This window comes from Danio aesculapii, chromosome 3 (genome assembly GCF_903798145.1).
Source record: "Danio aesculapii chromosome 3, fDanAes4.1, whole genome shotgun sequence".
Taxonomy (NCBI): Eukaryota; Metazoa; Chordata; class Actinopteri; order Cypriniformes; family Danionidae; genus Danio; species Danio aesculapii.
In genome coordinates, this window is record NC_079437.1 from 18,091,762 (window position 1) to 18,163,850 (window position 72,089).

The following is a 72,089-nucleotide window of genomic DNA, read 5'->3' on the forward strand; positions in this document are numbered from 1 at the left end:
TGTTATTGTTTACATCCCTCAAAATGGTCTAGAATACAAAGGGACTTTGTTTAGGCCCAATACCCTCGATCAAGTTAGTTTTGTTTGATTCTTCGTAAGAAAATGTTTGGGCATCCTTGATTGACATGGAGAGTCCAGGGTTTATGAGTTATACAACATCCCACCGCTAGGGAGCGATGAAATGTTTTGGCTTCACTTTTCAGTACATGTGTTGCTCACTCGCGGTAACAAAATCTGCTTGTTTTCATCACAGACTGCAATGTATAGTCTAAATATGTGACAGAAATAACCGGTTTAAGTTCTAACAAGGGGGAAAATCTTAGTAGAAAAAACAATCGACGAAAGGAGGCGATATTTGAACCCTGAACTCAACGACGTATGAGAGGGTCACAGGTCACGTGCCCATGCCGCACAGCAGAGCAACATGTCCAACGTGAGAGTTTGAATTATCGAGATATTAATCTGATCGCAAATCAGAAGATACAGCACAGTTATACGACAACATGTTGGATCTCAAGATTAACAAGAAGTTTGCAGAGAAGTATGAGAAATATCGCCAGAAAGAAGAACTGCAGAGACGTAAGTTTTAACTTACTAGCATGCGTTATTTACTACACGCAAATATTAGAATTTTCATGTGTATGTTTTATATGCATATTGAATACGATAACGCGTATTTATATCAACAATAAACGTGTTTTTTTAACGTTTTGTTGTCGAGTAACTTTAAAGTTATTTTTATATATATTAACAGTCTCTTATCTAATGTTTTTGTGTTTGTGAAGTGATATTTTTGATATTCAGAATAACTTGAAAATAAATACAAATACCGTAGTAACTGTAACGGTTCAAATAATATGGCTACTGCAGTAAAATTATGTTGTATTTGTCTATTACTCAAGAATGTTAAAAAGGTGCAAGTAGAGGTTGAAATTTCTTTTTATCTTAATGTTCCTCGTTTATGTACTAATATTTTACAGTAGTAGCTAACAGTGTGATCATTATTTTCACAAAAAATATTTTTGAGACATGAGACAAAACATTGACATTAAGTTTTTGTGTCATACAAGTATTTGATTTTGGGATAAGCTTTGCCTTTATATTTGTTAAAAGGATAGTTCACCCAGTTGAATATCAAATGATTTTTAGCTGAAATTGTGGTCATTGGTGATTTATATAAGATGCAAGTAAATGGCTAATGGTACTTTGAAGAGCCAATACACAAATACAAGCAAAACCAAACTAATATTCATGGCTTTCGGGGATACGTTGAGGACTTATAAAGTGAAACGATTGGTTTACTACTTTTTATTTTAGTTACTAATGTAGTAAATAACATTGAACAGACCAATCTTCAAAATATCTCAATGTATTATCAGGAGCTACAGGTATTCATTTTGTTTTGTGTGTGATTTTTGTAGCCGTTACCTTCCAGCCAAAAAAACTCTAATATTCTACTAAAAATGTCCCATACATCTTGCATGATCTGATATTAAGCAAAGCAACAGTCATCTGTATTATTTTATCTTTCTGTTTATGCCGAATGTTCCAGTGAAGGACCGTTATGGAGACCAGGATGAGGAAAATTCATCAAACTCCTCCGAATCTGACTCTGATGACAGTGAAGTGGTAAAATAATCATTCATTTTCTCTACTGAAACCTTTTTTCCAACTTTACACCTACATTTCATTGAGGTAAAGTATTTATTTTCGCACATTTGGACATTCTAATTAATAATATAATTTCAGAGAAGTATTCTTTGCAATTTTTAAATAGGGAAATCATATTAGCAGCTAATGACAGTCAAAGTACAGCACTGTTCATATGCAATTAAATAGTGCTAATGTTGTTTTGAAGTCATACTTGCATGGGATTTCAGACTGAATATTCAAATTAGTGGGATAAACAATATAGGGACATTGATTGATTATACATTAAAATGAATGATTGTGTGAATATAACCTCAACTTTACCTCAGTCTGCATTTCCATGTCTAATACTCTTATATACGTGTAGGAGCTGGATCCAAAGTTGGACAGAGATTTTTACAGAACTCTCTCGCTTCTGAAGAAGAAGGATCCGAAGATCTATCAGAAAGATGCCAAATTCTACACAGAAGAGAGTATGTAAAGATCTTCATTTGACAATTTTAGCTCCAATTTATGATTTGTTTTAAGATACTGAACTGTAGTTTTTGTCTTAATCAGAGTCTGGGTCAGGCAGCGATGAGCAACCGTCCACTTCAAAACAGTCAGAGAAACCCATGTTCCTGAAGGACTATGAGAGGAAAGTCATTCTGGAAAGAGGAGGGTAAGAAATCATCGGTTTAGAAATGATGGACTAGGCCTGAAATTATTCACTGTATATATTTTTTACCTTAATTGATTGTCTTGAGGATATTAAATGTTGGATGGAAAAAAACTTCCTTAAACTTAATAAGGACAAAACTGAGGTTATTCTCTTCGGCCCCTCAAAAACAAGAATGTCTTATATTATCGCTTGGAAAGTCTTACACCATATGTTAAATCTCAAGTAAAAATTCTAGGAGTTATCTTTGATTCGGAGCTTTGTCTAGAAAAACAAATTAGCTCAGAGGTCAAGAATAGTTACTAATAGCTGAGGATCATCTCCAGACTCATATCCTTTCTTTCCTTTCAAGATCTGGAAAAAGTCATACATGCTTTTATCACATCTCCCCTAGACCATTATAATTCTTTATATATTGGTCTCCCTCAATCTTCATTGACACGGTTGCAGTTGGTTCAAAATGCGGCAGCTAGACTTTTAACAGGCACCAAAAAACATGCTCATACCTCACCAGTTTTAGCGTCCTGTTAATTTTAGAATTCAGTTCAAGATTTTACTTATTGTTTTTAAAGCACTTAATGGACAAGCGCCTTATATATCTGAACTTATTAACCCACAGTCAACTTCTCGGTCACTTAGGTCATCAAATAAAATTTTACTGCAAATTCCTTGGTCACGACTTAAACTGAAAGGAGATAGAGCCTTTGCAGTCGCTGCTCCACGTTTGTGGAACCAGTTGCCACCGGACATTATGAGTGCTTCTTCTCTTTCTATATTTAAGTCCAGACTTAAGACACATTTTTATTCTGTTGCCTTCCCAGGTTTTTAATCTTTATTGTGCATTGTTGCTGTCATACTATTATTCTTATTAATTTTATTGTTATTTTATGGTTTTAGAATGTGTGTTATGGTTTTGTTCAGCACTTTGGTCAGTGCCAAACTGAAGTTAAATGTGCTTTATAAATAAACTTTACTTACTAGTTTTTAATGGGGTAGTTCATCCAAAACTGGACATTTTTTCTTACTATTTACCTTCAACCTTCACTCAACTTGTTTAGGTTTTCTATTTTTATGTTGAACTTAATTGTTTTTTTGTTTTTTTAATGTTGGAAACTAGTAACCATTGAGTTATATAGTACTTGTTTTTCCTTCTATGGAAGTTAATGGTTACTGTTTTTTAACATTCTTCAAAATATATTGTTTTGTGTTAATCACAAAGTAAATTGTCATTGTTACTTCCCTCACATGTTGGAGATTGGGAGGTAAATAAAAATAATTGACAGATTAATTTTTATTTATTTACATTACTAACACTACTTCTATTTTGTTTAAAATGTTTGTGTAATATAACCGAGTGTGCTCCATTGCAGAAAATATGAGGACGATGATAGTGCTGATGAAGAAATCTCTGCAAAGATGCAGGAGGTAAACATACTTAAGATATCAGAAATCAGCATAGAACATTAAAGTGCATTTATATTATGCCACGCTTTTACTTTATGCTGTTTAGCAATGCAAATTACTCCAATTTAAAAAAGAACTTGGAATTTAGTTAAAATGTTAATCATAATTGTAAATAGTAAGAGATTTTTGTCAGCATTAGATATTTTGAGTAATTACATATTTTTAAACAATACTATTTATAATAGTATTCCATTTTAACAATTGAAATAATTGAATTATAATACTGTCAATGTTTTTCTTGTGTATATTGATTTAGTTTGTTAATCACAGTAAGTCACATTGTGTTACGAAGTAAATTACATTGCAGATAAATGTTGACTTGTGGGTTTGTGCGTTTTTGTTTTCATTATTTTAAAAGAAATTTATTGATAAAATTCATTCAAATGGAAATGACCTCTTCTATTCATTTAAGTGTGTTCGTTAGTGACTGAAACAGCTGAATTGTCATAAATAACGACATATCATGAATGTGCTTGTATTACAGAGAGCTGCATCTCCCACCTACATCCAGGAACAGAAGGAGATACAGGAAAGGTAGGAAAGATGTCCTCTTTATTTTTATTGATCTTGATTTATTTGTATGATCTCTGCTCACTTTGATTTTTTTTCATTTGCTTTAGCTCTGTCTGTATTTTTTATTTGTCAGTTTGCGCAAGTTTGTCCAAGACAGTGATGATGAGGACAGTGATGATGACGGACAGTTTTTGACACGGAGGAACAAAACACAAGAGGAGAAGGTGCTGAGACTGTAGCTTTCGGTTGGATGGATGCCAGATAATTGTGTGTAATGAAACCGTATACAGTCATAAACCTGTTGTTTACTCCTGCTTTTAAGGACAAAGAGGAGGCTGACTATGTGGAATGGCTAAAGGGTCAAGCAGAGCTGGACGAGAAGGAAGAACTTAAGGACATGGTCAGTGTTTTTTTGTTTTTTTTTAAAGATATTTTTGACCACAAAACTGAAGTTGCACAGGTATATTTGTAGGTATAGCATTGTTTATCACTTGTTTTTGATGCCAAAAATTCTTAAAATATTACGTAAAGATCATATTCCTTGAAGATATTTTGTAAATTTCCTACCTTTAAATATATTCATTTCATTTTGGGTTAGTAATATGCATTTTGTATTTATGTTTTTAATGCAAAGAGCTTAATTCAGACAATTGTAATTTTCAGTATTTAAACTTTATTTTGAATCCTCAGAATCTAGATATTCAAATCTCAGCCAAATATTGTCCAATTCTAACAAACCACACAGCTTATGTATTCAGAGTTATGATGAATAAATCTCAATTTAAAAAACTCTCTGTGGTTCAGAATTACATTTTAGGATGAATTGTTTGGATAATTTAAGTATTGGATTTTGCCCTGACTGGTGTCTATGTTCATTTAGAAATACCTGCGGGACTACTGGAACAATCCTCAGTTGGATGAGAAAGAGTCTTTCCTGCGAGACTTCATGCTCAACAAAGGCTACATGGAGGAGGAGGATGAAGAGAGGTGGGTTCTGACTCTAGTATTGCAGTCATTAGCCCCTTTCACATATACAACCTTTTGGGAAAATTATCTGCAATTTTTTTCTGCAAAGGCATTATGTGTGAACAGGCCCTTTTTTAAATTACCGGTAAATTCGTTCCGGCATTTTTGCAGAAAGAGAAGTTGTAACATCACCAATAATTTGCCGGAATGCTGCGCTGTGTGAATGCAGAAGGAAAATTGCCGGAAAGAGCACGTTCACGCTTGGAACATGCTGACGTGAGGCGTCTACTACAGCCAATCAGAACATTCAGACACATTCACATCTGAACTGTTTTTTGAAATAAAATCCTTTGAATATTTTTCCAGACACATTTAGCTGTTAAATCTTAGTTGGAGAACATTTCTGTGTTCCTCCTTAATGCCAACTATATAAAATTATAGATAAAATGCTTATAATAAACTGCTGTTTGTTTATCTTCAAGCTCTGAAGTGAAGGAGTGCTTCAGTGAGCACATACACATATTATGTACATCTCGACATGCGAAAGTATTCCTCCAAGTTTTTTGTCGAATTTGTAATGTAGTCAAATGTGTAAACATTTAGCTGCGGTTCACACTTCTGCCTTTGGATGTTTCTGGGACAAAGCAGCTGCATGGATGCTAAAGCTTTAAATAAAAGTGAAATCATCAACAAAAGCCAGACCCTTTCTGTGTTTACAAATACAAGCGTAGTTTAGAGGCCGTTTCTGGTTAATGATGTCAGAATAATTTACCGGCATTTTGTAATGGATGTGTGAATCCAGATGGATGGGGCAACCATTACTGCATCCAAAATTCCTATCTGAACATGCAGCTCAACTCATTGTTCAAGCTCTTGTTCTCTCCAAACTGGACTATTGCAACTCTCTACTAGCCGGGCTTCCAGCTAACTCTATCAAACCTCTTCAGCTGCTTCAGAACGCAGCAGCACGAGTGGTCTTTGATGAACCCAAAAGAGCACATGTCACTCCGCTACTCACCCGTTTGCACTGGCTGCCAGTTGCTGCTCGCATCAAATTCAAAGCTCTGATGTTTGCTTATAAAGCGACCTCTGGCTTTGCTCCTTCTTATCTGCTCTCACTTCTGCAGATTTATGTGCCCTCCAGAAACTTGCGTTCTGTGAATGAACGTCGCCTCGTGGTTCCATCCCTAAGAGGGAAGAAATCACTTTCCCGAACTCTCACATTCAATCTGCCCAGTTGGTGGAATGAACTCCCTAACTACATCAGAACAGCAGAGTCACTTGCTGTCTTCAAGAAACGACTAAAAACTCAACTGTTTAGTCTCCACTTTCCTTCCTAATCTTAACTGCCTCTCTGGCTATACCACTAACTGTACTCTCTCTCTCTCTCTCAAAAAAAAAAAATTACATTACTAATGCTTTGCTTGTTAGACACACCTGAAGCTTGTCTATAGAACTTGTTCACTGCTGCTCTTATAGTTGTGTAAATTGCTTCCTTGTCCTCATTTGTAAGTCGCTTTGGATAAAAGCGTCTGCTAAATTACTAAATGTAAATGTAAGTGAATAATTTTTTTGCTAAAATTTCCGTAACGTCCTTGCCTGTGTGAACAGCGCTTTATTGAATTTACCGGTAAAATCGTTCTGGAAATTTTCCGGATATTTACCGGTATCGCTGTGTGAAAGGGACTATTAAACACATATAAACAAAAGCCTGTTAAAAAAAAAAGTTTTGGGTTAAACTGTTTCTCCTCTGCCCATCACGGCTGCATTATTTTATATATGATATTTTGTAAAAAAAAAAAAAAAAAAATGTAAAATAGGGTATATGCAGAGCTAGTGTTTCTTCCCATACTGATAAACTTCCGGTGAACGGTTAATGTGAGTTTTTTTTCATTTTATACAGTTCCTTTACAGCATCAATGTTGTAATGTAATTTAAATGCAATCAGTTAAATAGACTTTGGCATTCATTTAGTTGTTCAAGCGTAAAATGAGACAAAAGCCATTTACTTGCACGCGGCCGTCAGAATCGGCAGGCTAGCGCAGAAGCTCCATTGAATATACTGGGGTAAAATAAATGTTCATATTTTGAAGACATGGCGGGGAAAAATTAAATTTACTGCAGTGCGTCTTGTACAATCTGAGACCCACTATATAGACCCACTATATATTGCATATCACTCATATCATAACATTTTTAAAGAAAACGGACCTTATAAATGCAGATTTTGCAATGGCATACAGTTCACTGGAAGCACTTAACCCAGGTTACTGACAAATTAAAAGTCCTTTAGCATACTTTGACATATCCCCTATTGTAAATATTGTTCAAATAGACTTTAAAATGTAATTTATTTAAATCCAAGCCAATTTTTCAGAATCACTACTATAATCTTTTCAATGTCAACTTGCTATAGATGCAAGCTTTACCGTATTCCTGCATTTTATTTAAAAGAAAAATCATAATATCATTGTGAAAATGTTTCTGTCTCTTTTGATCAATTTATTAAATCCTTGTCAGCTGAATATTTTAATTTCTTTAAAAAGAAAATCTTTCCCAGTACTGGGTTGTGGCTGGAAGGGCATCTGCTGCGCAAAACATAGTTGGCGGTTCATTCTGCTGTGGTGACCACTGATAAGGGACTACACTGAAAGAAAATGAATGAAAATAAAATCTAAACCCTTGAAGGATTTTATAAGTAAGTATCTCTGAATCTGTGAATGGTTTTAGGATCCCCACATATAATGAGCTCATGCAGGATGATGTGGATGATTCAGAGGATGAAGGAGAATCATTTCTGCACAAGCAGGAAGACTTTGAGAGGCATTACAACTTCCGCTTTGAGGAGCCTGATGCTGGAAAAGTAGGAAGATTTCATTCATTCAAGATTCATCAGATTGATTTGTATTTGTGTTTTGTTAATTTCCTCAAAAGAGCTCTTTTTTTAGACACTACTCATAAACCCATCATTCCTCTACAGGTCAAAACATATCCCCGCAACATTGCAACTTCTGTCCGCAGCAAAGACGACAGGAGAAAGAGGAAGAGAGAGGAGGTTAAAGAGAGGAAGAAGAAGGTAAAGATGATTTTGAATAATTTCTTCAAGAAAAGATCTCTTACACTTATCATGGATGCTTTTAGGTTGATTAAAAATACACTAAAATCATTTATATTGTGTATATTACCTCTTAAGGCCCAAAGTGTTTTTACATGCTTTTTTAATTTCTCTTTGCTATTTGGGCTTATTGGAACCTAATTAGAATTAAAATCTAAGCATCATCTTTTGATATGATGTATTTTTAGAGAGAAATTATGTCCATATATGTTGACTCGTGTTTCGAATTGACACAAAACTTTTTCCTGAATTTTTTTTTATGCATATATAACATAGAATTTCTTTTAACTTGCTTTGACTATCAGAGATTAAAAACAGATGCAGGATGACTCTGTATGTCTTTACAAAATATAAAAAAAAATATAAAACATTCAAAGTATTTTAAATAGCCACTTAAGAGCTAAAATGTGCTGTCCATGTATGTGGACACTCAAGCCCTAGGAGGCTAAGACTTTAAAGTTTAGCTTAAAGAGGTAACATTTGAAGTGACTCAGTTTGTGGTGGGTTGGTGGCAAAATAGCAAAACGACAACCAAATAATGCAAAAATAAGTGAATTTATTTACAAAAGTAAAAAGGAAGTCAAACAGCAAAATTATATTATATACACAAATCTCACAAAAGAAAATAAATAAATTAATGGATATTATGAATGGGGAAACAAGAATTATGTGGCGCCAAATACAAAAAACCAATGTAACAAAAACCTCAAAACTAGCTGAAAATTACCCTCTAAACTATCTAATAGAAAATAAACAAACGAAATATCTTTAGCGTTTGCATGCTGGAACTAAAACTACTCTTCTAACCAAAGATACGTAGAAAACTTACAGCGGGTGGTACTCGCTTCTAAACTAGTGTGTTTAGACAGTAGAGTTTTCTGCGTGTATGTCCTGTGACATCTAAACTCCTCGATTTCAAGGGGAATTCTGACACCAGAGATCAGGGATCGTCAAATACATACAAGATGGTAACAGTGACCAAAACTGAAAGGAGAACAAAATCAAGCTCTAAAGTCACATCAACATAATAACTATCAACAAAAGCCAAAACACATGCAAAAAGGCCAGCAAGAGAAAAGCAAGCAAGAGAGAGCGAGCTCCCTTCCTGATTGGCAGCGAAGGTGATGATGCCACATCGAGTAATGGCGATTGATGTCCTTACGGACGAATGGAAAACGGGAGTGGGCGATCCTGAGAATTGACACAGAGAGAGAATAAGGGAGAGAGAGAGAGCGAGAGGGCACACACACACAAGCAAAACATACAGGCACGTACATATGGTTGTAACAAATGTATTATAAAATGTGTCAAGCTTATTCCATATTATTTTATGTGGCCTGCCAGAGCATTTAATTCATACTAAATGCGAATTTAAGTATTCGTGGGAGTAGATTACATACAACTTCAATGCAAACTGGGCACTCTAAAGGATTTGAAACGTGCAACATGTGTGCCGCGAACACACTGAATTCACTTCAAATGTGTCTCCTGCTCAAGTTCAAGATATTCAACATGATCTGAAACTTTACATGAAGCAAAAAACATCCTGTGAGTAATCAAGAGCAAGTGACGTGGTGCTTCCTGTTCAGTGTGAACCCAGCATTATAAAAAAAAGTCCATACTGCATCACATCAAATATTGATGTAAACTACATCTCCCATAATGTATTATTTTGCGACCCAGCTCAAAATTATTTGTTGCTCCATAGTTATTCTTCTCTCAGATGGGGCCAGTTTAGAGAACGGTTATGACCTGATAAAAGGATTTATGCTAAAATAACTAATAATGGCATATACTAATGGAATATATTTTACATTTATGAAAATGCATGTTATTGTTTGATTTGTCTTTAATATTTTAAATTGAATTAAGGATGCTTTTTTAAAAGTACGGTTAGAAGTAACATGTATATAGTATTAAAGTTATTACTGGTCCTTTGAGAGCAGCCACTGTGAAAATTACTTTGAGACCCTTTATTTTTGTTATGAATCCAGCAAAGATGGATTTTCAGCTTCGTTGTTCAGTCTTCAGTGTCCCATAATCCTTCAGAACTAATAGAATCGACAGTTTAATTCCTCACAATTTCCTCTCTAACCTCCTGTAGGAGAAGGAACAGAAGCAGCAGCAGCTGAAGGAACTGAAGAATCTGAAGCGAGCGGAGATCATGGATAAACTAAAAAAACTGCAGGAGCTGACAGGAAATGAACAGCTGGCCTTCAATGACGTTGACCTGGATGGAGACTTTGACCCTCAGCAACACGACCAGCTTATGCAGGTTTGTCTGAAATGACTGCAGGTTTGAAACAATATTTCATGACTAGGAGTGTCCAATAATCCATTATCTTTGGTAATAATAATTTAATTCAACAACTGTTTGGTAATATTGTAAGTGTTGTTTTATTGATAGGCAAGCTAACATTATCACTTATGTCACTCATTTTGCAAAAAAACAAACAAATGCATCTTGAGTCAAAGCATTCACTGCGTGATGAAGCATGTAAAGTGTCATTTACACTAGTGTTTTTTTGAATGAATGAAAAACGCTCCTTGTTTGGACTGCCGTTTTTATTTATCTTCACTATACAGCCTAAAATACATGACTATTCACAATCACGATTGTGAAATGGACATATGAGAGAGGCTTGAAGAGTCGATTGTAGATAGCTTAACCTCCTTTTTTAATGGTCTGTCTATGCTAATACAGATCACCAGCATTTCCAAAACAAAATGGGCTCTTTAGCGTTTTCAAAACACTTCATTTTTATATATCACACTAGTGTAGGTGCCAGGCGTAACAAAATGAATGTGTTTTAAAATGAAAATGTGTTAGTGTAAATGGCGTCTCATAAATTACATTTTTGAAGGGAATATTTGAAGTCAAGAAATGGGTATGGTTGATTAATCATATACGTCTTGTCAGGGAAGCACAGTTGTGTGATTAGTAGTAAATATTTTTCTCACACCAGAGGGCGCTCTCTCACTAAATTTCGATTTTGAATTCTATTTGTCAAATTTGACTATAAGTAAGACTATTAGTAATGACATGTAGTAAATTATCATTATCGCAAAAAAAAAAAATCACTTTTAAAACGGAGATGTCATTTTTGATCAATATTGCACTTGTAGTCGCTGCCTTTGAGGACGCAATTGCTGTGTAGCTATTTGATAATATAATTAGCAAAACTGATCGCTGTTCTTCATTCTCACTTGCAGAAGGTCTTTGGTGATGAATACTATGAAGAGAATGAGGAAGAAAAACCACAGTTTGAAGGCGATGAGGAATTTGAAGGTAACACTGACTCTTGATCACAATGTTTGATGTTGATCACTCAATGTTCACAATCACTACCAAGAAAACAATACTTTCAGCAATGACATGTTAAATTAATCACAATAAAAAAATATTTATTATATTATTACAGATTTGTTTTTCAAATTAATGATGTTTTATTTAATTAATTACTTTCTAATTTTATTTATAAAAAGATTTGCAAAACAAAAGCAAAACGACTATTTTCATATTTTTTTCTGTTTTTGATAATAATAAATATATTATTATATATATTATAAATATATAAAGCATTTTAAACCGTAAAGAATTTGTAAATTTTTGCATAATTTGGTATCAAGTATATGAAATTAAATGATTTGTGATTTTGTTTTATTTGATTTTTGTATTTATTTATTGTTAAATTTTAATTAATTATTTTTTTTAAAGATAATTGGAACTGGGACACATGGGTGGGAAAACAGGAGAATGAGGAAGAGCATGACCCTGAGGAAGACTATACTGCGGAGGAGCACTACCAGCCCAACTGTGATGATCCTGACTTTATAGTAAGAGTAGACGTTTTCTACTAGGCTTTCTGAATCTTAACAATTTAATTTATGCAATATAAATGCAGTACTGAACTGCTTTGTTCATTGTGTATGGTGTCCGCTCTTAATCATACTTAAATTCTTTTGAATAGATGGATGCAGATTACGACCCAAGCCAACAGGCCGTTTCTAAAAAGAAAAGAAAAAAAGAGAAAGAGGAGAAGAAAAAGAAGAGCAAAGAGGACGTACCTCTCATGGGAAAGAAGAGGAAAAAGTCCCACTTTGCCGAGATCATCAGCAAAAGCAAGCCTGTTTTTGATCCAAGTGAGTGATGGCTGTTTACACAGATTGTTCAGGCAGAATTAATATTGTAATCATTTACTTATCCTCCTGTTGTTCCAAACCTGCTTGAGTTTCTTTATTCTGTTGAACACAAAACAAGATATACTGAAGAATGTTAAAAAAATTAACAACAGCCATTTACTTCTATAGTGTATTATTTCTTGCTTTGTGTTTAACAGAAGAAAGAAGTTTATAAAAGTTTAGAACTACTTGAGTGAGAGTAAATAATGAGAAAATGTTCATTTTTGGGTGCACTCTCACTTTAAAACAGAAGTACACAGAAGTACAATGTGTAGATTTTAGTTGTCAAACAAGACCCATCATAAGTGATGCACATTATGTTCAGAACGCTTTGATAAACTGGCTAAAAATTGCTTCATATGTAATCATCTGCATCTTTCTAATATGGAAATTTATGCAAATAAGATGTGTTTATTATGAGTTGGCTATAATTTACTTTTACGCCAGAAGTGCCGGGAGTAAGATCAGTCCAACACTTGCTTATTTCTGAAGTGAATGCTGATTTAAATGTACTACAAATTGAATTTGACAATGAAATTTAGAAAGTAACTCTATGTGCTAAATCCGTCAGACTTGCATTATTAGAAAATAATGCACACCTGAGTTGGTGATGCCATTAAAAGCTTAATTTTTTTCCTAATAATTCAGCAGACTGGAGTCAGTTATTCTGCTTAAACTACAGTTACCATTCACATGTTTTTTTTTCAAAATATTTGTTAGGTTTTAATCCTCAAATCACTGCTGCTGTGTGAAACTTGTCTTATTCATCAAATTTACAGAGCACTTGATTAAAAAAAAAAGTGAACTGTACCATACCACTTTTTGGGTACTCTTTGCAAAGGGTATCTAGCATGGCAAAAGGGTACCAAAAGGTGGAGCTAGACTCGCAGCTGAATGCTATTGGTTTACAGAGAAGCATCACTAATAAAAACAAAGGAAGCCGAGACATTACAGTGTAATAATATATACATATAATAACGAGCCATGGTCGACCTGACCTCAAACAAATCTTGTCGATTTGATGAACAAAGCCAAAAAGAATTAAATCTGCAGTGTCCTGTTATTGTTTTACGAGGCAGTCTAAAAGCGCGGGTGGTTTCACTTTCTCCAGAGAGCTCATGTGCGCGTTTATATTTGAAATAACAAACTTCTTGAGCTGATGGTAATAACGTTTGCGAGATTATTAAAGTGCTTCTGACATCCGATCCTTTCAGAAACGGACAAACGTGAGAGTGAAGCGTGAAAAATCAAAGGAGCGAATGATTCTTTCAGCAACCTAAAACATGAACAAACTGCCATGTTTAACTATTATCATCGTCTTTTTGACTATTATGAACTCGATTGACTGAATGACTTTCTAACAGAGGTTACATCTGCTGGTGAAAATTAAAGATGCAGATCAGAGGTTACTCTGGACTATATGTTGCGTGTTGTTTTTGAACCCAAATAAGGCCCAAATGTATGCAGTGTGTGGTCTTTCTGAATTTGGTAACATATTGGAGACTGTAAGGGTCTGTATGTGTTCATATATGTTGCATTTACTTATTTTTTATAATTGCAGACCTTACAGTAGGCTATTTTGATCATTGATCTGCAGTTATAATCAAATCCTGTTCATAGAAAAGTTAGTACTGAACATTTATACACAAGTATTTATGTGTATAAAGCATCTGTTTTGTGAGAAGTGCTTCTCACATGATATGTAAACAACCCGTACAGCTTTACTGTGACATTTCCTTGAGCGAGAATGATGTTGACTGAAACTTTCTGTCATACACCATGCCTACCAAATTGGTACCTTTTTGGCAGTGAAAACACAAGCCTGATAAAGGTGACCTGTACTGTACCACTCAGCGGAAACGGGCCTGTAGAGATAAAAACAGCACTTGCATGCCAGATAGGCATTTCAAAGATGGCTGCTAAGCTAAAGGACTTGTCTTAATGGGACTTTACTGAAACTATTATAGTTGTGTGTTTACTTGGTAATAATTGAACTACTTAGTTTATATGTAATGTTCATTTGTGTACCCACCAAAATAATATAATTTCACTACCCTGATGTGAAAAATTCAATTGGTTCAATCACAGACTATAGAATACACAAGATACATCACTCGTATAGTTTTGAATAGGTAAGCAGTCAATATGGCTAATGAAGCCCCGCCTTCTAGAAAAGGAGCCAATCATTGATTGCTATAGACTGACAATTCTCCAGGGGAGAGGTTCAGACCAGACATGAGTTTCCGCTGATGTTGTGTGATTCGAACGGTTAGAAATGAAACCAAAGAGACTGTTGTTTAGTTTTATTGGTGATCCCCAATAGGAAATGTAATCGTAAGCTTGGCAGGTGGTTTTGGAGAATTTGATGTTTGATGTTAAACAGAATACCTCAGCATACTGCCTGAGAGGCATTTCAAAGATGGCCTCTGAGTGAGATGACTTGCCTTTAAGGGACTTTGGTTAAATTCAAATGGTGTGTTGAAATTCTTGATTCTGATTGGCTGGAAAGTGCGCTAAAATCGTTTATTGCACATGTAGTTCCAGTCAGTTTTGATCACAGTTAGAAATAAATGCGCTGCCCTCAAACATCCGTGTGCGTAATCTGTTGATTATCCCTTACATATCTGCTTATCGGATATCAGCAAAGCCCAGTATCATGCGTCTCTATACTGTCTGTCATTGGTCGAACATAAAGAAAATGTTTCAGCCTACACAAACCGCATTTGTTCCCCTGTTTCCAGAGGAGAAGAGCTTCGAGCAGTACTTGGACGAGTACTATAAACTGGACTTTGAGGACATCATTGATGACCTGCCGTGCAGATTTCGCTACAGAGAAGTGGTATCCAATGACTTTGGGCTGAGCACTGATGAGGTGAGGAGCTTCAGGCATGTCCACACAAGTTTAATGTGTTTAATGATGATGAGTTCTGTGCTGATGAGCTGTGATTGTGTCTGACCTGGTATTGCTGTTCCTCCGGGAGTAACTCTGACCAGGGTCTGAAGACCGTAATCTTCTCTCTGAGCAGAGCTGCATTGACAACCACCAGTGCAGATTAGCATTAGGCTCGCATTTAGATTTTAGAGGATTTGATTTGAGCAGATTTCACATTCACTGTCATTTCAAATAAATCTTTTATTGGAGATGCTGGAAGTTAATATAGATTTCTAAAAGATGTACAGTAAATCCAGTTGGATTTTTTTTTGTTGCTTTTAGTGTTTTATTACTATTATTTGTTTTGTTAATTACTATCTTATTATTATATTTTTACTCGTACTTATTTTCAGCAATGGCACAATACATAGATCAAAATCTACAGTGAACCTTCAGGTACAAAATAAAGAGACCACTTAAATTCTTTGTACTGATTGACAGTTTGCGTTATTCCAGCAACTACTGATTTCTTTAATTTAAGTATTGATTATATAAGCTAGTATTTGTTATTGGTGCTGGGCAAATAAGATATAATACAAGTACATACATAAAACTTTTATTTTTGCTTAGATGTTTTAATTTATATATAATTTGTATCATATACATATATATTTTATATCTATATTTTATATAAAACTTTCTCAAATATATGCATGCATGTGTGTATCTGTATAAACATAATAAATATTCACAGTACACACACACATATATCTTATGTGATGTTAAACCTGCTTTAAATCTGTATATTAATGAGAAATGACAAATGGAATGGGATGAATGTAGAAACAGCAAATTGAATGAAGTGATTCAATTTCTAAATTAAAGAAATCATTACCATTTTGAAAATAGGTATGGCCAGGTTGTACACACGAGATGTAGATGATGTAGAATCAGTAGGCCCACACGGAATCTGCCCACGCAGAATTCTGCAGATTTTTAGCCCATCATTAATTCTGTTTATTTACTTGAGTAAATGTGTGTAAATCTATATTTATTCAGTTTTTAAATTAATTACAGTAATATTATTGACTAATATGAAAATGTTCATCTGATGTATGTACAATGCAGTTTGTACAGTAATATTTTCTGTCTTTTAGTAGAGATATTATATGAGAGACTTGCTTTGTCTAATTGACAATCTAATTGGATTTGCATTGTAAACCTTAAATAAAAGTTAAAAAGATATTAATTTTATTTTGCATATTAAGGTTTTAGTTTTGATACTCCCAAAATAATTCCACAGAAATCCACAGATTTTTAGCAAAATTCTCAGCAGAAATAGCAAAAAACGTCCGCAGATTCCGTCTGGCCCTAGGAATCAGGCACTCAAGACTAACACTCATATTTATTGAAAGGAGATGAAAAACCTATCTGTTACTTGTGTAAGAATATTTTGACGATAAAACATATTTTTAATGATATTTAAGAATGTTTTTAATAAGGAAATAATTTAAGGGAAATGTTTGAAAAGGTGTCTTCAGGAGGAATTTTAGAATAAATATCATTAATCAAGCTAAAAGATTGTATATGACTCTTAAGTGTTGTTACTATGTGTATGTTTTTTGTACAACGAATGTTTGCTAAGAAACTGATATGATTGTATGTTATATATTATATATTTAGTATATATTTTTGCCATGAGTATAGCCAATGCAGCTGATATGGCATTAAAACTCATGCATACATACATACATACTGTACATATACAAACATATATTATGTCAAAAAAGTGTTTTATAAACTTCTATGAACTGTAAAATAATTATTTGGAATAATGCACAATTAAATGACTATTATTTATTTTCTGTTAATTACTACCTTATTTTATTTTGTAAAGTCATGTTTGTATTCAGCAAGGACACAATACATTGGTCAAAAATGATAATAGACTAATGAAAAATAGTCATTAAACATTCTTTGTTCTGATAGACAGAGGTATTACCAAATAAATACTGATTTCTTAAATCCTTTTATTTAAGTGTTTATTATATCTGTCTGGAGCTTTAAAAATAATTATTTTTAAAAATACACTAATCTTATTTTGGTGCATCCTTTAATTTAAGAAATAGTTTTTGGTGTTGTAATTTATATAAAAACAAACTTCAGAAACAGAATAATATTTCTTTGTTATTCTCACTCTTTCCATAGATTCTGAATGCAGGGGATAAGGAGTTGAACCGCTGGTGCTCACTGAGGAAGACCTGCATGTACAGGTAGTGTATAATGGTTGTTTTTGTGATGGATATAAATAAACTGCATAACAACGTGATATTAAATAGGAAAACACCTGTAGAAAATAAATAGTTTATTTTTTAATTGTTGATTTTGTCCTTCATAACATTGTTTTGAATGATTTTTCTTCTTGTTTAGGTCAGAAAGGGAGGAACTCTGTGACGTGAAGAACTTCCAGATAAAAGCACGCGATGTCAAGAAGAAACAGCAAGTGTTCGTGTCTTTGTTTAATGAGTGAGTGTTACTTTACACCATTTTCATGCACACAAATTTTAAATGAGTTTTTTTTAATATGAAGCTAATACAAATAAAACTTTTGCACTTTTTCTGGGAATCATGTGCACTTTCCATCATATGAGCTTTTAGGATGGGTTGCATCAACAAGCATTAAATTAAGCAAAGTTTAGAGCTAATTAAGGTTTTATTGATCAAGGTTTTATTTTAAGGTTTCACCACTTAATTTTAAACACAGATTAACAAATCTGTAATTAAAACATTACCTGTGATTAAATCTGATTCATTGTAGTTAAACTAAACTGCAGCAGTATTACTCTTTCATCGTAATTTATGTATTAACTTAATTCATAATTTATTAACCTTTATTAACACATTTCAGTAACTTCAAAGGGCTCATGCAAGTACTGGAAATGAAGATAAAAAAAATAACCCATATGTTTTAAGTAAATTATGCTGTGAATTACTCTAAGTTGAAACTTTACAAAACATTAGTTATATCATTTAATGGTGCAATGTGATCATGATTTAAAAAGGATGCCTGACTCCAAATAAGGGCTGCCATTTGAGAGTCTTTAAATGTCCTCAATATCAAGTTTAAAGTATATCCTTAGCTAAAATTTTAATCTGAGCTTAATGTTAAAACCAAGCTAATGTTAATATCAAGAATAAAACATACTTGCAGCATAATTACCTTAATTATGTTACATGTGACCGCGGGCTATAACATTTTGCAAGGGTATATTTTGGCAATAGCCAAAAATGCATTGATTTTTTTGTTTGTGCGATTAGAATATTAAGTAAGGATCATGTTCCATGAAGACATTTTGTAACTTTGCTACTGTAAATATATCAAAATTCAGTTTTTGATTTGTTATATGCAATTTAATTTTAACAGTTTTAAAGTCGATTTCATCAATATTTTGATATTTTTTTTACACTCAGTTTTCAGATTTTCAAATAGCTGTATCTCAGCCAAATATTGTGATGTTCTAACAAACTGTACATTCATGGAAATTAAAAACAAACAACAACAACAACAAAAAAAACAACAGCTGACATTTAGGACTGGTCTTGTAGTCTAGGGTCACATTTAAGCCTGCTTATTTTTAAACAAGGTTTAAAGTTTAAAGGTGCAACAGAATAATTTCCAGGGTTCCCACGCTTCTTGAAAACACTTGAATTTCAGACATGGAACCAAGAACAGTTTAGGGTTGCACCAGTTGTTCGTAAATTCTTTCTTAAAGTGGAACGTAAAGGCCTCACTAGGTGCTTAGTAACTACTAGCTAGTTTATAACTTAATATGTTCTCACTTAGGTTGCACCACATGTTCTTAGAGCAAACTGTAGTTAATTGGTCATAAGCTCTTTGTAAAGTCATGCGCAGTAGCATTAAATGATGTAATGTCCAATAAAAAGCATTTAAATAATTAAACTGCTTTAAAATCCTGCAGCAAATGTATCTATATATAACTGTCCTATAAAAAATTAAATGATCAATTATATATAGTGCATTACATTTCAGTCAGTCACTAATAACAGTAGATGCACACAGCTGAATCGCGAGCCATGAATGCACACGAAATACACAAAGTTATCAAAACATTAAACTTGATTTTTTTTTATATCTTATACATGAAAGAGAAAAGAGCAGGGAGAAGAGCTAAATATTTAGAGAGAGTAAATATTTAGTTGGAACATAGCTTTACGTTTAAACTAAGTTCAGTGGTGCTACACAAAAATATTTAGTAATGTGTAAGTTGTAACTTCGTGTCCCCTTAAGTCACAAATAGGCTACATTTTAACTTATGCACTGCTGGTGCAACTGGCCCCTGGAAAGTTCTTAAAAACAAATGTAGATCCTTGAAACTGAAATTAAATTAGTATTTGGTGTCATTACAACAATTCTCATGCTGTTGTCAAAAACAGAATGAGAAAAACTAGGAATTCTTAATTTACAACTATAAGACCTATGACAAACAATGCACATTTTATAGATGTTTCAGAAACCACATTTGAATATTAATAGATTTGAAATTAACAACCAATTTTTTTTGGAAAATTACACATTCAAAAATCAAAAAATTGCCTTCATAGTGAGGAAGGAGAGGTCTCCTTATCAAAAAGCTCCGCTACTACGATTATCCCGAAATGCAAAGTTTATTTCAGAAAATCAGTGGAATTTTGAGACCTTGCTTGTGATACTTCACACACTTCACCTGCATTTCGTTGCCTTGTACTTGTACATGTGTGATGACAATAAATTGAATCTAATCTAAAAAAAAAAATTCACGTATGTAAACAAATCCTGAACAGGCAGACTGGCAGTATCAGAGACATTATAATAGATGGAGGCCGTGTTGAAACAATTGACCGAAAGCGGACCATGCTTTCTATTATAGTGTCCATGAGCAGTACATCATATGTATGGACACACACACGTACACCGAGCAGCAGCTGGGGAGAGGTGTGTCAGTCACTGAATTCTGCACTGTGTTTGTCAAAGTTATCTGTAGCTTAAATGTCAGCATTCTGCATTTAGTTTATCACTTGTACGGTGGCTCTGAACTGTCAAAACACCTCACAAATCGCTTTTTCGCATGCAAAAAGCAGAAAAATTAAACCCGTCTTCAAATTTAAATTCAAAATATGATGGACTAAAACCTTCGGAGGCAGTGTGTCAATACGATTCACACAACGTGACGTCAAATTTATTTTTTAACATGCAAAAATTACAGACGAAATTTTGGATTCAATGTGCAATGAGCTTAAGTGAAATGTCAAGTACAGTTAGGACTTTCATGGCGTTACATATGCTGGTGGTGTGAATTACAAAGATGCTTTAACGATTGTTGTGCTTGTGTGTGTTTTTTTTTTTTTTTACCTAGAAATGATGGTCAGGAGGAGCAAAAAGATACCAAGGGGAAGGTGGGAAAGAAGAGGAGGGATCGTCTAAAGAAAGCCGAGCTCACGGAGAAGAGCGACACCACTGTGACTGAAGAGACACCTGAACCTCCTTCAGCAGAGCAAGCAGACGTCCTGGACTTCAAAGAAAGCAATGCAAAGGAAGAGGAGGACGATGAGGAGTTTCTTGTTCCTAAGAAAAAGATGAAGCTGGCAGAGACCGTGGTAACCAAGAAGAAAGAGATAGGCAGTGAAAGAACTGAAAAACCCAAAAGACCCAGAAAGAAAATGCGTCGCTCCGGCGGACGGCTGCTGAAGTCTATGACTGTGAAGATGGCCGGTCGAGAGTTCAGCAGACAAAGACTTCAAGCCTACGGGCTCAATCCAAAGAGACTCCACTTCAGAGAGCTGTACAGACAGAAACGGAAAGAGCGAGAGAAACAGGAAAAGCAGCAGAAAAAGAGCAAACAGTGATGCTGGAAATCAACGCCATTTTGATTGAGTTGTCAATGAGGGACCAGAAACAGTTGAAATGATAGAACTGTATTATTAACACGTTCATTTCAATCTTAAAAGTTTCCAAATCATCTCTGAATGCTTTCTCTGTTTTTCTTTTTTAATTAAAAGAGTTTTTGTGGAATTAAAGCCTTTTCTTTCACATTCCTTCTTGAGTATGGAAACCTTTAGTATTCTAGTTAATCTTCTGCTTTAGCGTTAGTTGTTCAGTTTTCAAATAACATTACAATATAACAATATATAAAGTTGTGTTGATTCAGTGAAAACTTCTTTTTAATACTTTTATTCTGTCCATTTTCAATGATGCTTAATCATTTGGTAACACTTTATTTTGATGGTCCATTTGAGCATTAGTAGACTGTCTGCTTAATATCTGTTGATACTGCTCCTTCAACCGACATTTAACTGACTATAAGACACTTTGCAAGTACATGTCAACTTACACTAACCCTAACCCCAACCTAACAGTCTACTTATAATCTAATGAGAATTAGTTGGCATGTAGATGCAATGTAACTTAAATTCAACAAACAGGCCATCAAAATAAAGTGCGACCAATTATTTTAATAAAGGTGTTAGTTCATTTGTTAAGTCTTTTTAAAAAGAAACAGAAACGAAACCAGAGTTGAGAGCTGGCAAACTATTGTATGACTTTTATCAGTTGAAAGACCCAAGTAGTTCTTCTCAAGAAAAAAATAAATAAATGAAAGGTTTCATTTAACTCAGTGATGCCCAAACTAGGGCCCACGGGCCAAAGTTGGCCCATGGTAATCTTTGATTTGGCCCGCCATCCCATATTAGAAGAGGGGGGAAATGATGGGGATGGACTGTCATTTCGAATTTAACGTGACCTTTTATTTGTTTGTTTTATTGTTAAGCCACAGAAAAGGCTAACTAAAATTAAATGTTTCAATGTAAAATTCAAATTTTAAAATGAATCAGATTTGGTTTAAAATGTACATACTGTCACCCAATGGATAAAGGACTTTGGTGAGCAAACTAAGGCAAAAGCAGGTTCTGCTTGACAAGTGTATTCAGTGCTGAACTCCAGCGTGGTATAAATGTGACTGTTTATGATTTTATTGCAATTATAATGAATAAAAAAGTTCTACTGCATTAGCTAATATGATAAAAAGTAATGTTTTCTATTTATGTTTAAATATTAGGAAATAAATTAGGAAATAACCCATGGTGACTTCAATGTAAAATAGGCTGGTAAATGTATTTTCAGCTCACCGACTATCAATGATATTTGTTTTTTGGCCCTTTATACGTGAAAGTTTGGACATCCCTGATTTAACTCTTAAGCCAAACTGTTAGCAGTAGTTGGGTATTAGTGAATGTGGAAGGAATTATGCTAAAGAACATTTCGGTTCTACATGATTCATTTTGGGTTACAAATGAGATTTTATACTAAGGACATAAGTCAAGTCAAGTTAATGTTTATTTATAAAGCACTTTAAAAAAGTGCTTACCAAAGTGCTATATATACACCATCTAAAACAAAAGACAAATACAACAGACATAAGACTCTCATAGTATTAAGAGCCACAGAGTAAAAATGGGTTTTAAGACTAGATTTAAAAACAGAAATAGTTGTGGCCTGCCTTGACATGGAGAGGCAAATTATTCCAGAGTTTGAGGGCAACCACTGCAAAGGCACGGTCCCCGCTGGGTTTTAACTTTGTGTGTGGAACAGCCAAAAGCAGCTGATCAGCATATCTAAGTGCCCTTGATGGAGTGTACAATTGAATTAATGAAGACAGGTATCTTGGTGGTAGTCCATTTAGGCATTTAAACACCAAAACTAGAATCTTAAAATGTATCCTAAACTGTACAGGAAGCCAGTGAAGATAAGCCAGTATGGGTGCATAGTTAGCTAAAACTTCCTTTAACACACCTGCATGGAAGTTTTTGTATACATTGAAAGAGCTTGATTAGCAGGTTCGGTGTGTTTAATTAGGGTCGGACCTAAAATTTGCAGGACACCGGCCCTGCAGGACTGAGTTTGGGCACCTCTGTTAGCCTAATAAAATAGGTTATTTTTCAAAGCTGCACACTCCGTACCAGTAGGTGGCGAAACAGCAACAGAAGTCGGTTTGCTAGCCGCAGAACAAACAAGAAGAACAAGAAACACCCGCCAGTTTGAAATCTGGATTTTCATCGTTCAGTTTGGGTGAGATTATTAAGCGTTACTCTGAAATATATATATATGTATTAAGGTTAACAAAGGTTTTATACAATATGTCAGTGTTTCAACCCATAATGGTGGCTGAATTAGGAAAGAATGGTTTTGTGGACGCGTGATTTTGAGATCGCGTTGTTTGTTTGGATTTTCAGTTAAAGTAACGTTTTTTTAACTAAACAGTTATGACGTTGTTCAGTTAACTTTAATTTATTGAAAAAAATCAGATATTTGTAATGTTCATTTGACATATTTCATGAATCGTCGTTGTTGATCAATTTGTATTCCATGCAAACGTGTTTGTTTATATTCTGTGATGTATGCTAAATTGTGGCTGCTTTGTCACATTCATTGTGATTTAGCTGGCTAACATGGATTTTGACTTTGTCGGGTTTGTAAAGTAAAAAAATAGCCTTATTAATGTATCAACTAAACCTGTAATCTGATCATGTTTTGGAGTGTATACCACGCAACGTTATAACGTTATACACAGTAAAGTTAGCTGTTTAACATACAATGAAAATACACATTTTAATCTAATTGAGGTAAAGTTGGTTTTATATTAACACATTCGGACTTTCTCATTAATAATATAATTTCAGAAAAGTATTCCTTGCAAATTCTAAATAGTGAAATCATATTAGCAGCCAATGACTATCAAACTACAAGCTACCAAACTAAACATTGTTCACAGTCAGCTGAATATTGCTCATGTTAATTAGAAGTCATATTCACATGTGGTTACAGTCAAATATTCAAAGTACCATGGTAAACAATATAGGGAGCAAGTCACAAGTTGTCACTGAACGAAGGTGCGAATATAAAACTAACTTTACCTTAATTTTAATCTAAATCTTTTTAGAGATAAATAAAAGTAAACTGTAAAAGTCTCTAAACAGAAATAAATCTTATTGGTAAGCCTTGATTAAAACGTACAGTTAAAGTTTAAATTAACATAGTTTGCAAATAACATTTTATGTTTTGGTTTGAAGTTGAATTAATATTTTTGTTAATAGTAACAAATATTAATTTTTTTTTGTATTTTACACTGCTCTAAACCGGTTTACCAATTTTAAACTAAATGTGGTGCTGATTTTGTATCACTGTGTTTAAATATTTATGTACAGTGCTCCGCATATATTAGTACATCCCCACAAATCTCATTTAAATGAATATTTTCTATAAGAAGCTTTACAGTATTATATTTGTGCATATACATTAGATTAGTCAGTACTGAAGAAAAATGAGTAGCCCAAATATCTATCTTATAGAAAAATATTAAATACAAAAAAAAAAAAAAAGGAAAACTCAAGAGAAGCAAAACATATATAAGATTTGGTTGAAATGTTGTAGTTTGTAATTTTTTTTGCAATATTTTGAATTTAAATGTATTATCTTTCTATTTCTAAAGATGTTTAATGACTTAAATATTATTTTAATACATATATCTGTTTAAGAAATCTCTTTTGTTCAAATGCACCAATATATATATTACCCATATTACCTGAGAAATGTAGAAAAATATTCATTTTCAAAATCGGGTGTACTCGTCTATGCTGTATATTTTAGGGTTAAAGGATCTTCTGATGAGTAAATAAATGTTCTGTCAAGGCACATAGGATTACCTCCTTATCCTCTGCTTTTTAGCTTTTCTTTCTATCTTTTTTTTACAGATATATCATTAATGCTGAGATGTCCCATAACATTGCGATGCATGATGATGACCTTGAGAAATTGGGAGAATCTTTGAATGAGATCATCATGAGCAGCAAGGCAGAAAGCGTTCTTCAAGGAGCAAGGAAAAAAAAGCAGGAGTTCTTTGACCACTACATCAAGACCAAGAAGACGCTTACTGAGCTCCTAAATGGTATTACTTCAGCACTGATACAAACATGCACTTGATTGAACAGACAAAAAACATCACCTACAGTTGAAGTCAGAATTATTAGCCCCCCTCTGATTTTTTTTTTCTTTTTTAAATATTTCCCAAATGATGTTTAACAGAGCAAGGAAATTTTCCCAGTATGTCTGAAAATATTTTTTCTTCTGGAAAAAGTCTTATTTGTTTTATTTCAGCGAGAATAAAAGCAGTTTTTAATTTTTTTTTCAAAATTATTATCCCCTTTAAGCTATGTTTTTTTTTCGATAGTCTACAGAACAAACCATCGTTACACAATAACTTGCCTAATTACTCTATCCTGCCTAGTTAACCTAGTTAAGCCTTTAAATGTTACTTTGAGCTGTATTGAAGTGTATTGAAAAATATCTAGTAAAATATTCTTTACTGTCATCATGGCCAAGATAAAATAAATCAGTTATTAAAACTATTATGTTTAGAAATGTGCTGAAAAAAATCTTCTCTCCGTTATGCAGAAATTGGGGGAAAAAAATAAACAGGGATTCTAATAGCTCTGACTTCAACTGTATATACTATATAACTGCAGTGTAACTGTGTTTTCACATAATAGCTTTGTAATTAGTTGTTAGTAACTAATAAAGTTATGGTAACTAATAATCTTAACTTCTGATTTTGATTGTAATGCGGTGATGTGCACCTTTTAAAAATCTGCTTTGAAACAATACTTGGTGTAAAAAAGCGTTATACAAATAAACTTGAATTCAATTGAATGTTTTTTTTTACATGCTGATTAATATAAACTTTGTAAAATTCATCAAAAGGTTTGTATTCGTTGCATGCCTTTGCTTGTTTGTTAGAAGTTGTGTGAATTGCTGATTCAAATATATTGTCTAAATGCGAGGGTTGTTGGGCTTTTTGTGAATCTGTGCATGTTTCATTTATTTAAACATTACTATGACCTAATAATGGTAAATCAGAAAGATGTTGAGTGCATTTTAATTTTGTGAATTTGATAAACTGTTGCACCCAGATATGCAATATAGTACAAAAGAAAACAAAAAATATTAAACATAAAAAAACCTGTTCACTGTTAAAAAGCTGATAAGAAATAAGAACAACAATAGTTAGTTTAGGCTAAAATATCATTGAAACAAAAGAAATATTTTAGAAAACAAAAATAAAAACAATTTACTAAAACTTTGAAACTTTAACTACAAATTCAATCTTAAACTTCACTGTTAATAACAGACAAGAAATAAAAACTACAATAGTTACTTAATGCTACAACAGAAATATTTTACAGTTCTAAATAAAATCTACTGAATCTTTAACAAAATCAAAACAAACATTTTACTATAATAACTGATTATAATTTAAAGCTACAAACACTCAATGATGAAATATCATTAAAACTACAAAAGTATTTTACAGTTATGAATAAAAACAAATGAAATTAAAAACAATACTGAAACTTTAACTAAAAATCAAAACGTAAAAAATACTGCAATAGTTACTTGCTAAAATATCACTGGTGGCATTAAACTCAATGTAATATAAAAGACTGCATAACACCAGTTCAATCCTGAATATTTTGGCAAAAGTAGTTGGTTCATTATGCACAGACAATTAGCATTAAAAAAAATTCTGTCTTGTCTTCTTGTCACAGATCTTGTGCACACAGAAGAGGTGGTCGGCCAGAAGCTTCTGGATTTAGACCAACAGAAAAGCCAGATTATGCAGGAGATCATGAAGATGGAGCAGGAAGTGCAGAGGAGCCAGTCTAAAAGTCAAAACCTAGACTCAGAGCTGGAGTATCCTTAAGTAGTATTTTCATATATAATTGAATGAAAATTCAGTATAACAACTGTCCAAAAAAAAACAACCCCTGAAAATATATTGGTGTAATGCACAAACATTTGCTAAATGTTTATTTGTGATTATGCACCAGAACAACCTAGTGCACTTCTAATTTGGAATTTTTACGTTTTGATCTTCCCCTTTCACTGTTGCATGCATACTATATATTCATATTATAAAATATGTAAAGTTATTTTGAAGAATGCTGAAAACCTGTTACCGTTAATTTCCATAGTAGAACAATCAAATACTCTGCAAGTCAATAATTACAGGTTTTCAACATTTTTCAAAATATCTTCTTTTGTATTCAACAGAAAAAAAAAACTCATGAAGGTTTGGAACCAACCATTCCACTGTTCCATGCATACTAAATATACATATTACAAGATAAGCAAATGTAGTTAAAGTAGGCTTAAAGTAATAATATATGTAATTAAAAAAAATATATATCATTTGAACAGGCAAATAGTTTTTTAGTGTGGATTTTTAATTTTGTGTTAGGTAGTGAATTTGAAATGCAGAGCTTCATACATATGAGCAATTCCATGCAAATGTCAACCTTGCCATGAAAAAGTTTTTACCAAAATGACAACCATTTCTACGTTTTTTTTGTGTAAGCAAGTATTTTACAGTACTTTAAAATACTCATAAATGTTTCTGTTAATGTTTTTAAACAATTATTTGATTTATTAAAGTCACTCAAGTGCCAATTTTACATCTGTCACATCCATAACAGAGATGTCACATCCATAACAAAACTTTTTTCTCATAATTGTAAAATAAAATAAAATCAATCATGTTTGTTCAATAGTGAGTCAACTCTTACACTCTTGATGAGCATTATTTCTTTTGGGTTGTGCAGTTTAATTCACAGAATTTCTACTAAGTATGCTGTATACTGTAAACTCGCTGACTTTTTTGGTCACGTCCATAGCGCATGTTTATTTTCCTAATTTAAAATAGAAAATATGTTTGCAGATTGAAATTTTTGTGCTCCCATAACTCTGTGGTTAGTTGTTTTGGAAATTATAAACGGATGTTTCAATAAAATGTTAAGATATACCTTCTATGTCAATTTATGTTCGGAATTTTTATTGCAAATGTCACATCCATAATGCTGGAATTGCTCTTATATGATTTTTATGTTAGAAATGAATGTTTTTCACATTAATTCATGCATATCAAAAACAGTGGACTGGCTTTAATTAATGATCTAATCTGGGATACCGCAACCAAAAAATTTAATGGTTTTAAAACATTCATGAGTTTATTATGTCTGTAAAACACAAAAGAAGATATTTTGAAAAAGGTTGAAATCGGTAGCCATTAACATTCATAGTATGAAAAGAAATACTGTGTAGATTAATGTCTACCAGTTTTGCATGATTTATTAAAATATTTTCTTTTGTTTAGTGAATGAAAGAACTCAAAACAGCTTTTTGACAACTGGAGGGGGAGAATGCCTTACTATAAATGGATTCTGTCACAATGTAAAAACGCCATACTTGGATTAAATCGTTCCAAAACGGATTCCACCCTGTTTATTATGAATATTTTTCACTCTTAACAACTTCTTGAATAAAGTCTTGTCTAGTAAATGCATAGTTACAAATCTAAAATTATTATATTTTTATCAAAGTGTGAGCTTGTAATAATCTTTGGCTGCTTTTGTTGTGTTTGAAAACCAGACTTAAGCAGTTTCAATTTATTAGAACTTCTATGTCAAGCTGCTTAGACACAATCTACGTTAAAAAAACACTATAGAAATAAAGATGAATTGAATGTTTCCTTAGCACATTAATAAGATTTCTGCAGAAAGAGCTGGAAAGACTCAGAGATGCTGAGCAAGAAATCCAAACCCTGCAACAGGAAGTGGATGAAGACACAACTGAGGTCATTCCTTCAGCCATGTAAGACTTATTATACAGTGTTCTAACTTTGCTCTGAAACATTTCCTATGCCAAACATGTCACTTAATATAGTGCAGAAATGTTTTTAAATGCTTTGTTTGCCAAATTATAGTTAGCCAAATTAAAACAGCTCGCTTAAAGGTGCTAGTTCATAAAAAAAGACAATTCTATTTACTCGCCCCTTTTCAAACCTTTGTTTTTTTTTTTAATCTGTTGAACACAAAAGAAGATATTTTGAAGAATGCTGAAAACCTGTAACCGTTCCATAGTATTTTGTTTTTCCTACTATGGAAGGCAATGGTTACAGATTTTCAACATTCTTTAAAATATCATCTTTTGTGTTAAACAGAAGAAAATCGTATGGAACCACTTGTGGGAGAGTAATAAGTAGGCCCACACGGAATCTGTGTGCGCAGAATTCCACAGGTTTTCTGCAGATTTTTAGCCCATCATTAATTATGTTTATTTACTTGAGTAAATGTGTGTAAATCTATATTTATTCAGTTTTTAAATTAATTTCAGTAATATTATCGACTAATATGAAAATGTTCATCTGATTTACTTGCAATACAGTTTGTACAGTATTATTTCTATTCTTTTTAGTAGATATATTATATGAGAGACTTGCTTTGTTTACCAAATAAGGTGGATCTAATTGGATTTTAAACATTAAATAAAAGTTTAAAAGATATTATTTTTTTAATTTTATATATTAAGGTTTTAGTTATGATACTCCCAAAATAATTCTGCAGAAATCCACAGATTTTTACCAAAATTCTCAGCAGAAATGGCAAAAAATGTCTGCAGTTTCCGTCTGGCCCTAGTAATAAGTACATTTTCTTTCTTTTGCTGAACTATAACTTCAAGTCAACTTAAACTAGAAATTAAACAGTAAACCAAATGTGAAAAAGCAATTATAAAACTGTTCCATATTGAATGATAACATTTGTGCAACTGAGTAATTAATTTGTTGTTGCTTTCATTTTTTTGTCAAGTCTGGTTTGTTTTTGTTTTTTTTCTGTGAAGATGTTTGTTGCAAAATATTTAATACAAATGTGGTTTTCGCAAAGGTTGGTATTGAGGATTGTTACATTCGGTTTATTGTGAGACAACTCGGTGTCAGAAACTACAGTGAAACACTTGGTAAAGACACTAGGCCAATTCACATCTCACAGACAAATGCCAACAAACAAGTTGCCTGTTGTATTTAGAATGTTGTGAAAAAAATGACTTTGGGAAACATGAGGGTGTCTACGGGAACATGAAAATGTCTTAAAGGGCACTTTTATGGTGAAAAATCTTCTTTTAAAGCTGTTTGGACAGACATATATGTAGGTATAGTGTATACACCGTCATATGGGGTGATATAAACACACCCAGTCTTTTTTTTCCCTTCAATTTAACAACATAAAAACGGTGGACCAATTGGAGAGGTTTTCAGACCGGCCACAACTTGACGTAGGAGTGCGGTCTCCCCGCCCACCAATATTGATTGACAGGCGAGCATTAACATGTCTCCATAGTAACGCATATAATCATATCAACAAGACAGGATGTGCGCAAAGCAACCGGGAATAAAAGGTCTGTTCAGTTTGCTAGGATCATCAATCATCATCACACGTGATCAAGAGTGAGTTTGACAAGTTTAAAATGTTTTAAAACGGAGCATGTGTGGAATGAATTACAGCGATTTACTTAATCAACACAGCCGGGTGTCAGAACAATTATAAAAGAAGACGCGTGGTTTGTGGGCGTTAAATCAGGTTTATTTTTTACATGAACATAACAGATATTCATACAGCAGTGGAGATTAACCTGTATCCTGTCACATATGTGTGCAAAAAGAGAGCAAAGCTAAACGCTCTTTCTGTCTGTGTGTGTGTGCTTTGTAATGACATTGTGTGTGACTCATGGTTGCAACTCCACAAAAATGCATCAAATACTCATTGGTAAAGTTCTTACTGTAGTATTTCTCACAAATGTTACGTGAGATCTGCTTACTGAGGCAGCCGAGGGCGGTGATTGATGCATGCTGCTGACAGGCATGTGGGAACGGTGGGCGGGGAGGACTAGCCTTAAAAGCCCAGTACAAAAAAAACAGCAACAAGGTTTTTCCAGCTAAACTTCAGACAGCTATAATAAATAATCTGAAGGGTGTTTTGAGCTGAAACTTTACAGACACATTCTGGGGACACACAAGACTTGTCTTAAATCTGGAAAATGGGGTAACCTAGGTGCCCTTTAAATTTCAAAAACTTAATTTTAGGCCTAAAAAAAAAGTCTTAATCACCAACAATCCATTCTCTATTAAACTTTTAATAAAACTCAATTTACAATATGGTTTAATATTGTCTTTACAATAATATTTGTTTAATAGTCCTCTGTGTTTTTATAGTCCTTATTGTGCATACATTTATTTTGTTATAGTTTTTAAAGATATGTTTTATGGAAAAATGTGTGTATGCTACTAGGATTTACTTATTTTCACTTTAAGACATTTGGCTAAGAAATAACAAATTAAATTGTAATGTAATATAATGTAAAATACTATAAAAAGTCCTACGTAAGTCTGAAATTTCATTCATAATAGTCTTAAAAAGGTCTTTAAAAAGTCTTAAATTTTACTTTGTGAAACCAGCAGAAACCCTGTGTATGTTCAGACTTCCCTAACATTTGCCACATAATAATTAATCAAAAGATTTTTCTCAGGGCTATTACTTGTGATAATTAAATGGGTTCAGTACTCACAAGTTCTTTCTAAAGATATGATTATGATTTTTTGTTTTGTTGATTATTTGATTCAGATATGTTGCTCAGCTCTACTCTAAAGTGACCAAGATAAAGCTGGAGTTTGACACAGAGCCGCACATGCTGAAAGGAGGTAATCCTGACACATTTAGTGTATATGCTGAAGATCAGTGTTATCACTTGGTATGATTTTAGAGCTTACAAAGTCCCATTTTCTTCTTGATAGTTCACTACGGTGGGGATGTGGTGACCCCCATCAACATAGACACCTCCACCCGTACACCCTGTGAGGTCAGCGATGAGCTCTGGAGCCTGGTTAAGACTGAATGGTAGACCTGCTGCATGTGAACAGTGTTAGTTTGTTTACTGTTTGTTTTATATATATATGTATATGTATGTGTGTGTGCGTGCGTGGATGTGTGTATTTTTTGTATGTTCAGGTCTGTTAGTAAATATTTCTCGTTTTCGCCACAAGATGTCACTGCTTCACTAATCCCCCAAGCTGATTGAAAATGCACTGTGGGTTAACGAGAAAACAATTTCAACGTCTTTATTTGGGAACATATTTTATGATTAAGCCTTCAGATTTCCAGAGCAGTGGTTCTGATCACACAAATTTAAAATGTTTTTTTTTTTTTAAAGCAGACGTTCAGACCACCGAAGTGAAGTATTATTCTGTTCTTTTTTTTGTATGGTTCTTGTAAATGACAAAAATATGAATTTGAAGATATAGCATAGATGGGTTGCATCTTGCATTCATTTGAAATTGTCTGTCTCTGTGTGAAAAGGCACTTTTTTTGTAATTTATACTCCTTTCTAAAATAACATTTTCTAAATTGTTGTTTTTTTGTATTTATTTTCTGTCTGTCTGTCTGTCTGTCTATCTATCTATCTATCTATCTATCTATCTATCTATCTATCTATCTATCTATCTATCTATCTATCTATCTATCTATCTATCTATCTATCTATCTATCTATCTATCTATCTATCTATCTATCTATCTATCTATCTATCTATCTATCTATCTATCTATCTATCTATCTATCTATCTATCTATCTATCTATCTATCTATCTCAATGAATGGATCCATCCATCCCTAAATAAAATTCTGTCTATCTCTTTACGTAAATCCTATTCTATACCTACCTATGTGTCCATCTACCTACCTACACACATATACAGTTGAAGTCAGAATTATTAGCCCCCGTTTATTTTATTTTTTTCCCCAATTTTTGTTTAACGGAGAGAAGATTTTTTTTCAGCACATTTCTTATCATAATAGTTTCAATAACTCATTTCTAATAACTGATTTATTTTATCTTTGTTATGATGACAGTAAATAATATTTGACTAGATATTTTTCAAGACACTTCTATACAGCTTAAAGTGACATTTAAAGGCTTAAGTAGGTTAACTAGGCAGGTTAGGGTAATTAGGCAAGTTATTGTATAATGATGGTTTGTTCTGTAGACTATCGAAAAATATATAGCTTAAAGGGACTAATAATTTTGACCTTAAAATGGTTTAAAAAAAAAAATCAAAAACTGCTTTTACTCTAGCTGAAATAAAATAAGACTTTCTCCAGAAGAAAAAAAAAAAGTGTGTGTATGTATATGTGTGTGTGTATATATATATATATATATATATATATATATATATATATATATATATATATATATATATATATAGGTTTTTGCAAGTCACGACTAAAATTAGCTTTTTCCCCCTTTTTTTTTTGACTTCTACTTTCACTGTTTCTAATTTCACTTTTTTGGCATATTGAATTTCTTTCAGTGCATCTATGGATGGGTGTTCTATTCTTTCAAAAGCCTAGTCATCCTACTCCGTTCGCGTGACCAGTTTAACCTTTGCTTGTCTTACTTTAAAAATGAGTCACATCAGGCCCTTCAGGTGCAGAGACAAGCAGTTTCAGCTTTGGTAAACATCCGGACTGGCACGAGCATACATCTTTTTTCTGTAGGGGTTTTTCACAAAGACGGCGCAGTGAGAAAATGTTGTACATGTGGCTCTTGCCCTGTGAAATGACAAAACCACAATATTGTCATAGTTTAGTTTAGGCCTGGTTAACATGTGGTGTGGGTGTGATTGAAGCTAATGGAAATCAGCTCGATTCAATTTAAGAGAATAGTTTTTTAAGTTCTTGTATGGACTTTAAAAGTTTTATATGTGCATTTGTTGTGTTAATGAAATGTTTTAGTTAAATGAAACTTTTCCAGAATAACCTGCTCAAATCATAACTGAATGGATTTTCCATCGCTCATCTTTACAAACACCAACATAATATAAATATATATTTGTCACCGTCTGTTTTTAATTTTTGTGGGAATCTATATACTGAATATTTTCAGTGTAATCATTAGAAACAAACTCTATGCAGTGCAAAATGAGTCAGGGTTTCTGACTCAAAAGAACACAAGACAAATATTCAAGCAACACTTTTAATTAATGCACTTAAAGGTTTGTTTTAAAGCTCATAATTTAGGACCAACAAAATACATTTAAACAGATACTAATGCACCATTTTCAGTACACAGACACTTTATTTACAGAACTGTAATATTGCTTGAATGTCAGTGCTGTTTTTATCATGACCGATTGCTACACATAAATGTAGGCATTCCATATAATAGCATACAAAACTTTGTTGCAATATTTATAAAATATACAATATTTATATAGCTTGTGCCACTGAATGCCACTTGAATTTCCTCTTTGGTTAAATGCAGACCATGGTGTATGGTGAGCTTAAACACGAATGAAGTATTTGCCAAAAATACCATTATAAGAAGGAAACCTCTTACAAAATGTATTTTTAAAATACCCAAGGACAAATGTGCTTTATAAACCTGTCATTTCCTCTACAAAGTCTCTGAACAATTCAGTTGTTATTTGGAGGTGGAAATTACTTGTTACACAAGCTCATATGCTTTTTTTTTTTTTTTACAAAATGCAAACAAGAGTCTCGTATAACAGAATCATAACGTCTTGTCAAAGCATTTTTGTGCAATGCATCGTTCTGCTGCTTGTTATTTGCCATTCAAAATCCTATTTTTACAAAGGCACTGTAGCTCTTTACTTGCAAGTCTGACCCTCAGACAGTCCATTTTAAACACTGGTGTTTATCACAGTACAAAAATTCCTCTTGTCTGGTCAACCACGTTCTCTGGCAGCCACATGGCTTGCTTTAATGCATATGGAGGAAACCAAGTCTGTAGTCCAAAACAGGACTTTTATGAGTTCCGACTTCTGCTTCAGACTTGTTTACTTGGCAGTTTTATTTAAAATAAATATTCAGAGTAAACCAGAACCTGGTTTATTTAAACTTAAGGCATTCTTCTTACTCCTCAACCCTTAAGTATCCTTGGGTAGATAGCTTTAATAGTAGATGGTGTAAAGTTTCCTGATGAAACCGTGGTCTCCAGGCCTTCCAGCCTGTGCGATGGCACTTCTGCCCTACTGGTGCTACAATCCAGAAACGGCATGCCAAACTTCTTGACCTGTCCATCTTTTGTTAGCAGACAATAGCTGCAGACCAGTCTTAGAATGGCTCTGCGCATGTCTTTACTAGTCAGGGTGTAAATGATGGGATTGAGGAGCGAATTGATCATGGCAATGCCCAAGAAGTAGTCCGCCTTGAACAGCACCTCGCAGCTTTGAGCAGGGCATGAGAAGTCCAGCAGAAGAAGCACAAAAAGGGGGAGCCAGCAGGCGATGAAGACGCCAAGAACAATGGTGACCGTCTTCAGCAGAGCCAGATACTTCTGGGACTTTCTCGCCAATCCTTTACGCTGCGTGCCAAAGCCTAACCGCTGGGTGTTGGACTTGACGATACGGAAAATGCGCACGTAGAGCACCACGATGGACATCAGAACTAGGGTGAAAACAGTGATGCAAAAAAGGATGAAGCTCTTGGCGTAAAGCGGCAGGACAGTAGAGCATTCGTCCAAGTTTCCTATGCAATTCCAGCCCATGATTGGAAGAATGCCGAGGAGAATTGACAAGAGCCAACTTGCACCGATCAAACCAAACATCCGGCCACGCTTGGCTCCTTGGTACGGCTTCATGCGGACCATCGTGACATGCCGCTCAATAGCTATCGCGAGGAGACTGATGACAGATGCAGCAAGAGTGATAAACACACCACCTTCTCGAAGAAACCACAGCACTGGAGTCATTTTGAGAGTGTTTGCCCCTGAAGTCACAATGTTCACCATGTAGGTGAAACCTGCAAGCAGATCAGACAGCGTCAAGCTGCCAAGTAAGTAGTACATTGGCATGTGGAATTTTTTGTTCTTCCATATTGCCACCAAAACGATCGCATTTTCCACTACAATAAGAAGACAAATGATGAGAAACGCAATGGCCTCTGGTTTCAGTCCATCCCGGTATTTATTCTCTTTCAGCTTTCCGGTGAAGTTGTAATGGGCCATGATAACTGCATTGCTCTGGTACTCCCGGAACATCCTGAACATATAAGCTGGGGACGAGGTCATGGGTGGTGGAGTTGGTGCGATGGCAGCACTGGCAGCGTATGAAGCTTCCATTCCTCTTATGCAGACCTTAAAAGACTCTCTGATGGATCTCTGTTGAGCAGGTAGTCCTTATTGCCATATTCCATCAAAGCACATAAAACAATCTCTCATAGATTAAACGGTATTAATGTATCCTTAAGGCGAAATATTCACTGCTTTCCTTCTTGATGCTCAAATCACAGCTTTGCTATATCCTCAAATGCCACCAGAGGGAACTGAAATAAAGCATTCAAAAATAATGTTAATTGATTGAATTAAAAGTAATGTTGAATAAAATATAACTAGATATTTGTTGAAAACATAAAAATGCATGTAATGAAATGTATATTTAACATTTATCACATGTTGTTTTAAATAATTTTGCTTTCATGCTCAATATTTAATTAGTGTTAACATAATGCACTGTTTGTTATCTTAAAGGACATTTTAATCAGATTACATGTAATTACATCAAGAATTTTGTTTTTTTCCTCTCAGAATTTGTGTTTTACTCCAAAGAAAATTGTGCGAGCATCAACAGTGCATGAATTAGAATTAGTCAGCAGACTAAAAGAAAGTACAGTAGCCTACTGGAAAAAAGAAATTGATAATATTTTAACATAAAACTTTGTCAATGTTACTAGTATGTGATTTCATTTGACTAAAGTATATTTTACTGACCACATTTGATAATTTTTTAATGTTAAGATGATCTGCTATTTTTAATATATTTTTAGTAGTCACAGATATACTTATTGATGATATGCAGTGCTTCCCTGTAAAGATATAAACTATGTATTATCGTGTTAAATACACAACCATTTACGTTGTTTTTCTCCGATATTTAATTTAGCTTTAAAATTACACACTATATGGCAATGAAATCTGTTGAACGAACTAACAGGTTTGCTGTAGCATTAAACCTTTTTTCTCAGCGCTAAAATAATTTTCATTTTTAAAAGATAGGACGATCCCGCGAATTCTGCATGTAGATCATATTAAACAATCGCACAACTATTGCGCCTGTTGCGTTAAACAATTCAATCGTTTACTCAAAAGTTTTGCTCTAGAATAAGACAAACACGATCACTCCTTTAATCATTCTTGTGCAAGCAAACTTTATCAAGCATTTTGTAACTGCACGAAACGTCTCTGCAAAAGTTTACACACTCCGTTCTCTTTCAAACAGTCAGACTAATCTCTATTTAAACTTGTAACTTCGCGCACAGATGTAAATGAACGTACCTTTTAAGTTGTAAATATTGAAGAATGTTTGGAAATGACAAATGCTCCTCTATTTCTCCCTCATGTCCTGCGCACAACCGACTGAGGCAGCGGGCAGCAGCTGATGTGAGAACTGAACCTTGGATCGGGACTCGTCTTAAAGTGGGCTGGTCTTGGCTTTCGGCTGTTCTCCTCTTTCTGTTCTGTCTGCGGCTGCTGAGACGGCACTTATTTTGGGTAATGAATTGCTTTGCAAACTTGAAGATACTTTGACATTTTATATGGCTTGATGATTTTTTTCCCCCCTTATATGTGAAGTTAATTACAAAGTGCACCATTTATGCAAACGTGTTTATGAAATAATTTGTGGAGATCATAAAATTTATTCAATTCCATTCATGTTTATTTCTATAGCGCTTTTTACAATGTAGTCAAAGCAGCTTAACATAGAAGTTATAGTAAATTGAAACTGTCAGTCCAGTTTTCAGAGTTGAAGTTCAGTTCAGTGTGGTTTAATTTTCACTGCTGAAAGTCCAAACACTGAAGCTCCACAAGTCCCAAACCAAGCAAGCCAGTGGTGACAGCGGCGAGGAACAAAACTTCACCAATTGGCGAAAGTGAAGGAAAAAAGAAAAATTAATGCGAGGAATGCAAAATTTTGTAATTGTGGTCAATTTTTTTTACATCTCAAAAGTGATAATTGAATATAATTTACATTTTGAATCAATGATGAGTCAAGTCAAACACACACACACACACACACATTGATCTCTGTGTGTGCTGTTAAATAATACTTTTTGTCATACTAAATTAAACTTCTTTAAAACATATTTCTGTTAAATTAAACAAAGCATAATTTTTTTTGTAAAGAATACAAAATGTAATTGTTTTACTTCTAAAAGTGACAGTTGAATATAACAATTTTTGAAGTCTAGTCAAATACACACACACACACACACACACACACACACACACACACACACACACACATATATATATATATATATATATATATATATATATATATATATATATATATATATATATTAGTCTGTGTATTATATTTTAGTCAAATCCTATAAATTCGGTTTTATTAAAAAATATTTCATTTGTAAATTGGGAATTGGCATCTTGTTAATAGTTAAGATGCTTAATTCCTGTTTTTTGTTAGCTAGTAAAAGATGTTTTTTTTTTTTAATTGCACTTAAAGGGATAGTTAAATGCACTCACTATTTACTCCCTTGTTTCCAACTGGTTTTATTTATTTATTTTTTTGAGCGCAGGTATTTTGAAGCGTTTTATGCTTTCTCTACAATATCTTCTTACATGTTCACAAAAAAAAAAAAAAAAAAGAAGGAAGCATGTCCAGGTCTGAATTGTTATTGTTTTAATAATAATTACCCTGTAACATTCTGGAAAGTTTTTATAATTGCCAAAAATAACCCGAAACAATGTTCATTTTGGTTATTTAAAAAAATATCAATAAAATAATAATGTTAAATAAAACTTTGGTTATTTTAAAAATAAACACACAGCCTATAACAAATGCCATTTTATTCTTTTATTCTGTAAATATATGTTTTTGTTATAATTTAATTTAATTAACTTTATTTTGATAGTCCGTTTGTTGAATTAAAGTTACATTGCATCTACACGCCAACTAACTCTCATCAGATCATATGTAGACTGTTAGGTTGGTGTTAGGGTTAGTGTAAGTTGACATGTACTTGCAAAGTTTCTTATAGTCAGTTAAATGTCTGTTTAGCAACAGTATCAAAAGATATTAAGCAGACAGTCTACTAATACTCAAATGGACCATCAAAATAAAGTGTTACCAATTTAATAAATAATGTATTTTCTATTTGGGCTACTTAAATTTGTATTTGGGGTACCAAAAAATGAAGAGTGCCTGTCTGAAGGGCTACCAGGGATTTTAAAATATTGCGAGCCCTAAATATTATAATAATATATTATAATGTAATAATTTTTATTGTAATAATATTTTATTATTATTATTTTACCACTTTTAAGAAGTGATCCTGTAAAATCACAAATTAATTACAACTCATTATCCAGTTTTTGTACCGACCCCAAAAATACATTTTCATGTTGGCACAATATCAGAAAGTATCACTGAGAGTTGGCACCGTCGACATGTCAGAATGCAATTTGAAAGTGAAAATAAACAGAACACCCACGAATCACAAACTACCAACAATAGCTGTTCAGATTTTACAGTAGAACTGTATATTCAAACATATATAATTTCTTAAACAGCCTTTGCAAATGAATTGTTTCCATTTGAAAATACACTCATAGCTGTGATGCAGGATGTTTTGAGCTATATTGTTCTCTACAGTACTCACTTCCTTAATTCTGACATGCAGACACTGACCAACAAGTCATATGACTAAATAAATAAGTCATTATGAGCGTGTGATGCACAAATACAAAAAACGTGAGCAGTCTAAAAATTGTATTGGAATTACATAAGGCAGCTGAGAGTGTGAGCAAGCCAGGAGCCGGATTCTGCTTTCTTAAACAGGAAACTCTGTCATTGTACCTCGAAGGGAGAGGGATTTCCTTGAGAAACACCTATGAGGTCATACTGGGCCGTGTGGAACAAAGCACTCCATGAGGAACACGCTGTCCCCTCTGAATAGCCACTGCACTTGTAGTTTTCCAATTATGCAACCATGACTTTACAGAGTTGGCGGAATCGTATAAAAGAGGGATTATTTGTGCTATGACATTAATAATAGCAGGGTTCCTCTAGGTCATGGAGTTTCGGGAATATCATGGAATTTTTAAAGGTCCATTTCAACTTTTTGTCCAATCATAATAAATATCAGGCATTTTTGTTTGTTACTTAAAATGTTAGTTACCATTTATCAAAATGACATTTTATACCATATTATTATTATTATTATTATTATTATTATTATTATTATTATTATTATTATTATTATTTATATTACATATTATTATTATTATTATTATTATTATTATTATTATTATTATTATTATTATTATTATTTATATTTATATTTATATTACATATTATTATTATTATTATTATTATTATTTTATTTATTTATTTTTTTTAAATTAAATTACCTCTCATGTGTGTGTATGTGTGTGTGTGTGTATATATATATAATAATATGTAATATAAATATATATATATAAAAAAAAAAAAAAATTATATATATATATATATATATATATATATATATATATTATTATTATTATTATTGTTATTGTTATTGTTATTGTTATTATTATTATTATTATTATTTGTATTGCTCCATTTCACACCTATTGGTTTATTCACATACTTTTATTTATTTTTATATATTTATATATATATATATATATATATATATATATATATATATATATATATATATATTACTTATTATTATTATTATTATTATTATAATTTTTAATCAAATTACCTCTCCGTGTCATGTTTTTTAAAAATATCCTTTTAAAAAAAACAAACATATACATATATATAATAAACCATATACATATATAATAATAATAATAATAATAATAATAATAATAAAATGTAATATATAAAAAAAAAAAAAAAAAAAAAAATATATATATATATATATATATATATATATATATATTATATATAATTTTTTTAATTTATATTACATATTATTATTATTATTATTATTATTATTATTATTATTATTATTTATTTATTATTTTTTTAAATCAAATTACCTCTCCGTGTCGTGTTTTTTTTTTAAAATATCCTTTTCACCTTCCAAGACAAAGTTTTAGAAGCGTTTGGATGTGGTTAAAATGTAATGTACATTGTGGACACTGAGTGAAGCCTGCTGCAGCTGCTGGACAGCTCTCTTCAGCACACAGAGCTCCATATTCTGCTCAACCAACACATGATTTTCTGCTTGCACAGTTTATAACTGTCTGCACTTTGTTCTGTTTCTTCAATGTTTGTGATTCTTGATTTATTTGAACAAAAGTGGAACTAAAATTTCATGCAAATAAAGGATTTTATAAAATTAATAGTAGTAATAGTAGCAATAGTAATACCAAAATTGAAAAAAAATAACATTTAGTCAAAATAACCCAATGCATTGGGTTAAATTTATATAACCCAATGCACTGGGTTAAAATTAACTCATAGTTGGAAGGTGCTATAATAACCTGTTGTTGGGTTATATGTTGGGGTATTTTTAACAGTATATTATTAATTTATAAACAACAAATGGACTGCTTTTTCATTAAATAGATAGAAAATCATGGAAATTCAGCTTTTTAGTCTGTGAAAGTTAATTAGGGAATGTGATATTTGACCTAAAGCAGGGATGTCCAAACTCTGTCCTAGCGGGCTGGTGTCCTGCATAGTTTAGCCCAACTTCCTTCAACACACCTCTCTGGAAGTTTCTAGTATACATAGAAAAAGCTTGATTAGCTGGTTCAGGTGTGTTTAATTTGGGATGGAACTAAAAATGCAGGACACAAGCCCTCCAGGACTGAGTTTGGACACCCCTGACCTAAAGTGTAATTTCCTGCTGTAGAAAGAAAAAAATCCTGGCAGAAGTTGAGCACCTGGCTTGTTCACCTGTTCATAGGGCAGCGAGGCCACTTATTTTCAGGCCTCTGCACATTCTGATGCTTCCCAGAAGGCCAGAAGTGAAGGGAAAGTTGCTTAATCAATCCTCTCTCCTTTTTCTTTGCCCTCAGGGTCCCCTAATGGCAATCTTAGAAGGGCTCCACCTCCTCACGAGAAGCTCCAGCCAGCAGACAGACTCATCACTCCTGCTGTGTCTGGATATCTGGGGCTCAGCATGTTACCTACATTTACACACAAAGGCCTGATAATCAAGCACTCTACTCTGATACTCCCCGCTGAGACTGTTGGCTCACCCTGACTCTTGGCTCCTGTTTCAGACACTTGAATGTCTGCTGCGCCTCTGATACAGATGTGAAAGTTGCCGACAAGAAGTAGGTGCAATTCCAGATGGAAGTTTATATGCAGTATTTTTGTTTCCAAGCAATGGTCATTTCATCAGTTGATTTATTTTTTTTATCTTTCTTTCCATGTTGAGGCAGTCAAAGCATTATACAAAACTAAATAAAATGATTCATAAAAGGTAAAAAAAAAAATGGAAATAACTCATAAATAATAATAAAGCTAATGTAATTAGTACAAAATTTAGTTTAATATATAAAATAGTATATGTAAATATGAATAATATTAATAAGAAATTCAAATGTTCTCATTTTTGTTTAAAATGAATGATTTAAAAAGTAATTTAATTAAAATAATATATACGTGATTGTACAGTAATATATAAAAATTCCAAATATGACATAATTTAATGGATTAAAATATTGGGTATAAATTCAAATACTTTTATTATAATATTTTAAAAATCACCTTAATGATTAAAAAAGGGATTTATTTAAAATAATATATAAATTGTACACTAATATATAAAAAGTACAAATAATTAAAGTTATTTAATATATTAAAATATTGTAGATAAATATAAATATTATTAAAAGGAAATTCAAATAGGTTTATCATAAAATAAAAAAAACACTAATGATTAAAGTGAAATTAAATAATATATAAATTGTACACTAATATATAAATATTATAAATAATAGATCATTTATTTAATTTATTACAATATTGTATAAAATAATATTGAAAGGAAATTCAAATATTTTTATTATAACAAAATAAAAAAAACACTTTATTGATAAAATTAATTTAAATAATATATAAATAAATCATATAAAACAATTCTAAATAATACATAATTTATTTAATGTATTAAAATATTGTATATAAATATAAATAATATTGAAAGGAAATTCAAATATTTTTATTATAACAATTTTTTATAAATCACTTCATGATTAAAGTGATTTAATTAAAATTAATATATGAATTATTAATATAAAACAATTCCAAATAATACACCATTTATTTAAAACATTGCATATATAAAAAAATATGATTGAAAAGAAATTCAAACACTTATTATAATTCAAAAAATCACTTTAATTATTAAAAAAGTGATTTAATTAAAATAATATATACATAATTGTAATTAAAAATAATAGATAATTTATTTAATATATTAAAATATTGCATATAAATATTATTGAAAAGAATATCAAATACTTTTATCATAATACAATCACTTTTTAATCATTTAAGTGATTTTTAAAATTGAATTAAAACATGAATGCTTTAGTAGATTCAACAATGCTATAGTTAAACTACATGTATGCAGTCTTGCTTGTGTTGTCTTTTGTCTTTATCCATCACTCATCATTGTCATTGACTTGAATGGGTCATTCAGTTCTTACTGTTGTCTTTACTGTATACTCTCGTATTCAATTGAGTGAAATATTATCAGCTACGTGTTAAAATCTTTTATCCTAATGATCTAAATTAACTGTCGGGAACTGAAAGAGATCACAAAGCTTTTGCCAAATCAGTCAGTTTTTTTAAATCTCTATTTGGCAAAATCGCATTAGCTGAATATACAAACGTTAAACAGCTCAGCCTTCTCTTTCAATGCCTTTCATTTGTTGTTATTTGTGGTTGGAAGTGATGGAAAGAAACTCAATTAACTGAGTTCTGCTGTGGCGGTGTGGGAAAATACTATTAAATTCCAGTAATTAAACTCACTGGCTTGTCGCACAGAGAGCCTCATTGGCCACTGGAGTTACTGAATTCGTGTCAAACCAAACACATTTTAGATGACAGTTAAATAAATGTTTCATTCCGGCTTCACACTTTATTTACCAAATTCAGCATCATTATCTGAGATTAAGCATTACGTATTTGATACTTCCTACAATTTTTTTTTTAATTTATGTATAGTCTATGCTTATCAAGATTTAGCAAAAATGGGTGTAGTGTTTCGAGAGAGAGAGAGAGAGAGAGAGAGAGAGAGAGAGAGAGAGAGAGAGAGAGAGAGAGAGAGAGAGAGAGAGAGTGTGTGTGTGAGTGTGAGTTCAACGTTGACAGTTGTATTTGTGTCTTGTTGTCGTTGGCGGAAAGGCTGGACCTATGAGGTCATGAGACTTCCTGTGTCCTATTGAGGGGGTGGGTTTGACCCTGCCCAACTGTCCAAAGCCTTAAAGCTACCAGGAAAAAATCACAGACCTGCTCTACGTCAGCTTTGGCGTATTAAATGGAAAGACCAACCCTCTTCTGTTCATTTTTCTCTCCAGTTCAGTTCAATTCGAGTTTATTTGTATTCTCCTTAAAGCTTTTTTGTCCCCTCTTTGACTGTTTTAGGAATTGTTTTAGTCAGTTGCCTATTGGAAAATGACTAGGAATAATAAAAGCAAGAAACACTCGCTCTGCAAAGAAGCGTGTTTATGACTGAATATAAAAATATTAATGATGTAATAAGAAAATACCAGTTTACAACATCAATCAGCATAAAAAGCTGTGTTTTTTTATGGCTAAAAATTAACGGAAGTCTTGAGCCAATACGTTTCTAATGGTTGTGCTCATTTATATGTTAAAGAACAAAGCCAATAGCGCTTTTCACAATAATTATGTTTCCAAATCAGCTTTACAAATAGCTACTGCTGTAAAGCAAAATCAGAAAGACTAAAGGTATTGTCTACAGCAGTGTTTCTCAACCACGTTCCCGGAGGACCACCAGCACTGCATGTTTCAGGTTTTAGATGACATTGTCTGTGACACCCATTACAGGTCTTTCAGTCTCTGCTAATGAGCTGTTGATTAGATTAGATTAGATTAGATTCAACTTTATTGTCATTACACATGTACAAGTACAAGGCAACGAAATGCAGTTTAGGTCTAACCAGCAGTGCAATAGCAGCAAGTGCAGGATACAGGTATAAGTTATAAAGTGCAGTTATAGAAAAACTATGGTGATATTTACAGATGGATGTACTATCAACATTATATACAGGTTGTATTAGCTATGAACAGATTTACAATAAATGAATATATGTACAGGATGCTATTAATAATCAGGAGTGTGCAGATAAACATAATTACAAATGTCCATGTGCAGTGGGTATGTACAGTTCACTAAATGAATCAGTGCAATGAATATGTGCAAACTTTAAATGTGCAAATGTTAAATAGTGCAGTGATTGTGAGGAGTATAAGTTAGAGGAATGTGGGGGGTGTATTGGGGAGGCAAAAGAGTCAGTGAGGGGCAGAGTTCAAAAGGGAGACAGCTCTGGGGAAAAAGCTGTTCCTCAGTCTGCTGGTTTTTGTCCGGGGGAGCCTGAAGCGCCTGCCGGAAGGCAGGAGAGAAAACAGTCTGTGAGCAGGGTGAGAGGTGTCCTTAAGAATACTGCGTGCTCGGCGCAGACAGTGTTTCTTCTGGATGTCCTCAATGGCTGGCAGTGTAGTCCCTGTGATGCGTTGGGCAGTTTTCACCACCCGCTGCAGTGCCTTACGCTCAGCAACAGAGCAGCTTCCATACCAGACTGTGACGCAGTTGGTCAGGATGCTTTCTATTGTGCAGCGGTAGAAGTTCACCAAGACGGCTGATGAAAGCTGGTTCTTCTTAAGTTGCCTCAAGAAGAATAGGCGCTGGTGAGCCTTCTTGACCAGGCTGGAGGTGTTGGTGGTCCAGGAAAGGTCCTTTGAGATGTGGGTCCCCAGGAACTTGAAGGATGAGACAGGCTCAACGGCCATCCCATTAATGTGGATGGGATCATGCGAGCCTGTTCGTCCCTTCCTGAAGTCCACAATGAGCTCCTGAATCTGATCTGAATCAAATGTGTTTGGTTAAGGAGACATGGATTATGTGCAGAGCTGGTGGGCCTCCAGGAATGTGGTTGAGAAACACTGGTCTTTTGGTTGGCACAGTTACCCTTTACCATAAAACAAGTCATACAGGGTGAAAAAATATATTTCAGTTGATGTAAGGTTCGTTAGGATATGAGTAAGGTTAGATTAGAGATTGAATTATTTTGGTTTAATTGTTTAAGACAGTATTGGAGAGATTCTGTTTGTCTTAGTTTGAATTAATGGAATTTTGAATGTTGAAAAGTACAGATCCATTATTCTATTCCTTCTAGAAAGGGCTTCAGTGGCCTTTTGATACTTTTCATTTCCAGCACGATAATGATCCGCTTATTGCAGAGAAATCCTATTTGGAGAAAGAAAAACAGGCGATGAAACGCCCACATTCATAAAAATGGCCTACACAGGGTCCAGAGCTGAATATTATAAAGGCTGTATGAGATCACCTGGAGAGAAAAAGAAAGATAGGACACTCTAAACCTAAAGAAGGACTCCGAAATGCTGCAAGAAGCACATTATTTCAGAAAACGTCAGGTTAATTTGAACAAAAGCATTTAAGCTGTGCTTGGTACCAAGAGAAGCCACAATAACCCTTTAACTACCCCACCAGGAAATGTTTTTTTGGATTGCATTGCAACTCATAATGTAGATAGTTAACACACTCAATACATTTTTTTCAAACACATCCCATAATGTCTAAAATATCAACCTCTATCAAATGGTTTATGTTGATTTATGTTAAAAGTACAGACATTATTACATATAGTATGAAAATCTGAAAATTTGAAGTGCAAGACCAAGTTATTAAAAATATTCAATATAAATCATTTTAAAAATCATCTTTATTTTTTGTAATATGCCATAAAATATTTCAGATTCTCATTTAAAATGTTTTCTTTTTTGTTCTTTTTCATTTATTTGTTTTTTACAATAAAACCAAAATCCAGTGTAGTAGTGCAACATGATTATGTTTTTTTTTTTTTTAACCAATAATGCATGTGTAGGGTAAACCATTATTTAAAACAAAATATGGTCAAGCATTTGGTAGAGTGGGCAGTCGAAGAGATAAACATAGACTATATGTATATATGTATGTATGTATGTATGTATATATATATATATATATATATATATATATATATATATATATATATATATATATATATATATATATATATATATATATATATATATATATATATATATATATATATATATATATATATATATATATATGTATATATATATATATATGTATATATATATGTATATATATATATATATGTGTATATGTGTATATATATATATATATATATATATATATATATATATATATATATATATATATATATATATATATATATATATATATATATATATATATATGTATATGTGTATATATATATATGTGTATATATATATATGTGTATATATATATATGTGTATATATATATATATATATATATATATATATATATATATATATATATATGTGTATGTATATATATGTATATGTATATATATGTATATGTATATGTATGTGTATGTATGAATTATTTATTTTTTACAATGAAGAGGTATATTAATTATTGATAATAGATAATAATAATTAAATACTAAATTGATGCGTTAAGTGTTTGTGCTTACCATGCAGTTCATACAGGGTTGCCATCATTGCCTCCCAATTATTTGAAAATGGTAAATACATGAGTAAAAAATTTGACTTTCTTTAGTTTATATTGAGTTTGAAGTTTAGAAATTTCCATGCTCTGAAATCCGAGTATCAAAATGACACTTTTGTATTACCTTTCTTTGTTTTAAATGATGTTGCAGAAGAGCAGCAATTGATGCTGGCATGTTATTGAAAAGAATATGTTGTGTTAATTTCTCTTCCATCGCTTGTTGGTTTTCATTCTTTGGGGTCTCATTTTGGGGCCTGGCTGTCTGTCTCCAAAGCGGCTCGACCATATTGTGTTCAGTAAACAGCCTTTGGCCAGAATGCTGGTTAAACGCAGTGAATCTATCGCAGCCACAACAAACTTTGAATGGCCCTTTGTTATTAAAATTCACCCCTATCGTGATCCATTGGTGGGATTCTGTTTGACTGACAGTAATGCACAAACACAAACCATGCACATGGAAATATTTAGATCTGTTCTTAGTGTTCACAGCTTTTTGAAGCCCATCCCAAATGGCAACTTTCTCTTGAAGTTTGCCTCTGAGAGAAAGTCGGCTTTATTGACAGCTCTCAAGCTGTAAAATTGATATTACATTTGAATTCATCTCAACGTGCAGCTTTCATTGCCAAATCTGAATTTCCGTTTATGCAAAATACAGGCAGACGGAAGAGCGTGTTTCATGGCAGTGCATGTTGTTGTGGTCAGCAGGGATTTCTGGCTAAATAAACACCGGAAGAAACCGCCGTTTGGGACCGTTTTGATTACACTGAAAGCTAACATGTATACCATAGACTTTATATAGTGCTACAAACCTCCTCATTTCCTGGATGAACCGCTTGACCGATTCTTCCCACTCGGGATTTGAAGAAGAACAGAATAAAACTCCCGTCATTAGTTGCATTTTGCAGTCCATTTCACAATACTGGCTTTCATTCTGAAGTTTTTAATTTATTCCTTTTGAGAAATGGTCTCAGATGTGAGACAGTCAAGAGAAAATTAGTTTAAAGGAAAATCATGTTGTTGTTATTATTCACAGATTTTCTATTAAATATAGTACATACTGATAACAGAAATGGCAAACATGTTCCATTTCACATGGCACTTTATTGGTTTTCATGATCAAATCCTTGATATTAATGCCACTGTATTTAATACCAGAAAAATGGTGTGTTAACTACAAATTGGTTTCTCACCAAAATTATAGCATGTTTGAGAACATGTGAAATTCAAAGTAATCAGAACAAACGAAGTAATCTAGTCTAGGATCCGTTCCCAATCACTGGGAAAAACTGCTTTTTAAAAAAAATTGTATTTAATGAATGACTGAATACAACATCTATAATACTATATTTAATGGTTTGGAAATTATTCAACACTTTTAATAAATACAATTAAACTAACAAGTCTAAAGTATGTGCATCTTCCCTTATAATTTTCTGACTGTAACATGTTGCATGCAAGTTTTGGAATCTACAAAGGCAGGAAGGAGTTCCTAAATGTTTCAATCCACAACCTCCAAAATAACATTTCCAGTGACTCGCGACCCCCAATATTCTCTGAGGTGGTAATAAATATATAAACCTTACACACAACGACACACACATACATTGGAGAACGCCACTCAGAGATCATCCTTCGTGTTCAGTTGTGGCCTGTATTTATTTTTAATGTTCATGAGTGCCGTAAAGGTGTTAGAAAGTTTAACCTGATGCCATAAAATCAATCTGCTGCATCTGATGCCTTGTCTTTAATATAACATAATCACCCCAGGAGTTGCAAAAAAAGGAAAGGTTGATTGCTTTTTTTTTTTTTTTTTTTTTTTTTGCATGTTGTCTTTTTTTAATGTTAAATATCAACATGTTAACAATGTTACTAATAACTACTATTTTGTTCTTCAGTAGGTTATGGATGAAATATGGTCATTCTAATAGTTTAATGAAATAAATTAGATTTTTGGAAATCGCCAGGTGACAACCAAACCCCCCATTCCACCCCACCCCCAACCACTACCGGTAAAATTCTCTCTCCATTTTGGCCATCTATATACTCAGAGACATTTTCATAGATTAAAGTAAAAACAAGTCTTCTGACTGACGTTTTTAGGGCCATATTGATCAACAATTTATTTAAATAGCTGCATGGGCTGTACTGAGGCATAAAAATACCAAATATGCTGATCATTTTTTGCAGGTAATTTTTTGAAAACATGCTATGTTAACAAACTTGTTTAACAATAGTTTTTAATATACACATGCTGGCAGTATTACAGTGGTCTAAAACATCTCTTCTTTAATTATTATTGGTCTCAGCTTGGCATGGAACAATAACAGGTTTCAAGGTTTATTGTGGTTTGGAAAAGTGAAGGTTTTAAAACTGCTAACATTTTCAGATATACAGTTACTAAGGAATGTGTAAGGTGTTTTTTATGTGTTTTTTTTTTGTAACGAAATCAGTGTTTTTGAAACTGATGAAGAAAGCAGAGGTCAATTATTTATTTAAATTATTTAGATGGACATGTTTACTGTTCCAAAATAAAATATATTGTGTTCAATGGATTTTACCCAGACATTTAAAAAGAACCTACTTTAGAGTAGTAATCACAATACGGCGAAACTGTGATATTTTAACCCAAGGTTATCATACCATCAGAAACTAGGCCTGTCGCGATAGTCGATATATTTACTTATTGTGCGATATATGAAAATGAGGGCGGTTAATTTTAGAGCTGCGATATATTGACTATTTTATGTAAAGAAATTTAAGATGATGACAAAATATAATTAGGCCACATAAAATAATAAGCTACGTTTTTTTGTGAAACACACAGCATTCTGCGGAAGGTGAGGCTTAGGGGCCGATCACACTGAACGCGCTTTTACGTTCCAAAAATGCGAGCTGCACCCCACTGCCTTTTTTTGTTGACAAGAAAAAAAGAAGCGCGATGCACTTTTTTTTTTATGTCGATAGGCAATGACTAAGGGGCCAATCACACCGAATGCGTTTTTTGCGTTGCCTTTTTTGAACAATTTACCAACGGCCGTGAGCGTTTTGTGTGCTGCTTATGCGCCCTGCGTGCCTCACATTTTAACCACCTGCTGCATCTCGTGTTTTTACATTTAATAAAATGCATTTGATTTTTAGATATCGCCAAGCGACCCACCCCTCCCCCCCCACCTTTTTTTTTTTGGGAACCACTGTACAAAAGCATAAAAATACATGATGAGTTAACAAACTTGTTTAACAATAGTTTTATTGTACACAAACTGGCAATATTACAGTGGTTTAAAACATCTCTTCTTTAAAGTCTATCAGTATCAGATATTTAAAAAAGTGTTAATTAACGTCAGTCAGAAGACTTATTTCCACTCTAATCCATGAAAATGTCATATGAGTATATGAAAAGCCAAAAGGGAGAATTTTTATTTATTTATTTTTTTACCATTTTTAAAAAAGTGTATAAGTGATGACAAGATTTATTTTAGGGTGAGCTTTACCTTCAACAGCTCCCCCATTCCCTTTGTTCTCTATCTACACATTCTCTGATAAGCTCTGTAAGTCACCAAAGATAATGCGTCATTCCTTTCCCATAAACATACAATTGCCTCTCCATTGACAAAACAGTTTAGTTTTGCTCCACAGTTTGTCAGCATGAATTCACATACTTGTCGACCTCAACTACGACACTAATGCAGTGGTCTATGACGATCTGCAGTCCAGCAGTCCCACAGATCCACACATACGGGGTCTGTTGTTAGACGGCTGTTTTTGTATTTAGTCATTAGTTTGGGATTCAGTCCTATGAACGAGAGATGGGGGAAATTTTGCTTTCCCACATTCAAAGTGGGGGGATTACAGAAGTGGGATGGTTGTGACTCATGAGAAAGCCTTCTTTATTAATCCCTGAAAAATAACGCCTCCCCTTGAGGTTGCTGTTTATGAAGCGCTGCTGTTTTTCTAGTTGTATTAACGATGCTTTGCGGCATATAAATAGCATTCTGTTTTGTCAGATTAATAATGTGCTTGGAGAAAAAGTAACATTTTGGTTTTGCGTCTTGTGCCACTTGAATATCAGTCGGTTAAGTTTAACTTGGATATTTGTTGTTAAAGTAATGAATTCTGAAGCTGAAGTCTACACTGTAAAAATGATGGGTTCCACACAATTTCTTCATGTTGTCCCAACACAAATCGATTAAGTTATCTTAATCGTCTTTATAAATTGCACTTAAAACAATTAAGTTGTGCCAAAAACCCTTAAGAATTGTATTGTTTCAACTTATTTTAAATTAATAGTTTAAAAAAGCAACGCAAGTCACATTTTTTTGTGTACGTCAGAGTTTTACAAGATTCACAATGTGCACACAGATCTATGTAAATGACAAAAATGCTGTATTATGCATGCCACACCAGTAGAGGTAAAAGCAGTGAAGACTTAACTACAGGGTGGGCCATTTATATGGATACACCTTAATAAAATAGGATCGGTTGGTGATATTAATGTCCTGTTTGTGGCACATTAGTATATGTGAGGGGGCAAACTTTTTTAAAGATGGGTGGTGACCATGGTGGCCATTTTGAAGTCGCCATCTTGGATCCAACTTTTGTTTTTTCAATAGGAAGAGGGTCATGTGACACATCAAACTTATTGGGAATTTCACAAGAAAAACGATGGTGTGCTTGGTTTTAACGGTACTTTATTTTTTCATGAGCCCCCTCACATATACTAATGTGCTACAAACAGGACGTTAATATCACCAACCATTCGCATTTTATTAAGGTGTATCCATATAAATGGCCCACCCTGTAGGTTAATTAGGTTAACTAAGCAGGTTAGGGTAATTAGGCAAGTCATTGTATAACGATGGTTTGTTCTGTAGACTGTCATAAAAAATTAGCTTAAAGGGGCTAATAATATTGACCTTAAAATAGGTTTAAAAAAGTAAAAACTGCTTTTATTCTAGCCAAAATAAAACAAATAAGACTTTCTCCAGTAGAAAGAATATAAAATACAATTAAAAAGAGGGCTAATAATTCTGACTTTAACTGTATATGCGTATGACGCACCAATTTTACGAAATCATGGTTTTGTTGTTTACAAAGAGCTGATTATTATATATTTTTCAGAATCTGTGCATTTTCAGCCCCCAAAATTTAGTGTTTGTGTAAATGAGCCACTTCATTAATCCTTTTCAGTGATTCGTTAAAAAAAACCTATTCATATGCGTCAATTGGGGACAAATTGAACATTATGTATAAGTCTGCATTGATGGTTGCATACAGGAACCTCAGGCACATGCTCTTGAGAGATGATACCAGACAAAATCAAATATTTTGTCCTCTAAACTTTAAAGTGGTCCTATTTTGCCTATTATGTTTCCAAGATGTAATACAAGCCTCGTGTCCCCAGAATGTGTCCATGATATTTCAGTTCAAGATACCTTGCAGTTATTTAGTATACCGTTCAGTAAATGCCTCGTTTTGGGTGGAAGCAACTGGGGGCCTGTACATTTTGTGCTTTGATTACTGTGGCAACAGCTGGCAAAATATCTGCATGCAATAAAACCATGTCAGTTAAAACGCCTATAATAAAGCAAATTAAATAATAAAAAAATATTATGCTTTAGATTACAGCCTGCAATCGCCATTACTTTTACAGTATACTTTAGTATTGGGGAAATTGTTCAAGTAAACATCATGAAAAGTTTGGGGATGCAACACTGTAAAAAGCTATTAGTTGACTTTACTTAAAGGGGTGGTCCACTACAATATCATATTTTAAACTTTAGTTGATGTGTAATGTAGCTGTGTGAACATAAACAACATCTCTGAATGTAATATGCTCGAAGTTCAATCCAAAGGGAGACATTGGCTTTTATAGAGTCAGCTTAGTAAAGTCTACTGCGAACGAAGTTAGGGGACTACAAAAAACGCATTCGGGTTAGTGAGATCACAAATGCTTCAGGTTTGCACACTCCGCACAGCGAAAGGGCGTGGCCAGAGGAGCTAAAATGCTGTCCAAACGCTGCTATTTCCAATGAGCTTCTTCTGTTTCTGTATTTGGGCTTCCAAAGGACACGACACATGCAGAAGTACTTACAATTTGATTTTAATCCTGTTCCTGAGGTTTAGCTATGTCCTCTTCGTTTTCTGTCTGATTCAGGCACAAACTGATACGGCTAACAGCTACTCTGACTAACTGTTTACACCGCGCAAAAGTATGTGATTGGGCTCCGCGTCACGCCCCTACGATCCGCAACTCACAGCACTTTATGTTAGCTGACCAATCAGAGCCTTTTGAGGGCGAGCCTTTCCGGAGGAATAAGGAAATATGTTGTTTTCATGTTAGCTGAGTAGCTGTATATAATCAAAGTACGATATATGAAAAAAATAACCTGATTTTCTACAAATGAAGCATGAGCACACATTGCTTTGCATCTCATAACCACAACCAAGCCTTAAAAATACACTCTGGACCACCCCTTTAAAATTATGTAAATGAACTTTGCACGATTATACAAATTAAGTTGAGTCAACTTAACAATTCCAAGTTATAATGGTTTACTCCTCTTTTTAAATCAACTTGCTTTTTTTTTTTAAGGCAGCGGCTTAACATTTTTTTTTAAAGTAAAGTCAACTAATGGCTTTGTACAGTGTTTTATCTTCAAACATTTCATGCTTTTACCTTAAACTAATTGTTTTTACAGTAAATGGGCTAATACAGTTAATTAATATTTTAATTAACAGCCCACAAATGTAATATTTACCCTCTTACTATGACAAACAGCTGTTTTTACTGTAATAACAGAGAACAGTAAACAGTACATTTGTACCATAATTCAAATTAAATGTTGTTTGCTGCTTTCATTTTAAGTGTAGTTTCTTTATTTCCCTGACCTATTTTAAATATTGCTTAATGGTCAAATTTCCTCTACCTTTTGTTGCAAAAACCCAACTGTACTGTAAGCATGGAGTACAAGTGTTTCATTATGTTGTTTAGTAAGATGTGCTGAAAAGATGCAAGGTTGTTTTCAGCTTCATTGCACTTTGATGGTACACAATGCCATGCAAACTAAAGATCAAAAGATACTCTTTGTGTTGGTGGTGTTGGGGAGTTGAGGTAGGTGCAAAACACTTTCATAATGTAAGTGGCACACATGGTAAATTCTGAATGGAATCATAGTGGGCTGTAAACTAAATTGGTGCTTGTTACTCTCTTAGTTCCTGAACTATTTAATGTTTGTCTCGTATACAAAAATGTTCATACAAAAAACTGTAGGTACACAATTACTACAAAAACCAGCTTGATCTCATGAGGAAACGTAACTATTTTACGTTTTGTCAGTTTAGTGGCTAATTCAGTTCAGTTGTAGGAAAATGTAAGATTTTAAAAAGGAAGTGTGGCACCCAATCCAGCACCTTAACCCAACTGTCATTGCGGGATAAGAAAATGGGACAAAATTGTACAAATGAGATCGTACAAATTCATATGAATTAGGGACTGAATCAGTTATGATTTGCCATGAGATTGTGTTGACAAAAACACATGCAGTAATATCAGGTTACTTAATATGCAAATTGCTGGCTGTAATCTAAAGTGTTATCATTTTGTGTGTGTATGTGTGTTTGCAATAATTTTATTTGTCTGTAGTCCAGCTAATCTCTAAACTTCTCTTTTATGGGGGTGTGTGATGTATGTTGCATTAAAGAATGAGAAAAGTCAAATACTATGGAAACAATTCAGCGCGCAATGTTTTTCTAAGATGCTAATGGCATCCACTCCCACAGAAGTGCTTGAAAGTTCGCATGTTCACACACGGCCTTTCTCGTCTTTTTGAGCAATTTCCTCATAATCAGATCCAGACGCCAATGATTTGGCACTTGAGGCTGTTTCAGCTCCAGTGACCAAAAATATCTGTGAAAAATAGTTGTGCTTAAATTGAGAAGACAACTGGGGGGTGGGGGGGTCTGGTGTAGTAGAGAGATCAAACATAAACACATTCTTTGAGAGAAATCGTGTATATACACATTGTGATATAGAGTTTATTTGCTCAGAGAAACGAGAAATGAATCAAAACAAAGATCGAAAGTGATGTGGAAAGCGCTCGCCGCTTTAAGCCCAGAGGATATAAATTCACACTACATTAGGCTTCGTAGATGGGGTAGAAATACAATGTTTAGACTGCTCTCATCCAAATATCCTGTTTTGTTTGAAAAAGATGGCAGCTCGAAGATGAAAACCTCTTCCAAGTGCTTATAAAGATTCTTGAGTGAGGAAGGAGCGGGGTGGTTGGTACGCTGTGGTTGGTTCAGAACAGCCAGTGCTGGTAATTAGTTGGGATTTACAATTACAAACATTCGTTATCTAGCACAATCACGTCACTAACAACACCCACAGGCTGGGAATGCTAAATGGTTGATAGAGGGCAGACAAGCAGATTTAAGTTGCTTCTATTATTGTGAGTGTTCTATAAGGTTTTATACAGTAGACAAGGAGAACTTTAAGCAATTATGCAAGACTTTCAATATTTGATCCTCCAATGGTGGCTTGTAGAGTCCATTTATTCCCCCCCGAACTACATTCCACATCCTATGGATCTTAAAGTAAAGGAGTGTCCCCTTTACTTGGAAATAAGTTTTTTGGAAATATTTTCTAACTCCACTAGAGTTAAACAGCTGAGTTTTTATTTTTATTTTTTTTTTACCATTTTTAATCCATTCATTTCGATCTTTATGTCTGGCAGGAGCACTTTTAGCTTAGACCATTAGCATCTCGCTCAAAAAAAGAAAAAAAAATTCCAATACATTATGTACTAAGACCATCAGATAATTAAAAGTTGCAATTGTCTAGGCCTATATTTGTAGGAACTATACTACCATTCTATCATAATAATCAAGAAACTTTGCTGTTGTACCATGGCTGCACTTGCAATGATATTATGCAGGGTTGTTAGTTACCTAGCTGGGGACTATTTTCAGATGATACATGATATCATTGTGCCTGCTACAGCCATGGTATAACAGCAAGGTTCCTTGTTTATTTGACTGAAATGAGACTGCAGTTCCTAGACATTTTGGCCTAGAAAATAGCATCACTTCAGATTCCATTGATCTTGTACACAATGTAACAACAGAAAAGTCAAGACTTAAATAGTAAAATTATTAACTCTTATTTTGAAATTGAGCGAGATGCTAATGGTCTAATCCGATTCAATGATCTATGCTAGGCTAAGCAAAATTTGCTCCTGCCATACCCTGAGATCAAGTGAATGGATAAAAAAACTGGTAAACCTCTACTATTTAACTCTAGGTGACTTGTAAAATGAGCTTATGAGTGTTCCTTTAAATATTTTTATTGCGTTAATATTGGATAGAGCATTTTTTGAAAAACTGTTCCAACTTGCAAAGGCAAAGTTTAGGAGGTACATGTGCTATCCATGTTTACCCACTGCTTGCATCACTTGTGCAACAATTTTCCAGAATCCCAGCTCCACCTTCTAATATTAGGTGGAGGAGTGGATTAAACGGCTTATGCCTCGCTGTTCTCCACAACAAGCCTTTATTCTTTCATATATGGTATGAACTCTAAGAAACCTCACAAGCACCCTTATGGACTTTAGACTCTATCCGGTCACAATGGCATTGCAGCAACAGGAAGTGAATTACTCTTCCTTTGGTGGCTGTGTTGTTATTGGCTGACTCAAGTGTGCCTCTGGAAATCATTAAAGCTCATGTAGTCTGAGTGAACTGTTCATTAACAAAGAAAAAAAAACTCCGCTGGTTTACTCTTTGGCAAAACTCTGAGGTGTGGATAATGTGGGGAATTTTTGTATAACACACGAAGGTGTACTTTCTGTGAACTCCTTTCCATTACTTGTTTGACTTTTGAAATAGCCCTGCGCTAGTCCTGAGATTAACTATTGACTGCCTAAACCTTAAAAAAACATTTGTTTTATGTGTTAAAAAACGTGTTTAAGACTAATGTTACAAGACAAGCCCATTCACAGGCTTACGGTTCACTAAATGCACAGAGTTTGCTAAATTGCAGTGACTGGTTGGTGTGACAGTGGTTATATAATTAAAAAAAACGGAACAACTTTTGTTATCATAAGAATACATTTTAGCCGGTGTGTATTTAAAAACCATGCTAGCAATTTAGCATCTATCGCTAATTGCATAATAACTAGGCCCACACAGAATCTGCACAAGCAGAAATCCGCAGATTTTTAGCCCATCGAGTCTATGTATTTACATTTACATTTTACTTGTGTAAATGTGTGTGAATTTATATTTATTTACTTTTTTATTTCATTAAATTATTAATTTTACTAACATTATTGTGCTGTAATAATAGTAACATTAAAATGTTGATTTGATTTATTTACAATACAGTTTGTAAAGTAATATTTTCTGACTTTTAGTAGATATATTATATGCAGGGTTTGACATTAACTTTTTTGATCACCAGCAACTGTGGCTAATAGTTTTCCAACATAACGAGCCACTCGCCATTTTCACTAGCCACAAGTTTGTTGTCAAAAAAAAATAAATAAAATATATATATATATATTTTTTTTTGCCAAAATTTTAAAATAATCTGTCAAAAGAAGCAAAAAAAAAAATGGCTGTATAAGTGTACTTTTTATTCAACAATTTTTTTCTTAAATAATTGACATAATTACTGCCATATATCTAAAAACATGCTAGGTCTCACAGATCACCAGTTAACACATAACACCAGTCTACACATAAATGGGGAGTTAATCTCCCATTAAAGCAATGTCACTGTAAAAAATGATAATTTAACCATTAACAAAAATAACTAAGGAAAAGAAAGCAGGTGAAAAACATAACTGTCTGATAATGAACATATTATTGTGTGCAAATGGTTAGGTCCGTTAATAATCTGTTCAAAGAATGGTTAAAGTGAAAGTGGCAACTGCTGTTGGTTGCAAAAATAAATTAGAAAAAACATCTGGAGCTCTTGAGAGCAGCAGGACTGTGGGTACATGAGCATCGCTTTTTGTCCAGTCTATTTCAAAGAGAACTGATCGCACCAGTTGCATTTCCAGGCACGCCTGCTTTGCGCCAGGAAATGGGAGCATGCACACTTTTTAAACAGTGATCATCCTCTCATTCGGTATTCATCTGCTTTCTTTTGCTCGCGCGAACACTATTTTTGTCAGTTGTGCTGCTGCTTTATTCCAGGCTGACATTTGCATTCATATTGGGCCATCTTTATTGTCGAATCCTGCTTTTTTTTTTGTTTCAACCAGCCAAAGAGGCTAGTATAAGAGGCTGTTTAACGCGCGGGTTGGCGGGTGTTAATGTCAAGCCCTGATTATATGAGAGACTTCCTTTGTTTAGCAAATAAGTGTATCTAATTGCATTTGCATTGTAGACATTAAATAAAAGTTAAAAATGTATTGATTTTTATTTCACATGTCAAGTTTTTAGTTATGAGACCCCTAAAATCATTCTGAATAAATCCACAGAATTTTTACAAAAATTCTCCGCAGAAATAGTAAAAAATGTCCGCAGATTCTGTCTGGCCCTAATACTAACCCATAAAATACTGAGCAAATATATTTACACACAAAACTATTAGGATTCATAACAGAAACGTACTGCACATACATAGTTCTATTGTCACCAAAATGAGTATTTGATAGTTCATCAGGAGCAGATGTGCTTTTCTGTCTTTTGTGTTTACATTTGTAAAGCGGCGAATTAGGAAATATACTCAGCTGGCGGACAGGACTGGAATGCTGATGTCATTCACATAATGTCCTTATGTCAAACATGCTTTAAGATGGAATATAAACAGTTTCCATTAGCTGAGGGGGTTTCATTTCCTTTCATACCACAATAGGCTATTTATCACTGACGCGATGACAGGAAAGCAATATAGCTAGTTTAACATTCTATATCACGGACCAGGAATAGTTGTCATGTGGGAAAGTTTTTATTTTTTTCCTAGTAGGTTTATATATGCATGTATTTATTTTTCTAGTAGTTTGATTATGTATTTTTCTGTCTAGGTCTGTTTGGAGAAAGCTGTCACATATATATCAATGCTATTTTTAAATGTTAGCTTTTTGATATTTCATTGATTGATTTCTTTTTACGCTTTCAAAAAAGTCCCATAAACTGTTGCTTTCTTTGGTAGGCAGTGTTTTACAGTATGCTCATAGTCATTTAGATTAAACATACAGCGCTGTTACCATCAAAACGTTGTCTTGGCCACGTGCCATGTTTAGAATTTCTTTCTAACATTTCTTTGTGTGTATTTCTAGTGGTTTTGGAGATGGTCTGGACTGTGTTAAGTTAATTGACCAGCTGGCCTCTGCCTAGATGCGCATGTGGAAAGTGATGGCGGGGGTCCTTATACAAATATGTGAGTCAAGACTGGTCTTTTTTTCTCATCTTCCTCCAAACATCTCTAAATAGACGACCTATTTTTTCATATGTACCATCTCACTCAAACCCACTCTATCTCCATATTAGTGGCTCTCAACTGGTGGGTCGCAGGTCTGTTCTTGTGGGGTTGCAGACAGCAGGGTATTAAACCTATTCAAAATATTTGCATTTAGCACTATGTTGGAAACTGGTAGCCTATGACCATATATCCATGAAAAAAATACAATGGAAGTCGATGGCTACCGATTACCGACAATTTTCTAAATGTATCTTTTGTGATCAATGATAAAAAGAAACCCAAACAGCTCCTCTGACAAGCGAAGTGTGAGAAGATGATGAGAGAATTTTTATTTTGGGTAAACTCTCATTCATTCATTCATTCATTCATTCATTTTCCTTTAGCTTAGTCTCTATTCCAGAGGTCGCCAGAGCGAAATGAGCCGCCAACTATTTCAGCATATGTTTTACACAGTGGATGCCATTCCAGCTGCAATCCAGTGCTGGGAAACACCCATACACTCTCATTCACACACACTGAAACGGCCAGTTTATTATTTAACGGCTTAGTTTATTTAATTCACCTATACTGCATGTCTTTTGACTGTGGGGAAACTGGAGCAACTGGAGGAAACCCACGCGAACACCACACAGAAATGCCAACTGACCCAACCGGAACTCGAACCAGCGACCTTCTTGCTGTGAGGCGGCAGTGCTAACCACTGTGCCACCCCATGAACTATAATTTTCAGCATAATAAATAGCATTCGTTATGCAATGTATGCTGATTTTAAAGTGTGGTTTTTAATTGAGAGTGTATCTAGTGTTTTTATTCAGATCTCCGTATAGGACTTGGTCTTTGATGCCCAGAATAATTGAAATTTTGCTGTAAATAGTATGTTTTTGGGTGGTACTTGTCTGTCTTTTTTTAATAAAATATTTTCAAAGATGCTACTCAGCTCATATGCTGTCTTCTATAGTAGTGAAGTATGCCTTTTTGGACCTCACATTTGATTAGATCATCCTCACCCTCTGTTTTTTTTGTTCACAGTTAACCTCTGACCAAGATAAAACTTACCATTTCCTCATTACTCATTTACACTAGTGAATTTGGTATGGTACAGTAATGTATGGTATGCATTTATATCTGTTTACCTTGTCAGAAGTACCAAAATAGTGAACCATACACTGTAAAATAATAAATTAATAGTAAAATTAAAGTAAAATTAATAAGTTAGATTTACTCTAAAATGCTGGACAGAATTTTAAAGTTTGTAAATGAATTTTCTACATGTTTTCTGTAAACTGCTGTATTTCATTAATTTATAGTGTTATGCACCAATGTTTTGAAGTACTAACATCAAAACATTGTACCTTTCTTACACAGACAAAAACACAACCAAAACCATGTGGTGATGAGAGTCATATGATGAGTGAATGAATCATCACAAACAAGCAGAGAAACATACTAGAATTCACACACCTACTAAACACCATCATGAAAACACACACAAAATTAATTTATCAAATGTAGCAAACTCTAATGCACATAACTGATGAGAAAAAAAAAAACTAAAAAGAATCCTAGTAATATAAAAAGTAAATAAATGAAAGAAGTATACAGTTGCAATCAGAATTATTAGCCCCCTCTTAATTTTTCCCCCAATTTTTGCTTATCGGAGAGATTTTTTCAACACATTTCTAAACATAATAGTTTTAATAAATGATTTCTTTTATCTTTGCCATGATGACAGTAACTTATATTTGACTAAATATTTTTCAAGTGACTTCTGTACAGCTTAAAGTGACATTTAAAAGCTTAACTAGGTTAATTAAGTTAACTGGGCAGGTTAGGGTAATTAGGTAAGTTATTGTATAACGATGGTTTGTTCTGTAGACTATCGAAAAAAAAAAAAGGTTAAAGGGGCTAATAATTTTGACCATAAAATGTTTTTTAAAGAATGAAAAACTGCTTTTATTCTAGCCAAAACTAAACAAACAAAACTTTCTCCAGAAGAAAAAATATTATCAGACATACTGTGAAAATTTCCTTGCTCTGTTTAACTTCATTTGAGAAATATTTAAAAAAAGAAAAAAAAATTCAAAGGAGGTTTAATAATTCTGATTTCAACTGTGTTAAGTAGGGATGCTCCGATCAGGATTTCTGAAGCCGATACCAAGTTCCAATTTTTTGTCATGGTGATCTGCTGATACTGAGTGTCGATTCTGATGCTTCAAGCATAATGCTTCAGCACATTTTCCCTGTAAGTATGATACTTAAGTGGAGATCTCTCCTTACCTAAGATAATAAATTAAGGATGTTGCATATAATCTCTTAAAGTGCCTCTTATAGCCATTTTGGTGTGAACATGTTATGGTGAGAAGCAGATTTACAGAAAAAATTGATAAACCGTAAGAAAAATGTAAAGCAGTTTGGAAACATTGCAAATGAGGGAAGAAGAATTCAACATGTCTCAATCAAGAAAAAGTTTGAAGTGCATATTTGATGTATACAAAGTTACAATGCCCACATATAGATCTAATACTTCTTTACTTAAAGAAAACAGGCATATACAGTACTGTTTATTGCAGTAAGTATATTACAGTAAGTTATATTATTAAATATTCATGTAAAAGTATGATATATATAATATATATATATATATATATATATCATAATAATATAAATATATATATAATGTAATTTTCCAGTTAGGTTTTAGTGAACTTGCAATATTGTCAAAAACACAGAACATACCGTGTTTATATGTAAAAAAAGCCTAAATACATGCAAGGCCATTCAAATATTTTGCTTGTCTGCAACTAACACAACTTGCGATCTGTTCATGAGATTGTTCATTAAATGTGATTATCAGCCGATGCCGATCGAGCATCCCTAATATTAAGAAAACTTACTGTTAACCATGTAAAAGATTTTTATTATCCACTTGTTAAGTTGTGACATATCGGTGACATATGGGATGCTGTTTCCGGGTCCAAGCCACTACTCATTTCAATTGAGAAAATATTCATTTATGAACCCTTTTTAGTCATATCACACATTAAAGCGACTTTTATATAAAATCATAATGTACAAAACAGACTCTGGACTGCATTACACAATTTTAACAATTTATAAAATATGTATCACGTTCTGGCTGTCTCATATTAGGCACGGATCTATATATTGTGATCACGATTTTCAAAATATTACTTGGCTTTGTAAACGTTTATTATTACCATTTGATGAGTCTCCCCATAGAGCTTGATAGAGCGATTGGACCCAGAAGCCGCTTCACACGATGTCACACTTAACAAGCGGATAGCTTTTTTAATGTTTTTTTTTCTTAATGTTTTTTTTTTGGCCATTTTTTTTTTCTTACATTCCACTTTTTTTTGTACCCTTTCATAAAGGTACCTAAAATAATAGTATAGTGTATATGGGTGGAGCTAGATTTTCTGAATTGTTTTAAAGAGAATCATCAGTATCATGTGCAAAACAAGCCATGGGAATGACAACACAGGAATTGACATTTTTAAATGCATCGTAATAATACAAATTTGATTGTCTTCTAGTGACAAACCATTGCATGTCCTCCATTGTTGTTTATAAGGGCCATTCAAGTCATGTCTAATTGTGTGGAAAGCGCAAAAATCGCTGTTTTCTCTCTATTTGCGCATGTGCTTGCTGCTTGTCTACATTTAAAATATAATTAACTTCAGTGCACAAAAGACGCTATATGTGAATGGCCATACGGCTTTCTTTTTGAGCAAGAATGATGTCGACTGCAGCATTCTGCTATATACCACCCATACCATGCAAGGGTACTATTAGCAGTGGAAACAAACCTGATAAGGGTGACCCGTAGTCTATTGCACTGAACCATACTGTAGCTTGCTCTACTGAATTGTGCTGCTCAGTGGAAAGGAGACATTTTTGGAAGGACACACTTTTTCAGAAGCACTTTTAACTTGGCACAGATCATTGAATCTGATTCGACTATTAGCATCTTACTATTTACAATTTTTTCTTACTCTTTAATATTTAAAGCTTGACTCGTCTGTAGTTACATAGTGTACTAAAAGCGTTCCCCTAAGTCCCTAAAATGTTTACTTATAACTGTTGATCAAATGTTATTTTTCAAGAATCTTGATGAGTGATTTTCCAGGATCTTGCTTTCCAGCTTTGTCTTTAGGGATTTAAATGGTAGTCAGACATGTTTAAAGTTAGCAGACAGAAGTGGCCCTGTAGGATTTCCTGAGGAAACGGAGAGAAATAGGGTCACTGAGTTTGTTGTTTTCCATCTGTGCGGACTGATATCTGTTGACCCAATCTGTCACTTGCTGAATAATTTTAGACATGCTTTACCTGAAACTTTCAGCCTAGCGCTTCTTTTCTCGCTACACACTATAACCACAGAGATGTGGCTGCTGATAAACTACAAGAACATTTGGAGAACGTACAAGAAGTTGGTTTTCACCTGAGAGAATCTTCTTCCAAATATCCAGTCATGCATGGAAAACTCATTTTTCAGATGGTGCCATAAAAGTTTTTCTTTATTTTCATTCATTCATTATATTTTCGGCTTAGTCCTTTTATTAATCTGGGGTCACCACAGCGGAATGAACCGCCAACTAATTCAATTAATATTTTATTATACAAAAAATCAAATTGACTGTCGTTGACCAAAGTTCTTCACAATGTTAAGGACAAATTATATAAAAACACTGCACCTTATCAAAAACTCAAAGTATACAGGTATTTCTTAAGATGGATTTTGAAGTATGATTTTTGAGCAGCCACCAAAAAGGCTCGGTCACCTTTATGTTTCAATCTTGTCCCCAAAACTAGGACTGTGCAATTAATTGAAATCTAATTGCAATCGTAATTAGAAACATTGTGATTAGCTTATCGCAAGAGGCTGTGATATGGAATATATATGTATTATTAAATTTCCCCAACCCAGAGCAAACTTGTGACTGCTGTTTGTGTTTCAGTAGCTAATTGAGTGAGGACACTTTTGTTCTGCCCAATCAGAACTTTTCAATCTGCCTCTTATCAGTGATTTTAGTTTGCCGAGCATTCTGTATTTTTATAATTATACTTTATTGGTTTTTATAGTAAGCTACATTATCTTCCTAATTTGAGTCAAACTTGTTCACAGAAAGGTGAGGTCATTTTATTTGATATTACTGATTGCTCTAGAGAAAAATTTGTGTTTAATCTCTGAATATTTAAAAGCAAGTTTAATTAAATGTTGAAGTTAATATCTTTTCAGTTGCTTTTTTTAACTAACACTCACTGCATTTTATTAGTAAGAAGCTATGATAGAGATTGAGCTTAAGCTTGACTACAAAATTAAATCGCAAATCAAATCGAAATCGCAATATCTGTCAAAAAAATTGCAATTAGATATTTTCCCCAAATCGCACAGCTCTACCCAGAACATCTACAACTGATTTTCTGACCTTAGTGCTTTTATGGATATGCGAACATGTAAAAGCTCAGTTAAATAAGGTGACTCCAACTCCAAAAAAATTGCCAAAATCTTAAACCAACAGGGAGCCAGTAGAGTGAGGCTATAACTGGGGTAATATGCTTATTCATTTTAATTTCAGTTAGTATTCGAGGTGCTGCATTTTAGACTAATTAAAATCGCTGCAAAGATGAACGATCTAATTTAACATATAAACACAGTAGTTTAGTCTTGAGGCAACACAGTGGCGCAGTGGGTAGCGCTGTTGCCTCACAGCAATAAGGTCACTATAAGGTTTTCTCCCTGTGTTCACGTTGGTTTTTTCTGGGTGCTCCGGTTTCCCCCACAGTCCAAAGACTTGCGCTAGGTGAATTGGGTAAGCTAGGGTGTCCATAGTGTATGTGTGTATGTCCTGGTCCTTCAGGTTGGGGTTGAGCATTGGGCTAACAATCCACTTTGTAAATATTAGATGTTATAAATATCAAATTCGATATAAATGGCCCTGGGAGTAAGCAAGTCTAGTCTTGAAGGTCTTGTGAAGTGCTTTAGAATGTGCATTTTTATTTGATGTATGACGTAATCTCAACCGAAACATCAAGAGAGGGTGGGACATCGTGTAGCTCCTTCCTTTTTATAAAACAGTCAAAAGCATTTTGCTTCATCAGCGCTCTGCCAGTGAGAGTGGTTTTTAAGTGAGAGTAAGAGTCCTGAAGGGGCGAGGCATCTCAGATACTAGAGAGTATTTAATTGGTCAGGATTTGATGAGAAACTGTGGGATGAGGTGAAAAAAAATGTTGATCCATTTAAGTGTAAATGACAAACTGGAAGCCTTACATGTTTATATCAGTTTTATATTTTCTAAACATGATTTTTTTCCACTATTCTGGAGCTCACCAGCTTATAGATATCCTAAAAACTAACAATACTAATATAACATCTAACAAACTTATGATTTGAATTTCATTGGACTTTTAATGTAGTAAAAGAATAGAACAAAAGAAGTAGGGTTTTACTTTAGCCAATAGCCTCTGCTAAAAAAATACTCACTTGTACTACAGCACTGATCTGTTGATCAAAAATCACAGCAAGGTTTTTCATAATTGGATAAACTTATAAACCAGGTTGCCAAGAGCATCAACAAATCCACTAAAATTCACAGGACCACCAAACACAAGTCGTATTCTGAAAAAAACACAATATATTGTGTCGAGATATGTTGTGTTTTCTAAACATATAACACATGAACAACATATATAAAGAAAACATAAACATAGGGCCTAAAACTAGTGTTGGGGTACTCAAACTTGGACTCGGACTCAAGTCCAAATTTGATTGGACCCGGGTGAACATGTAATCGGACCTGACTCGGAAAATATCACGAGTATAGTCGAGTCCACATCATCCACAACACAAATATACAAATTAATAAATAACAGCATGAAATTTTAACAAGAATGTAATGAACTCTCTGGATGCCAGCATTTATTTCCAGCACCGCACCGCACCGCACCGCACCGCACCAGCAGACAACAGAATCATGTCTTATCCTTAATCTTGTAACCAGAAATAGCCATATCACATAATGTGTGGCTAGGTCTAGGATAATGTCTTCAAAATCACCAATAATTTTTTTGCTCAGGAAAATCAAATTTATTTGCAAGTCATTTCTACCGACTACGATGACTTCTAACATCTTCCGAGATGTTGAAAGAAAACATAAAGAAAGGTAATAAATTATTTTCTTGACTTTTATATTCGTATAGCTCATAGAAATTGTAAATATTGTGGTGTTATTTATATTGGTGTCAGTATATCTGCAAATAACTGCCAGATTTACACTTTTGCGCTTTGGCTCTAAGCCAGAGAAAGATGCGTTCAGCGCTTGTTTTACTATAGGCTATCACTAACAAGTGGAGTTAGACCTGTGCTGGACTTTTTTTTTTAGTCTCACTCGCACTGGGTTTTATTTCACACCCAGTCGCTCCCGCTATTTATTCACTCTTTGTTTGTTTAGAACAAATTTTTGTTAATTCCCTCTAAATTAAGACAAGAGAGAAGCCGGATGGTCTTTGCTGAATGTTCTGTGCATATCTGAGTCAGTCGGCATGAATATAAAAATGGGAAAATGAATGAATGAATTTTATGACTTTCTGGATTTGGCCCGACTCGATTTGAATGTTAAGGACACGGACTTGAGCCCGACTCAACCCCTTAAGGACTTGGACTTGGACTCAACTGGTTAAGGACTTGGTCTTGACTTGGACTCGACAAAGGTAGACTTTACCCCAACACTACCTAAAACAGACCCTTTGAACACCACACAAACGTTTCAAATTTACCAAGATGGACCGTTAATCCCAACACCCTGTTCAAGTCTTGATAAAATAATCTAGTGGATGACCATTTCAAAAGGCACAGTCAAATCCAAAGGTACTCAGAAGGTAATGTTATAAAAGATTATTGTGCATGTCACAGCAGCTTTATTGCCAACAATGCTGTGAAGTAACAAATTACAAATACTCAAATTACTGTAATTGAGTAGTTTTACTCAGAAATTGTACTTAAAATGTGTACTTTTACTTTCCATTGAGTAAATTTTAGTGCTGTATCGGTACTTTTACCCCACTACTTTCCTACAACATGCAGTCACTACTTTATTTTTTTTCTTGTATATGGTGATTGGCTAAAGCAGTCATGTAATTTCCGTCCAATCAAATTTCACATAGAAAAATCGCATTAAACAGAACAACTTCAAGACATAAGACGTAAAATTGTAACACAATGACAAGAAACTGTTAAGATGCATGTCACTGAGATGACACATGTTTACTGTAAAATGACTGAAATAGCACACACACACTCAAATTGCATATAAACGCATCAGCCTTTCACGGTGTAATACTCGAGTGCTTTTAAATGGGCTACTTTTTACTCATACTTTGAGTAATATTTACAACAGATCCTTTTACTCTACTTGCACTATAGTTTTGGGCAAGAAATACTACTTTTGCTTGAGTTAAATTTTTCAGTACTCTTTCCTCCAACGATTGCCAATGACTGAACTGAAGATTAGTTTACGAATCATTGTCGGCAGAGACCAATAAGCTCCAGGTGGAAACACAATGAGCAGGTGAGCTTAGAAGAGAAGACGTGAAACCTGTCGCATAAGTGAAAGTTGGCTACTATGAGCTTGCAACACTTCTTCAGCGTGAACTGAAGGTGAGGAGCTGATGTGATATGTAGTTCACATATGGTGTGATCTTCAGCTCTGTTTCCACCTAGTTTTATGATGTGAGTGGACTACACTAAATACAGGGGTAAAACTTTTTCAGATTGTGCATTTTAGACCACTTTCAGATGTTGCAGATTGGCTTTCATAGTTTAAAGTCCCTGTAAAACTTGCACATTTGCATTTAGAAAATATAAACCTAAATGATTTTTTTTATGCCAGTTCAAATTTCTCGTCAAATCTGACCATTCAATCCTACACCTTAAAGGCACTTTTCATTAGATGCGCTTGATCTAAACCACTCTCACTGGCAGAGCTATGATAAAAACTGAAACACTATTGACAGTTTTTTTTTAACGACCCTGTCGTGTTCAGATCAAATCTGACAAATTTACAACTTAAAACACTCATAAATATTGTGTTTTACATCTGATTGCGTCAAGGCCCTATGATGTCCTCCACACTATGCACTTGAACATGTAAAAGTGATGATCACTTTTTTCATTGAATTTTGAGTGTTTTAATCAACCGTGCTACACCTGTGGTGTTCCCCGTTCAAGAGTGACTACCATAGGAAATGGGTTTCCAGACAATATTCAACCATCAAACAGAAAACATCCCCATACGCACTATTCCAACTCACTCACTCACTCACTCACTCACTCACTCACTCACACACACATTTCCATGTTTCACAACAATTTCACCAGTAAAAATTAATCTTAAAATTCTATGGAAGAAAAACATTAGGTTGAATGGGAGTAATGTACTCGATCCATTTAAACCATAAGTCAACAAATATATCTATTTGGTTGTGCAAACTGTATGTATTTTTCTCCATAATGAATATATTTTTTTAAAACATCAAACAAATCTTGCATTTGTGGAGGATTAGGTTTATACCAGCGTCTAGTAATGGCTTTTTTACTTGAAGCAAGGATGACTCCATACATATATTTGTTTTTTCTTTCCAAGGAATCTATTGACAGCATACCCAAGTAAAGTACCTCAAAGCTGAAATCAATTGAAATATTTAAGATGTTTTCTAAAATCACTTTACAAAAACCAATATTTTTCCAATATCCTCAAAATCTGTGAAAATGGTTAGCGTCCTGTGAGCTGCAATGCCTCCAACAATGGGAGTTCCCATAAAATGACATTTTCTGTTTTGGAGTAAGCTTTGCGTACATTCTATCTAGTTGATATGATTATATGCATTACTATAGAGGCATGTTAATGCTGTCAATCAATTCGGTGGGTGGGGAAACCGCACTCCTATGTCACGTTGCGGTCTGCCTCAAAATGGTTGGGATTTGAATCCTATTTTAACGTCAGGAAAAAAAAACAAAAAAAAAAAACGTATTATCTTTTTATCACTCTAATATGACTGTGGACGCACTATTCCTACGCACAGTTCTGGCCAAACAGCTTACAAAAGATGATTTTCATCATAAGTGTCCTTTTAATAAATTGCCATAACTTGAATTTGCATTATTTTATTTTGTGTAAAAGACATCTTTATTTAAGGGAAATGAAATCCGTAGTTATAAATACAGTATGGAGTCAATGAAAATTGTTTAAAAATAGTAAAAATTTTGATCTGATAGATTACATTTTTTTTTTTTTTTTGAAGTATGAACATCATGAAATGATTTGTTTTCAGAGAAGTAAATGAATGCACTGTTGATTAACAACTTCTGCAAAGGCCAGATACACGTTTAATATGTCACATTGACTTAGGTGCTATAACTTGAAACTGTGGTTTTCGGGGTGGAGTAGCTGTGACTTTCAGCACCCTCTCTGTGGCTAACTATTTTTGAGCTATGCTTCTCAGAAACTGACAATGTTATCAGCAGCAGCTCTGATACTTCTTGATATGTAAAACTTGGGCACCATTTTCTGATTTAATATGAACAATGACTGCAAGATTCAGAAAACTATTCCTTTTGCTTTACATTTGCAGAGGTTTTATTTTTGACCGTATTAAAAAATGTGCTAATCTGCATTTGGGAAGCAAGGGGTCAGATGCTATCAGCGTCTGACCCGATAGTGCTAACAGTGAGGATCTCCATACACCGCTGTTATCGAGTCTGTTATCAAGAACATCCTGTTATTTCTCAGATTTGATGTATTTCCTTTTTTATCTGTTGCTGATTATGTTTTGACCTCTTGTTTAGGCTCCTGAGCATGCAAGGCCATTTCCTCAAGACTCATTAGATGCTTGTCCCTTGCTTCCAAGGGATATGAGCTGAAAGCAGACAGTTTTGCTTGCATATTGTGTGATTGTTACTAGGGTTTGCTTTCCAAAACACTATTAATGGCATGGCACTACAGTATAAATCTCTTTTCCTATAGCTAATTCCATAGCAACTACTCAGAACACAGTATCAACTGCCTTGGAACCTACTGCAACATGCCAAAAAGCACTTTCCAACTACACATAGATATTTACATTAGATGTCGCCAACGCTATTGTTGTCTATTGGACGGAATGCGTCAATAGAGCCGCCATTTTACTACAGGGTAACGCTCCTTTGAAATTAATGTGAGACCAAGGTGGAGTGGAGGACTGACCATCCAGAGCCAGAGATATACACATACAGTATATACATATATCTATGTTTGGGAGTTTCCCGCTGGTCAGTATGAAAATATTTTTTTAAATTAGGAAAATTTGAATTTTACTTCACTTTTCTACATCGATGGATAAGTGACACCACGGGCATTGCCAACAAAGAGTGTGCGTTTGTGTGCATGGAAATATATTATCCATTCTCCCTGTTAAATTTGATCTAATCCG

The 72,089-nt window shown here is 33.7% G+C and overlaps 3 protein-coding genes and 1 non-coding gene across 4 annotated transcripts; 3 read left to right on the forward strand and 1 right to left on the reverse strand.

The window, feature by feature from the left end:
- Positions 1-297: 297 nt before the first annotated feature.
- Positions 298-22,448, forward strand: kri1 (KRI1 homolog). Its single transcript, XM_056453303.1, has 19 exons — positions 298-579; positions 1,553-1,629; positions 2,018-2,123; positions 2,209-2,311; positions 3,679-3,733; positions 4,257-4,306; positions 4,419-4,509; positions 4,608-4,685; positions 5,166-5,272; positions 7,982-8,114; positions 8,232-8,327; positions 10,471-10,641; positions 11,580-11,655; positions 12,085-12,203; positions 12,338-12,509; positions 15,290-15,420; positions 17,629-17,693; positions 17,851-17,946; positions 20,835-22,448. The coding sequence occupies exons 1-19, from the start codon at positions 504-506 to the stop codon at positions 21,322-21,324; spliced, it is 2,292 nt and encodes a 763-aa protein (XP_056309278.1). The 5' UTR covers positions 298-503; the 3' UTR covers positions 21,325-22,448.
- Positions 15,476-15,574, forward strand: LOC130221843 (Z30 small nucleolar RNA). Its single transcript, XR_008836330.1, has one exon. It is a non-coding gene; the product is annotated as a Z30 small nucleolar RNA (small nucleolar RNA).
- Positions 22,449-23,475: 1,027 nt separating the features above from the next.
- Positions 23,476-32,322, forward strand: spc24 (SPC24 component of NDC80 kinetochore complex). Its single transcript, XM_056450556.1, has 6 exons — positions 23,476-23,542; positions 25,225-25,418; positions 27,076-27,220; positions 29,072-29,176; positions 31,981-32,057; positions 32,151-32,322. Exons 2-6 carry the CDS (start codon positions 25,244-25,246, stop codon positions 32,255-32,257), a joined length of 609 nt encoding a protein of 202 aa, XP_056306531.1. The 5' UTR covers positions 23,476-23,542; positions 25,225-25,243; the 3' UTR covers positions 32,258-32,322.
- Positions 32,323-34,373: 2,051 nt separating this feature from the next.
- s1pr5a (sphingosine-1-phosphate receptor 5a) lies at positions 34,374-37,824 on the reverse strand. Its single transcript, XM_056453304.1, has 2 exons — positions 37,706-37,824; positions 34,374-36,696 (listed from the first exon to the last, which is right to left on the reverse strand). The coding sequence occupies exon 2, from the start codon at positions 36,491-36,493 to the stop codon at positions 35,294-35,296; it is 1,200 nt and encodes a 399-aa protein (XP_056309279.1). The 5' UTR covers positions 36,494-36,696; positions 37,706-37,824; the 3' UTR covers positions 34,374-35,293.
- Between the last annotated feature and the right edge of the window lie 34,265 nt (positions 37,825-72,089).

Bases quoted from the DNA above. Each gene is read 5' to 3' on its own strand.
- kri1 (XM_056453303.1), top strand. From the start codon at position 504: ATGTTGGATCTCAAGATTAACAAGAAGTTTGCAGAGAAGTATGAGAAA. The intron at 580-1,552 runs GTAAGTTTTAAC...CGAATGTTCCAG, and splicing joins GAAAGAAGAACTGCAGAGAC to TGAAGGACCGTTATGGAGAC. The intron at 2,124-2,208 runs GTATGTAAAGAT...TGTCTTAATCAG, and splicing joins CAAATTCTACACAGAAGAGA to AGTCTGGGTCAGGCAGCGAT.
- s1pr5a (XM_056453304.1), bottom strand. From the start codon at position 36,493: ATGGAAGCTTCATACGCTGCCAGTGCTGCCATCGCACCAACTCCACCA.
- spc24 (XM_056450556.1), top strand. From the start codon at position 25,244: ATGTCCCATAACATTGCGATGCATGATGATGACCTTGAGAAATTGGGA. The intron at 27,221-29,071 runs GTATCCTTAAGT...CACATTAATAAG, and splicing joins AACCTAGACTCAGAGCTGGA to ATTTCTGCAGAAAGAGCTGG. The intron at 32,058-32,150 runs GTAATCCTGACA...TCTTCTTGATAG, and splicing joins GCCGCACATGCTGAAAGGAG to TTCACTACGGTGGGGATGTG.